Genomic DNA, 64,149 nt, shown 5'->3' with positions numbered 1-64,149 from the left:
TCTTGATTCTCTTATTCCCCAAGTGTCATCGATGCACATTGGCACACATTGACCTGGCTACAGAATTGGCTATTGGGCAAGAAACACCGAGTGGAGATAAGGGCTTCTTTTTCAGGTGGGTGACCTGTAACCAATGGGGTTCTCCAGAGGTCAGTGCTGTTTCTATTAACCACTTGGAGGAAGGAAGGGAATGTACCATCACCAAACTTACAGACAACATAAAAATGGGTGGAAAGGCAGACAGTTTATGGAGGGAACTGAAAGAACTTTGGATGCTGTAAATCATAAACAAAACACCAATTGCTGGTTTCATCCCACCATCAGACTGACCATGGACTACTCCTTAGTAGCTGTCTCATTCTTCGACATATGAATCTCCATCAAGGATGTGGACCTCAGTATCTCACTCTCCCCAAACCCAGAGATAATCTCATCATGCTACAATTCTCCAGCTTCCACCCACAACATATTAAAACAGCCATCCCCAATGGACAAGCCCTACACATTCACAGGATCTGTTCAGATGAGGAGGAACATGATGGACACCTGAAGGTGCTCAAGGATGTTCGTAAAAGAACAGGGTTCGATGATCAACTCATCGACTGCCAGTTCCGATGTGCCACAGCGAGAAACTGTAATGACCTCCTCAGGAGACAGATACCAGCTGCAACCAACAGGGTACCCTTCGTTGTTCAGTACTTCCTGGGAGCTGAAAAATGACACCGTGTTCTTCACAGCTTGCAACATGTTATCGATGAGGATGAGCATCTCGCCAAGACCTTCCCTATGCCTCCAGTTCTCACCTTTAAACAACCACCAAACCTTAAACAGACTGCCCAGCCTTCAGGACAACATCGACCACAACACTGTACATCCCTATCATGGGAACCCTGCAGGACATGTCAGAGTGTGGACACGGATACCACCATTACACGTGGGGACACCACCCACCGTGTACGCAGCAGGTCTGGCTGTATCCCAATCTTTGTCTCGGCCAGCGTTGTCTACCTCATACGCTGCAGGCAAGGATGCCCCGAGGCATGGTACATTGGTGAGACCAAGCAGACGCTACAACAACAGATGACACCGTACAGCAATCACCAGGCAGGGGTGTTCCCTCCCAGTTGGGGAACACGTCAGCAGTCAGGGAAATTTGGCCTCAGACCATCGGGTGACCATCCTCCAGTGCGGACTTTGGGATATACAACAACTCAGAGTGGCCGAGCAGAGGCTGATAACCAAGTTCGGTACCCATGGGGATGGCCTCAACTGGGACCTTGGGTTCATGTCACACTACAGGTGACCCCACTACACTACACACTCTCCCTCACACACAAGCACACATACACACACACTCTTACATACTCACACAGTCACTCAGACCCTCTCATACACACTCTCTCTCTCATACACACAAACATACACCTCCCACACTCACACACACTTTCACCAAACTTTCACACATGCCAACACTCACCCACTCACATGCACATACCAACTCTCTCTCTCATACACACACACACACATATTAGTCTACGGGGTGAAGTTATATTGGTAGAATTATATTTGCAGACACATTCTATTTTGCTCAAAAAATGCACAATCTGCACGCAGTCAATACATGTATGTTTTGTAAATTCCATGTTGGAAATAGAATCAAAGCCCTTCTTCAGGAAAGTTTGGGATACAGACAGACTCTAACCTCACACCTTTAATGCATTGTCTGAGCTGAGTTATCACCATTTGTTATGAAACCTTAAGTTATCTTGAAAAGGTGACTTGAAAGAAGTTCTGCGATTTACATATTAATGAATTGAAATATTCTAATGATGAAAGACTTAACAACAATCCAGGTTTGTTCAATATATCATTTTAGTTGCATGACACTGTAAACCTTTGCTATAAATTCTGGGTCTTATGGTCCTATTCTCCACAGCACTCTGAAAGCACCGTGTGCTGAACATGAGCATCATAACCTAATAAGGCAGCCTGGTGCAATCCTGTCCAGCAACACAGATTAAAGCTCAAACTTTGAGTTTCCCATATATGGGGGCGATTGTTGCCGGATTGACAAACCGTCCAATCACAACGCGCAATATCCATCATCTATGGATGACCTTCATTCTTTCCCTCTTTAGGCTCTCAATCTCTACCTTGCTCCTTTGACCCTGTCTTATCTTCCATCTTACTTCCTTTTTCTTTTGAAAGGTTAGCCCAGAAAGTGCCCTTCCTGAAGAAGGGCTTATGCCTGAATTGTCGATTCTCCTGCTCCTTGGATGCTGCCTGACCTGCTGCGCTTTTCCAGCAACACATTTTTTTAAGCCCAGAAAGTAACCGGTTTCGAGTCGGGAGACTCCAACTGAACGACACTTTCACCCTTCTCCAGTCTTTTCTGTTTCAGGTTTCCAACAGCTGCGGTTCTTCATTCCAGCAGGACATGTTGGAGTTCGGCCAGGGGCCTAATTTTTTCCACAGGTCTGGCTACTCGTGGTTGGTGGGGACAGAGTCGGGAAAAGCAATTTTATTTGTTCAGAGTCACCACAACTTCAATTTGAGATTTAGGGGTGCTTTCTTTTACTCTTTCTGTGTAAAGTGAGCCTGCACATTACTTAACCTGGTGGTGTCCCTTTCCCAGGAGTGTCTGACGGAGGCGGTGATGGGTAAGGTTGACTTTCCTGTTTTGACTGAGTTAGTTCCACGTGCAGTGCGTCCGTGATAATGCTGTCCAGATGCAAGTTGAAACCTAATCTCTTTGTTTCCTTTCCCCACAGGTCACAGGAGGCGGCAGATTTGTTTCCTTTGCTGACCCCTGCCTGGTAGCTGGCTCTGGATATGAACGACTCAACTCCGCGGCCAGCAACTGATCCTCATCCACGGTCAGCGACTGATTCTCATCCGCGACCAACGTTCAGTGATTTGGAGACGCCAATGTTTTTGCTACAAATTCTGTGTCTTGCGATCTTATTCTCCACAACCACCCAATGAAGGAACAGCACTCCAAAAGCTTGTCCTTCCAAATAAACCTGTTGGACTATAACCTGGTGTTGTGTGGTTTTTAACTTAGTACTAAGTATTAAGTTTATTTATGTCTAGGTATCTTTGTACCTAAGATGACCCCCTGCGTGGTGACATTATACACTCTTCACTGTACTCTTGTACATGTGACACAATAAAATCTAAATTTATGTGTGGGGCTGGAGAAAATGGGTGAGGTCCTTAATACACTGCATCAGTATTCACAACGCAGAAGGGTGTGGTGAATGGTGGGTTTTGGGAGAGGTATGTAGGTATTCTGGGCATTTCAACATTAAAAGAAAAGGTGGTGCTGGGTGCCTTTTAAAAATGCATTAAGGTGGACAAGTCCCCAGAACCTGATGGGATCTATCCCAGAAGCCTGAAGAAGTTTCTGGAACCTTGTACAAAATCTTTGAAATAAGATAAGAGCTGTTTTGGGACACTGAAAGCAACATTGTGAAACTGAAGGGCATGCTGGCTCTGTTTGTGTGCTGTGTGACTGTCTGACATAAAGCTGGGTGAGAGGGGCGTGCTGTGGCAAACAGAGTATAATGTGGATAAATGTGAGGTGTGCCTTCCAACAGTGGCTATTGGCAAGAGTGGGAGAGGTGCTCAAGTTGTATTTAATTCCCCCCACCCCCCCCCCCCCCCCCCCATCGTGGCATTACCGTCACTGAATTCCCCACTTTTCGGTATTCCCATTGACCAGACACTCATCTGGACGAGCAATATAAACTCTGCTGGCGACAAGATCAGGCCAGAGGCTAAGAATATTGCAGTGAGTAGCTCACCTCGTCACAACCTCTGCCCCACCCTCCCCTCCCCACCAACCAAAGTGCAAGTCGAGAGTGCGATGGAATAACCCCCCCCCCCCCCCACATCGACCAATTCAGTGTACCTTACACTGGCTCCTACTCACCCAGGAGTCTGAGTGGTGTGTGTTAGCTACCATTATTGTGTCAGAGGTCATCACAAAGCAACTGGAATTCTCAGATCCATCCTATCCTGCAATGGCCGGAATGGCCTGTGGGGACATGAGATGGATCTGCATTCTCTAGGATAGATTTGGATAGATAAGGGATGATTTATGAAAGTGTGCAAAATGCCTCCAGGGATTGACAGGGTGGCTGCAGGAAGGATGTTCAACCCTTCCCCTTGGGGTGGGGTATGTGGAACCGAGGCACTACCTCAGAATACAGGTCAGGCCATTTAGAACTGAGATAAGGAGGGGTTGTTTCACCCAGAGAGTGATGATGCTTTGCAATCCTCTGCCCCAGAGGAGTGCAGAGCCTCACTCATTGAGTCATAGTCATAGTCATAGAGTCATAAAGCACAGAAACAGACCCTTCAGTCCAACCAGTCCAGGCTGACCCTAATCCCAAACTAAACCAGTCCCACCTCCCTGGAGAAAGTGAGGACTGCAGATGCTGGAGATCAGAGTAAAAGAGTGTGGTGCGCTGAAAAAGCATAGCAGGTCATGCAACATCTGAGGAGCAGGAGAGTCTATGTTTTGAGGAAAATCTCTTCAGCCCGAATGAGCCTCAGTTTTGATTTTATTAAATTATAATAAAAATTATAAGGAGCCTGAATGTTACTAAGCATGAATATTGCAGTGGTCAACTGCATCAAAAAGATTGAACAGTTCATTTACAGAACAAATCTAAATGGCCTTTACCCTGTAAAGTTGTTGTGTACCAGTTTAATTCCAGTTGTGCGATGGACAACCCTGGTAAGCCTTACCCCAATCCAACTGGTTAATCAATATGGCTACATATGCTCTTACTATTTTAGTTGGTCTTATTGTTGGTATTGCTAAGGTACTAGCTTTTATTGACAACATTGATTCCACCCAGAGAATGCTCCTTCTCCACTTAGATTAGGTTGAGGAAACACCATTGCCTTGCCCTGGTCCCTCCCCAGAGGAAGAGGAAACATGGCAGCCTTTGGTTGGCATCGAATTGGAATAATTTGATCCATGCTTTCACATTTATGGTGTGGTCATAGAATGACCAAAGTGGGGAGGGGGGAGGGGAGGGGAGGGGAAATGGGGGGAGAGGGGGGGAGGAGGGGAGTTGAGGATTTATGAAAGTTAATATAAAATGAACATGTGGATCCCAGATGGGACCCCTCTTGGTTAGAGATGGAAATGTGTTGCTGGAGAAGCGCAGCAGGTCAGGCAGCATCTAGGGAACAGGAGAATCGACGTTTCGGGCATTAGCCCTTCTTCAGGGGCTAATGAAGAAATAAAATCTTTGGTACTTGTACAATTTGTCATGTCGTTTATAGATATATACATTGCATGTCTTAAAGAACAGATTGAATTACTCGAATTTACAGTTATCCTATTTACAGTTCCCTTTATTAACCATCCAGTCTCTTATTATTTAGCTGTGGCTTCAGCGGAACCCACCTACTGAGTGGGTGCCCTGTTATACGATAGCAAAGGAAACTTCTTTAACCCCCAGTTTATGGGGTTACCATTGTCCATTTGACTGTCCTGAGATTTACTGCAGCAGAACCCACCTTCGCCTTCTGCAGTAAACTGCTCAATCTTTGAATTTCCTATATATGGGGGCGATTGTTGACGGATTGAAATACCGCCCAATCACAATGCGCAATATCAACCAATCAGTAACATCAGCGATTGACCACTCAGCGGGGGTGATTTCTGCACCAATCAGAAGCGGGTTCTTCTTGACCAATCGTAGATCGCCGGGCGCGAGCCGCCTGCGGCTCCGGACTGTATAAAAGGAGGGGCAAGGGCATGCAACACGCTGTTTCAGTGGGAGGGGTACGATGGCTCGGACGAAGCAGACGGCACGAAAGTCTACTGGGGGCAAAGCTCCGCGCAAGCAGCTGGCTACGAAAGCCGCCCGCAAGAGTGCCCCGGCCACCGGCGGGGTGAAGAAGCCGCACCGCTACCGGCCCGGCACCGTGGCGCTGCGGGAGATCCGCCGCTACCAGAAGTCCACCGAGCTGCTGATCCGCAAGCTGCCCTTCCAGCGCCTAGTCCGGGAGATTGCGCAGGACTTCAAGACCGACTTGCGCTTCCAGAGCTCGGCCGTCATGGCCCTGCAGGAGGCCAGTGAGGCTTACCTGGTGGGGCTCTTCGAGGACACCAACCTGTGCGCCATCCACGCTAAGAGGGTCACCATCATGCCCAAGGACATCCACCTGGCTCGGCGCATCCGCGGGGAGCGGGCCTGAGGTGTTCCCCCCCTCCGCCTCTCGCCATTGACTCAAAACGGCTCTTTTCAGAGCCATCACTGCGGTCAAGCAAAGGCGGTAACCGAAGCGGTCAATATCTGCGTCATATGTGCACCTGTAGATTCAGGGAGGAAGTGAGGTCTGCAGATGGTGGAGATCAGAGCTGAAAATGTGGTGCTGGAAAAACGCAGCAGGTCAGGCAGCATCCAAGGAGCAGGAGAGGATTCCTGAAGAAGGGCTTATGCCCGAAACCTCGATTCTCCTGTTCCCTGGATGCTGCCTGACCTGCTGCGCTTTTCCAGCAACACATTTTCAGCGCCTGTAGATTCAGCTGAGGAGAATTTCGTTTGGGTTTTCCACCGAAATCACTCCTCGGCTAGTCTCGGGTGGCATCCAATATGTGTGTGTAGTCCGACTGCTTTGATTCTTTACCTCTTTGGGTCCGAATATCTACCTAAATACTTAATCAATAAGCCTCTTTTTTACCCTATTTTCTGGCATTATCTTTCGTCTTAATTGACTTTTCATATAATAAAGGTTAGCCCAGAAAGTTACCGGTTTCGAGTCTGGAAGTTCCAGCTGAGCGACACACTCAGTGAGGTGACCAGTTTCTCCTCCCCCTGGTCCGCTTACTCGTGGTTGGCGGGAAACAGCGTCGAGGTGTCATTTCATTTGAGAGTAATACTTGGTAGTGTGGATGAGCAGAGGGATCTTGGTGTCCATGTACACAGATCTCTGAAAGTTGCCACCCAGGTAAATAGTGCGGTGAAGAAGGCATATGGCATACTGGCTTTTATTGGTAGAGGAATTGAGTTCCGGAGTCCTGAGGTCATGATGCAGTTGTATAAGACTCTGGTGCGGCCGCATCTGGAGTATTGTGTGCAGTTTTGGTCGTCATACTATAGGAAGGATGTGGAGGCACTGGAACGGGTGCAGAGGATGTTTACCAGGATGTTGCCTGGTATGGTAGAAAGATCGTATGAGGAAAGGCCGAGGCACTTGGGGCTGTTTTCATTAGAGAAAAGAAGGTTTGAGGTGACTTGATAGAGGTGTACAAGATGATTAGGGGTTTAGATAGGGTCGACAGTGAGAATCTTTTTCCACGTATGGAGTCAGCTATTACAAGGGGGCATAGCTTTAAATTAAGGGGGGGGGTAGGTATAGGACAGATGTTAGGGGTAGGTTCTTTACTCAGCGAGTCGTGAGTTCATGGAATGCCCTGCCAGTAGCAGTGGTGGACTCTCCCTCATTATGGGCATTTAAGAGGGCATTGGATAGGCATATGGAGGATAGTGGGCTAGTGTAGGTTAGGTGGGCTTGGATCGGCGCAACATCGAGGGCCGAAGGGCCTGTACTGCGCTGTATTCTTCTATGTTCTAATTTACTTCAATTCGAGATTTGAGGATCTTTTTAAAACTTTTGTGCAAAAGTGACCCTGCGCTGTCCTTGATGTCCCTTTTCCCAGCGGTGTCTGACGGAGGCTGTGCCGGGGAAGGTAGGTTACACGTGCAGTGCGTCCGTGATCACGCTGTCCAGATGCAAGTTTAAAACCGAAACACACTTTCCTTCCCCCCCCCCCCCCCGCTCCCCCCTCCCACAGCTCACGGGAGGCGCCAGATTGTCTGGCCAGGGGCGGCGGAGTCCGCGCGGCCGATCGCAATGCGCATGCCTAACCCACCGACCAATCGCCCTGCCGCGTGGCCGGCGGCCAATCGGAAGCAAAGGGTACCCACGCCGATCCTTCATTTGCATAACGGCTGTCTATATACAGCGGCGCGGCGGCGGTTCCGGGCACAAGTCGGGTGGGAGCGCCGCCGCGGGGACGAGCGATGCCGGAGAGCGGGGCCAAGGTGATCGCCAAGAAGGGCGCCAAGAAGGCGGCGTCCAAGTCGCACCACAAGGGCGACAAGCGCCGAAAGAAGGCGCGGCGGGAGAGCTACGGTATCTACGTGTACAAGGTGCTGAAGCAGGTGCACCCGGACACGGGCATCTCCTCCAAAGCCATGAGCATCATGAACTCGTTCGTCAACGACGTCTTCGACCGCATCGCCTGCGAGGCGTCCCGCCTGGCGCACTACAGCCGGCGCCACACCATGTCCTCCCGGGAGATCCAGACCGCCGTCCGCCTGCTGGTGCCCGGCGAGCTGGCCAAGCACGCCGTCTCCGAGGGCACCAAGGCGGTCACCAAGTACACCAGCTCCAAGTGAGAGGGAGGGAGGAGGTGCTCCTGTCGTCAACCAAACGGCTCTTTTCAGAGCCAACTGTCAATCACTCTGTTCAGGAGAGCTCTTGGCCAATGCGACTAATGCTCCACCCAATCTCCATTACTTCCCATATGGTGGCTTACATGGGTTCAAGGGGGCAACTTCTGCCTGATACATTTCCCCCGTTTAGCTACTGCCCTGAAGTTTAGAACCACCTGTTAAGATATTGTAGACCTCTCTGCAGGATCAGATGGTGGTCTGTCAGGGGTGTTGTTAGGGCAGATTACCTGCCCCTCTTCCACAGTTATGTCAGAGCTTAGGTGTCCCTGGAGAAGGAGACCCTTAAAATTTTTGTGCAGAGGTGGGCAGTGCAAGGGAGTGTTTTATTTTTCCCTCCAACACTTATTTTGATTTAATCCCTGCTCTCGCCTTCTCCTTTTGATCACGCAACGTTGCCCTGACTGGAGAAGAACACTGCTTGGCACTGGCCACTCGGGTGTTTCCTTTCTTCCTGCTGATGGAACGTAAAATAAAGATTTAAACACTTGTTGTTCTTCACTGTGTCTGACAGCTGCGTCTGCGCTCTCACCCTATTGCTATTAGGTGGTCGGGGAGGGGGGGGAAAGCCCTTGCTAATTTAAACCCAGCACACAGAATCTATGACCTCGCACTGTAATCTGCTGAATAGCATGGGGCAAAGTACTCTTAGATTCCACTTAAAAAAAAATGTTATTTTTAACTTTAAAGTCTAACAGGGCATTAAAACTATTGTTTATAACAGCTGTCGGTGCGACCTCTTTTGCCTCCCACTCTGCAATACTAGTCTGATTAATAAAGCTCAATTTAAGATTTACAAAAAAAAAATCATGTTTCAAAACCAGTCAGCTTTGACAATTTTCCTCTGCAGCTCGTTCCATACATGCACCACCCCCGGTGTGAATTTTTCCCCTCTCTCCCTAAACCGATGCCCTCCGTTTCTGGACTCCCACACCAGGGCAAAGACCTTGTCTATTTATTCTATCCATACATTTCATGATTTAATAAACTATTATAAGGTATCAGCCTCCAACGCTCCAGGGAAAACTGCCCCAGCCTGTTCAGCCTCTCCCTAGAGCTCAAATCCTCCAAACCTGGCAACATCCTTGTCAATCTTTTCTGAACCCATGCAAGTTTCATAACATCCTTCCTATAGGAAGGAGACCAGAATTGCACACAATATTCCAAAAGTGGCCTAACCAATGGCCTGTACAGCTGCAGCATAACCTCCCAGCTACTATACTCAATGCACTGATCGATAAAGGAGAGCATACCAAATGCCACCTTCACTATCCTATCTACCAGTGACTCCACTTTCATGGAACAATGAACCTGCACTCGAAAGTCTCTTTGTTCAGCAACACGCCCCAGGACCTTCCCATTAAGCATATCCATCCTAACCTGATTTGCTTTTCCAAAATGCAGTACCCTGTATTTATCAAAATTAAACTCCATCTGCCACTCCTCAGCCCATCTGATCAAGATCTCATTGTACTCTGAGGTAACCTTCTTTGCTGCCCACTACACCTTCAATTTTGGTGTCATCTGCAAACTTATTAACTATACCTCCTATGTTCACACATGTCAATCATATAAATAATTTATATAAATGACAAGAATCATTGGACCCAGGCACTGATCCTTGTGGAACACCATTGGTCACAGGCCTCCGGTCTGAAAAGCAACCTTCCACACCACCACCCTCTGTCTTCTACCTTCAAGCCAGTTCTGTATCCAAATGGTTAGTTCTCTCTGTATTCCATGAGATTTAACCTGGCTAACCAGACTACCATGAGGAACATTGTCGAACGACTGACTGAAGTCCATATACATCTCCTCCAGCGAAATGCCCTCATCAATCTTTGTTACTTTTTGAAAGTTAGGGGACATGATTTGCCACGTACAAAACCATGTTGAGTACCCCTAATCAGTCATAGAGATTTAAAGCATGGAAACAGACCCTTCAGTCCAACTCACCCATGCCGACCAGATATCCAAAATCAATCTAGACCCACCTGCCAGCACTTGGCCCATATCCCTCCAAACCCTTCCTATCCACATACCCATCCAGATGCCTTTTAAATGTGTGAATTGTACCAGCATCCACCACTTCCTCTGGCAGCTCATTCCATACACGCAATAGGAAGGAGGTCGGAATTACATGCAACATTCCAACAGTGGCCTACAAGATGACCTCCCAACTCTGTACTGAATACTCTGACCAATAAAGGAAAGCATACCAACCACCATCTTCACTATCCTATCTACCTGCGACTCCACTTTCAAGGAGTTATGAACCTGCACTCCAAGGTCTCTTTGTTCAGCAACACTCCTCAGGACCTCACCATTAAGTGTATAAGTCCTGCTAAGATTTCCTTTCCCAAAATGCAGCACCTCGCATTTATCTAAATTAAACTCCATCTGCCAGTTCTTAGCCCATGAGCCCACCTGACCAAGATCTCATTGTAATCTGAGGTATCCCTCTTCTCTGTCCACTGCACCTCCAATTTTGGTGTCATCTGCAAACTTACTAACTGTACCTCTTATGCTCGCATCCAAATCATTTATGTAAATGACAAAAAGTAGTGGACACAGCACCAATCCTTGTGGCCCTCCACTGGTCACAGGCCTCCAGTCTGAAAAACAAACCTCCATCACCACCCTCTGTCTTCTACTTTTGAGCCAGTTTTGTATCCAAATGGCTAGTTCTCCATGTATTCCATGAGATCTAACCTTGCTCACCAGTATCTCATGGGGAACCTTGTTGAACGCCTTATTGAAGTCCATATAGGTCACATCTACCACTCTGTCCTCATCAATCCTCTTTGTTACTTCTTCAAAAAGCTCAATCAAGTTTGTGAGACATGATTTCCCATGCACAAAGCCATGTTGACTATCCCTAAGCCATCCTTGCAACTCTAACAACTTGCCCACCACCGAAGTCAGGTTCACTGGTCTATAGTCCCTGGCTTGTCCTTACCACCCTTCTTAAACAGTGGCACCACATTGTCCAACCTCCAGTCTCCCGGCACCTCCACAGTGACTATCGATGATACAAATATCTCAGTAAGTGGCCAGTAATCACTTCCCTAGCTTCCCACAGAGTTCTACGGTACATCTGATCAGGTTCTGGGGACTAATCCACTCTTATGCATTTCAAGACATCCAGCACTTCCTCCTCTGTAATATGGACATTTTTCAAGATCTCACCATCTATTTCCCTATTTTCTATATCTTCCATATCCTTTTCCACAATAAATACTGATGCAAAATACACGTTTAATATCGTGCCCATCTCCTGTGGCTCCACACAAAGACATCCTTGCTGATCTTTGAGGGGCCCTATTCTCTCCCCAGTTACCCTTTTGTCCTTAACAAATTTGTAAAATCCCCTTAGATTCTCCTTAACTCGATTTGCCAAAGCTATCTCATGTCCCCTTTTTGCCCTCCTGATTGCCCTCTTAAGTATACTCCTACTGCCTTTCTACTCTAAGGAGTCATTCAATCTATCTTGTCTATAACTGACAAATGCTTCCTTCTTTTTCTTAACCAAACCCTCAATTTCTTTAGTCATCCAGCATTCCCTACATGTGCCAGCCTTTCCTTTCACCCTGACAGGAATATACTTTCTCTGGATTCTCGTCATCTCATTTCTGAAGGCTTCCCATTTTCCAGCCATCCCTTTACCTGCGAACATCCGCCCCCAATCAGCTGTTGAAAGTTCTTGCCTAATACTGTCAAAATTGGCCTTTCTACAATGTAGAACTTTAACTTTTAGATCTGGTCTATCCTTTTCCATCACTATTTTAAATCTAATAGAATTATGGTCGCTGGCCCCAACATGCTCCCCCACTGACACCTCAGTCACCTGCCCTGCCTTATTTCCCAAGAGTAGGTCAAGTTTTGCACTTTCCCCAGTAGGTACATCCACATACTGAATCAGAAAATGGTCTTGTATGCACTTAACAAATTCCTCTCCATCTAAACCCTTAACACATGTGTCCCACCCTAAGCTTGGAAAGGTAAAATCCCCTAGCATAATCACCCTATTATTCTTACAGATAACTGAGATCTCCTTACAAATTTGTTTCTCAATTTCCCTCTAACTATTAGGAGTGGGGGGGGGGTGGGGGTCTATAATACAATCCCAGTAAGATGATAATTTTTCATTTCTCAGTTCCACCCAAATATATTCCCTGGATATATTTCTGGGAATATCCTCCCTCAGTGCAGCTGTAATGCTATCCCTCATCAAAAATGCCACTCCCCCTCCTCTCTTGCCTCTCTTTCTGTCCTTCCTGTAGAATTCTGTCCTTCCTGTCAGTCTTATGTCTGTGGTCAGCTAAGTTTTGGAAAGAATTCTGAGGGGTAGGCTTTATGACTATTTGGAAAAGTGTAGTGTGATTAAAGGCAGTCAGCATGGCTTTGTGAGGGGCAGGTCATGCCTCACAAATCTTATTGAGTTCTTTGAGGAGATGTCAAGACAGGTCGACGATGGTCGAGGATGTGGTGTATATGGGCATTGCTATCAGAAACTTCATTTCTGGTGTTTTAAAAAAAAACCAACAAACTGCTGAGGGGTGGTCCGGTGCATTACTGAGGATGGACATAATTTCATGAGATTTCCAGGACAGTAAATACGGATAGTGGCGTTTTGACCAGGAGTGCCAGCCTGTGGGTTCTCATCTCATGAGTCCTCAGAAGAGGAATTTAAAGGGGTTTCTAATTGCTGAACAAGTTGCTTCTTAGAGGACTGGTGCTGTTTGAATTTCTATTGACTAGGAATGTTATACGCAACAGGATCAGTAAACTGGGGCGGAGGGTGGGGGAAACAGGGGTGGCTACGGCAGGAACATACATTTTAGGTCGATCTGCAGCTGCTGAGCTAACAGTAACCTGGGGAATGGGGAGAAGGGGCAACATTTACAAGGTTAGAACTGGGAGGGGAGAACACAGGGCTAGGCTGTAGGGAAAACAATGAGAATTTGAGAATTAGGTAGAACAACAGTTTGATATGCAGGAGGCTAAACAGTCTGTAGGGGAGGGGTTAGGGCGGGGGGCGCTTGGAGCGCTCAACTTGCAGAGCTGACAAACTGGAGTAATCAGGGGTGCGTTAGGATGTACTTGCAAGTTAGGCAGAGTTAGAGGAGGTGGCAGCAGCGGAGGGCGTAGGTAGGGCGATACTTTCTTATTTCAGAGCTATTTCGGTATTAATTTAGATAGCACCAATCTAACCGAATCAGAGTTTCTCAACTGAGAAGATCCTCGACCCTCTTTTTCGGATCTGGTTCTCAACCGTGTCCTCAGATCCCTGATCTGAGGTGGAGCCCTCAACTTTTTCTCTTCTCTTTTCAGTGGAGTCCTCGACTCCGTAGAAGTCCTTCACCTTTTCTCTCACATCTTCCCTTTTCATTTATAAGTCCCCCTGACCCTATCCTTGCCAAGACAGATCCTTTTCAGGCTGGACTAGGACAATAGACAGCAAGGGATCAGGTCAGCCACTACTTGAATGAGAGAAAACCAATCCGATCTGAAATAATCTCGTCTGGCTGGCCAATTCCTCAACCCTCACTAGTGGAGGACTCAAGACTCTTACACCACTGTCCACAATCTGTCCATATCGAATCACGGTACCATATGAAGATCTCAACACCCCCGGGAGGGGGGTCTCAGTTCCGCGATCAGTCAAACAATCAACAGCAATACGGTCTGCTTTAGCAAGATTTCACAGTTCATTATGACGCCAGGCGCAAGTTTGTCCAGCAACACAGAACATAGAACAATACAGCACAGAACAGGCCCTTCGGCCCTCAATGTTGCACTGACCAGGGCCACTAAATTTAGAGTCATACAGCACAGAAGCAGACCCTTCGGTCCAACTCATCCATGTTGACCAGATTTCCCAAATTAAACCAGTCCCACCTGCCTACATTTGCCATATCCCTCTAAACCTTTCCTATTCATGTACCTATCCAAATATCTCTTAAATGTTGCAACTGTACCTGCATTTACTACTTCCTAGTTAACAGCTTCGGTGTTCCATGGAGAAACTGCAATTTCACTTGGAACAGAGACAGATTTTATATGTTTCTTAAGAAATAGTACAGCCTTAATTGCAGAGTGAATCCAGTAAAGTGTAATAAAATGACATCATGGCAGCAGGCTAACCCAATGATATTTCATGGGAGACAAAATTTGTTTCCCCACACATTCTCTTCCCACCTACATTTCAAGGTTAGCTGGGATGGTTAGTAATGTCCTATCCAGCTTAGTTAATTCCATACAGTCAGGGATCCATTGTTCTGCTTCACCTTTGACTGGTTAGCTCAGCAAGGCAGGAATGTAGCCTTTAGCCCGGGTGAGAAGCCATTTTAAACATAGTGTTAATTTGCAGCCTGAAGCCATTCTGTTATGTTACTTTGCATAAGAAGCCATTTTTCGGTAAATAAAAGCACACTTAAAATGGTTGCCCCTGACAACAGCCTAAGGCCAGATTTTCGATTCTCAGGTCGATCCATCTTCTGTCTGCTCCTGCCCGAAACGTCGATTTTCCTGCTCCTTGGATGCTGCCTGACCTGCTGTGCTTTTCCAGGACCGCACTCAACTCATCTCCAGCATCTGCAGTCCTCACTTTTGTTTGGTTGTGAATAGTTGTTTAATCGTCACTTTTAGAGTTAATAAATTGATGTTATTTTCTTTAAATACTGGAATTTGGGAGTTCTGTCACTCACTCATTTTAACAGATTACAAGGTGAGGTGAGCTTTTCTGGGTGTTTGGTTTCATTAACAGAGGAATTCACCTCCATGTTGGAACAAAAAAGTGTGTTAATGACTACTGCCCTGTGGATCTGACCTTCTTTATAAAATTGTTCAAGAGGTTAGTCATGGCTCAAATTGCCTTCATCCTTTGCAATTCACCTACTGACACAAGAGGCCCACAGCAGACATCCATCTCCCTGGACAAATACATCCCTGGAACATCTGGATAACAAGGATCCTACATCATGCTTACTTCGACTATAGCTCAGCCCTAATTCTAAACAAACTCATCTCAAAACTCTAAGGGCTAGGTCTTAGCTCCCCCACCCCCAAAACTAGACCATCAACTTCCTGACCCATAGACTGCAATCAGTAAGAATAGGTGACATCTTCTCCACCATAACCCTCAACACTCATGCCCCCACAAGGCTGCATATCAGCCCCCTACTATATTCCTTGCACATGGTTGTGGCCCAGTTCCTCTCCAACTCCATTTGCAAGTTTGCTGACACCACCACCACTGCAGGTTGGATCCCACATGAGGGGGGAGGACAGGCAAGAGATTGAGTGCTTAGTGGCATGGTGTATAGACAATGATCTCTCCAATGTCAGCAAAACGAAGAAGCCGGTAATCAGCTTCAAGGAGGAGTTGGGGGGACATGCCCCTGTCTGCATCAGTGGTGTTGAGGTGGAAGTGGTCAGGTTTCTGGGAGTGTGATGATCACCAACAATTTGGATTGGGAGGATAAGTCTGCACCACTGTCAAATTTTCACGGAGGTGAACAGAGAAACGAGGGTTTAAATGTGACACCAGGGAGATTCACAGGAAAGTCAATGTGGAGGGAGCCAAGGGGCTGAGAACTGGGAGTACATACAAGAACCACAAGCAAAGTGCACTCGTCCTATCACACTGCTAGGAAGAGGCTGCGACACATTTACACACTGGCCTGGCAAACCGTAGAGTTGGACAAAGAAACAAATCTTCGACATTGCCTCACGACAAGTTTAAAAATGAGCAGAGCAGATCACATTCGAACATCAAGGTCATTTCACTGAAGGGCAAAGCACTATTGGAGGAAAGATCACAGAAGCGCTTCACAGGAGGCTCCCAAGCACTGAGGATGTCACCTAGACAGGGGACGAAACATCTGCACCAGAAATTCCCAGCTCGGCAAACACAACCACAACAATGGAGAAAATACTACTCCATTGAGACTGTGATTCAGGATTAGCATGAACTTTCAAAACAGCTTCACCCAAGAACAAAGTGATTGCATTTGACCACATTGGGAGTTGGGGGTAGACTTTTGGTGTCCCCTTCGGTTCAACTGCCGGAGTTTTAAGTATTTTATGAGGTGAAACCTCATGGGGTGGGTGGGAATCTGAGCTAGATACCGGTGGTGAGAGTTGCTGGAGATGAGGCAATAGCAAGAAGTAGCGCAGCCACTGGGAAGGAATTTCCTGGGAAAGAACCAAGGGATCGGTTAAAGTGTGTTTGCTTTAATGCAAGGAGTATCAGGAATAAAAGTGATGAGCTTAGAGCATGGATCAGTACCTGGTGCTATGATGTTGTGGCCATAACAGAAACATGGGTTTCTCAGGGGCAGGAATGGTTGCTGGATGTTCCAGGGTTTAGAACATTTAAAAAGAATAGGGAGGGGGATTATAAGAGGAGGGGGTGTAACACTACTAATCAGAGAGGGTATCACAGCTGCAGAAGTTACCATTGGCGAGGAGGGTCTGCCTACTGAGTCAGTATGGGTGAAAATTAGGAACAGTAAGGGAGCAGTCACCTCATTAGGGGTTTACTGCAGGCCCCCCCCAATAGCAGCAGGGAGATTGAAGAAAGCATAGGTCGGCAGATTTTGGAAAAGTGTGAATGTAGTAGGGATGTTGTAATGGGTGACTTTAACTTTCCCAATATTGATTGGAACCTCCTTTGAGCAGATGGTTTGGAAGAAGCTGTTTTTGTAAGGTGTGTTCAGGAGGGTTTCCTAACTCAGTACGTTGACAGGCCGACGAGGGGAGAGGCCATTTTGGATTTGGTGCTCGGCAATGAGCCGGGGCAGGTGTCAGATCTTGCGGTGGGAGAGCATTTTGGTGATAGTGACCACAACTGCCTCACATTCTACATAGCTATGGAGAAGGAGAGAAGCCGGCACAATGGGAGGATATTTAATTGGGAAAAGGAAACTATGATGCTATCAGAGGTGAGTTGGGAAGCATGGACTGCGAGCAATTGTTCCATGGAAAGGGCACTATAGACATGTGGAGACTGTTTAAGGAACAGATGTTGCGAGTGATGCATAAATGTGTTCCTCTGAGACAGGCAGGAAGTGGTAAGATAAAGGGACCTTGGATGACGAGAGCGGAGGAGCTTCTCGTCAAAAGAAAGAAGGCAGCTTACGTAAGGTGGAGGAAGCAAGGGTCTTGCTCAGCTCTAGAGGATTACAGGCAGGCGAGGAAGGAGCTCAAAAATGGTCTGAGGAGAGCCAGGAGGGGGCATGAAAAAGGCTTGGCAGGAAGGATTAGGGAGAATCCAAAGGCATTTTACACGTATGTGAGGAATAAGAGAATGATCAAAGAAAGAGTTGGGCTGATCAGGGATAACATAGGGAACTTGTGTATAGAGTCTGAGGAGGTAGGGGAAACCTTAAATGAGGTTTTTGCTTCTGTCTTTACTAAAGAAAAGGACCTTGTAGTGAATAAAACCATTGAGGAGCAGGTAAACATGCTGGAACGGATAGAGACTGAGGAAGCTGATGTGCTGAAACATTTGACAAACATTAAGATTGACAAGTCGCCAGGGCCAGACCAGATTTGTCCTCGGCTGCTTTGGGAAGCGAGAAATGTGATTGCTTCGCTGCTTGCGAAGATCTTTGCATCCTCGCTCTCCACCAGCGTCGTACCTGAGGACTGGAGGGAGGCAAATGTAATTCCACTCTTCAAGAAAAGAAATAGGGAAATCCCCAGCAATTACAGACCAGTCAGTCTCACGTCTGTCATCTGCAAGGTGTTAGAAAGGATTCTGAGGGATAGGATTTATGACCATCTGGAAGAGCCTGGCTTGATTAAATGCAGTCAGCACGGCTTTGTGAGGGGCAGGTCATGCCTCACACATCTTATTGAGTTCTTTGAGGATGTTACAAGACAAGTTAATGAGGGTCGAGCAGTGGATGTGGTGTATTTGGACTTCAGCAAGGCATTTGATAAGGTTCCCCATGGTAGGCTCGTTCAGAAAGTCAGGAGGAATGGGATACAGGGAAACTTAGCTGTCTGGATAGAGATTTGGCTGGTCGACAGAAGACAGCGAGTGGTAGTGGAAGGAAAGTATTCTGCCTTGAAGTCAGTGGTGAGTGGTGCTCCACAGGGCTCTGTTCTTGGGCTTTGTAATTTTTATTAATGACTTGGATGTTGCCTGGTATGGAAGGAAAATCGTATGAGGAAAGACTGAGGCACTTGGGGCTGTTTTCACTAGAGAAAAGAAGGTTTAGGGGTGACTTGATTGAGGTGTATAAGATGATTAGGGGGTTAGATAGGGTAGACAGTATGAACCTTTTCCCGCGTATTGAGTCGGGTATTACAAGGGGGCATAGCTTTAAATTAAGGGGGGGTAGATATAGAACTGATGTTAGGGGTAGGTTCTTCACTCAGCGAGTCGTTAGTTCATGGAATGCCCTGCCAGTAACAGTGGTGGACTCTCCCTCTTTATGGGCATTTAAGAGGGCATTGGATAGGTATATGGAGGATAGTGGGTTAGTGTAGTTTAGGTGGGCTTGGATCGGCGCAACATCGAGGGCCCAAGGGCCTGTACTGCGCTGTATTCTTCTATGTTCTATGTTCTATGTTCTATGGATGAGGGGATTGAAGGATGGGTCAGCAAGTTTGCAGACGACACAAAGGTTGGAGATGCCGTTGACAGGATAGAGGACTGTTGTAGGCTGCAGCGTGACATTGACAGGATGCAGAGATGGGCTGAGAGGTGGCAAATGGAGTTCAACCTGGATAAATGCGAAGTGATGCATTTTGGAAGGTTGAACTTGAAAGTTGAGTACAGGATTAAAGACATGATTCTTGGCAGGGTGGAGGAACAGAGGGATCTTGGTGTGCAGGTACATAGATCCCTTAAAATTGCCACCCAAGTGAACAGGGTTGTTAAGAAAGCAGATGGTGTTTTGGCTTTCATTAACAGGGGGATTGAGTTTAAGAGCCGTGAGATCTTGTTGCAGCTCTATAAATCTTTGGTTAGACCGCACTTGGAATACTGTGTCCACTCCTGGTCGCCCTATTATAGGAAAGATGTGGATGCTTTGGAGAGGGTTCAGAGGAGGTTTACCAGGATGCTGCCTGGAATGGAGGGCTTATCTTACGAAGAGAGGTTGACTGAGCTCGGATTTTTTTCATTGGAAAAAAGGAAGAGAGGGGACCTAATTGAGGTGTACAAGGTAATGAGAGGCATAGATCGAGTTGATAGCCAGAGACTTTTTCCCAGGGCAGAAATTGTTAACATGAGTGGTTTATAAGCTGTTTGGCAGAAAGTATAGAGGGGATGTCAGAGGCGGGTTCTTTATGCAGAGAATTGAGAGAGCATGGAATGCATTGCTAGCAGCAGTTGTGGAAGCGAGGTCATTGGGGATATTTAAGAGACTGCTGGACATGCATGTGATCACAGAACTTTGAGGGTTCGTACATTAGGTTTACCTTACATGAGGATCAATGGTCGGCACAACATCGTGGGCTGAAGGGCCTGTTCTGTGCTGTACTGTTTTACATTCTATGAAAGTAAGAATGAAACAAAACCCCTGAAACACATTTCCACAGGGTTGGTGCCCAGAATGAACACAGGTCAATTTATACAAGATACCAAAATTCCGATTAAGGGCTCAGAAGAAAAACATGGCATCACAAAATAAATATTTGTGAAGAAAACAAAGCACAACTTCAAAACAGCCAGGACAGATATCTCCCAAAATAATCCAACAGCCTGATATACACAACCCCAAAACAAATTGCTCTATCATCAAACAAAACAGCCTCAACTCAAGGGATCAAGAAGTTAGGATGAGTTAAGTCTGAATTAGAGTAGTGCTGGAAAAGCACAGCAGGTCAGGCAGCATCCAAAGAGCAAAAAAAAAACCATTTTGGGCAAAAGCCCTTCATCAGGAATAGAGGCAGGAAGCCTGCTGGGTGGAGAGATAAATCAGAGGGGTGGGGAGAAAGTAGGATACAGTACAATAGGTGAATGGGGGTGGGGATGGAGGGAACAGATCAGAGAGGAGAGTGGAGTGGATAGGTGGGAAGGAAGATAGGCACGTAGGACAGGTCATGGGAACGGTGCTAGCTGGAACTGGGTAGGAAACTGGTGAAGTCCACATTGATGCCCTGGGATTGAAGTGTTCAGAGGTGCAAGATGAAGTTCAGGTTTCCAGTATCCGCAGTCCTCGTTTTCACCTGGGATAAGTTAAGGGCAATGCACATTACAGGTTCAATCTGACCAGAGGTGCAATTCTCCAAATAAGACAATGGTGTGGGGAAGCCAGTATTGGACTGGGACAGACAGTGCTCAGTTTCTCCAACTTTCACAATATCAGGTTAAAGTCCAACTGGTTTAATTTGAAGACTCGTGCTTGTAAATAAGCCTGTCATAAAACATCCTGGTGCTTGTGATTTGTAACTGCGTGCAAATAAGCAAGGCTCTTGTACAACACACCATGGTAATCTGCTTGATGTAAGGGTGGCTGATAAAAGTCTTTCCAGTCGATTCTGAGTGGGGTGGGGGGGATGGGGAGAGGTTAGTGTCAGGGCTGCTCCACACAGATGCGCCAGACCAGGTGGATGTACTTGGGTATCATAGTGAGCCTCTTGGCTTGGACAGCGGACACGTTGGTGTCCTCGAAGAGGTCAACCAGATAAAGCCTCGTTGGTCTCTTGCAGGACAATGAGGGCCGAGCTCTGGAAGGGCACGTGGGTCTAAAAATCCCGGGCAATGTCCTTTAAGCGCCTCACCCGCCGAACCAGCGAGAGCAATGCCCGCGCCCCTCCTTTTATATCGCCCTGAGCCGTCGGCGGCTGGCGCCCGGCATTCCCCTATTGGTCAGGAAGAACAAGCTTCTGATTGGTGCAGAGGTCACCGCGGCCGATTGGTCAATCGCTGATGCCATTGATTGGTTGAGAATCTGAATTGTGATTGGACGGTTTCTCAATCCCGGAACTAACTCTGAAGACCAGACATGATTTGGAGGAGCCGCTGTTCAGCTTCTCGTCCAACAGGTTGAATTGGAAGCACTAGCTTTCGGAGCGCCGCTCCTCCATCAGGACAACCCACAACCACCTGATGTGAAACCAGTGCTTCCAGTTTCACCTGTTGGACTATATCCTGGTCTTGTGGGATTTTTAATTCAATACCAAGGAAATTCAAACTGGGAGCTAATCGCTGCAGATCCTGGAAATCTACTGAAAACAAATAAAAAGATGCTGGAAATCACAAGGGATCAGGCAGCATCCCTGGGGAGAGAGCAAACTAACGTTTCATGTCTAGGTGACAGCTTTTGTTTTTGTTTTCAGCGGGAAATTCAAATGTAATTTCTTGCCCACAGGTTCATCGAGGGAAGGTGTTGCAGGCAGCAGTGAGAGCAGGAGAGGTAGAGCCTGGATATTCTGAACTGAGGGGGACGTTAGTACTGGGTGCATTTTGAAATGTGATGTGCGCTGGAGCCCAAGTTACCACAAATCTCTAATGGAAACAAAAACAAAATGCTAGAAATTAAAGCGGGTCAGGCAGCGTCTTTGGAGAGGCAAAAGTGAGAACTGCAGATGCTGGAGATTAGAGTCAGGATGAGAGTGGTGCTGGAAAAGCACAGCATTAGGGGAGCAGGAAAATCGACGTTTCGGGCAAGAGCCCTTCATCAGGAATGAGGTTGGGAAGCTCTGGGGTGGGGCTGGGGAGAAGGTCGCTGAGAGTGCAATAGGTGGGTGGAGGTGAGGGTGAAGGTGATACTCGGAGAGGAGGGTGGAGTAGATAGGTGGGAAGGAAGATGGAGAGATGGGACTGGTCATGAGGGTGGTGCTGAGCTGGAAGGTTGGGACTGGGGTAAGGTGGGCGGGGGGAGGGGTAATGAGGAAACTGGTGAAGTCTACGTTGATGCCCTGGGGTTGAAGTGTTCCGGGGCGGAAGAAGAGGCGTTCTTCCTCCAGGCATCGTGGTGAGGGAGCGGCGATGGAGGAGGCCCAGGACCTGTATGTCCTTGGCAGAGTGGGAGGGGGGAGTTGAAGTGTTCAGCCACAGGGTGGTGGGGTTGGTTGGTGCGGGTGTCCTGGAGATGTTCCCTAAAACCCTCTGCGAGCAGGAGTCCAGACTCCCCAATGTAGAGGAGAGCAACGGATACAAAAAATGACATTGGTGGATGTGCAGGTGAAACTTTGGATGTGGAAGGCTCCTTTGGGGCCTTGGCCAGAGATGAGGGGGGAGGTGTGGGCGCAGGTTTTGTAATTCCTGCCGTGACAGGGAAAGGTGTCAGGAGGGGAGGGGAGGATGGGTTGTTGTGGGGGGGAGCGTGGACCTGACCAGGTAGTTGCGGAGGGAACGGATGGAAAGTGGAAAGGGAGGAAAATGTACCTCTTGTGGTGGGGTCTGTTTGTCGGTGGTGGAAATGGCGAAGGATGATGTGACGTATTTGGTGGTTGGTGGGATGGAAAGGGAAGACCGGGCGGGGGGAGGGGGGTTCTGTCCATGTGCGGTTGGAGGGGTGGGGTTCGAGGACAGAGGTGCAGGATGTGGATGAGGGGAAATTGCGGTCTTTGAAGAAGGAGGCCATCTGGTGTGTTCTGTGGTGGAACTGGTCTTCCTGTGAGCAGAGGTGGAGGGTTTGGGAATATGGGTCGGCATTTTTACAGGAGGCAAGGTGGGAGGTGGTGTAGTCTAGGTAGCTGTGGGAGTCGGTAGGTTTGTAGAAAATGTCAGTGCTGAGTCAGTCAACATTGATGGAGATGAAGAGGTCCAGGAAGGGGAGGGAAGTGTCAGAGATGGTCCAGGTGAATTTAAGATCAGGGTGGAATGTGTTGGTGAAGTTGATGAACTATTCAACCTCCTCGCGGGAGCACGATGTGGAGCCGATGCAGTCATCAATGTAATGGAGGAAAAGATGGGGAATGGTGCCAGTGTAACTCCAGAAGATGGACTGTTTCACGGGGCCGACAAAGGGACAGGCATAGCTGGGGCCCATGCGGGCGTCCATGGCTGTGCCTTTCATCTGGAGGAAGTGGGAGGATTCAAAGGAGAAATTGTTGAGGTTGAGGGGCCAGTTCAGCCAAACAAATAAGTTTGTCAGTGGAAGGGTATCGGTGGGGAACTGGGAGAGGAAGAAACTAGTATCTTTGGAGAGCAAATTAATATTTTGATTCTAAGTGACAGCATTTTTTGTTTGTTTCCAGACAGGGAATTCCAATTTGATTTCTTCCCAACAGGTTCAGTGAAGGAAGATGTTGCAGGCAGAACAGAGAGCAGTAAAGGTAGGGCCTAGATATTCTGAACTTCGAGGTGCCTCAGTGCTGTGTGTATTTTGAACTGCAAGGTGCCTGATGGCTGAAATTAAATGGAGACCCGTTCAGTCACCTGACCCTCCAGGTACCTCAAATGCATATAAATGTAATCTAGTTCAAGTAAGTCTGATCTTTGGTTCGTTTGGATAGAGTCAATTCCAATGTTTGTTAGTTTCCTTGATATACTACTGTACAGATGTGAGCCGTGTTTGTGACTATGTATATAATTTTTTTTTAAAGAATAACATCTATTTTGAAACAAGAAGTGTGTGTTCTGAACTGTCAGGTGTCTCAGTCCTGTGTATATTCTGTACTGTCAGGTGTCTCAATGCTGTGTGTATTCTGAACTGTCAGGTGTCTCAGTGCTGTGTATATTCTGAACTGTCAGGTGTCTCAGTGCTGTGCGTATTCTGAACTGTCAGGTGTCTCAGTGCTGTGTGTATTCTGAACTGTCAGGTGTCTCAGTGCTGTGTGTATTCTGAACTGTCAGGTGTCTTCGTGCTGTGTGTATTCTGAACTGTCAGGTGTCTTCGTGCTGTGTGTATTCTGAACTGTCAGGTGTCTCAATGCTGTGTGTATTCTGAACTGTCAGGTGTCTCAAAGCTGTGTGTATTCTGAACTGTCAGGTGTCTCAGTCCTGTGTATATTCTGAACTATCAGGTGTCTCAGTGCTGTGTGTATTCTGAACTGTCAGGTGTCTCAGTGCTGTGTGTATTCTGAACTGTCAGGTGTCTCAGTCCTGTGTATATTCTGAACTATCAGGTGTCTCAGTGCTGTGTGTATTCTGAACTGTCAGGTGTCTCAGTGCTGTGTATATTCTGTACTGTCAGGTGTCTCAATGCTGTGTGTATTCTGAACTGTCAGGTGTCTCAGTGCTGTGTGTATTCTGAACTGTCAGGTGTCTCAGTGCTGTGTATATTCTGAACTGTCAGGTGTCTCAGTGCTGTGTGTATTCTGAACTGACAGCAGTCTTAATGTCATACAGTCATAGAGATGTACTGCATAGAAACAGACCCTTCAGTCCAATTCGTTCATGCCGACTAGATATCCCAACCCAATCTAGTCCCGCCTGCCAGCACCCGGCCCATATCCCTCCAAACCCTTCCTATTCATATACCCATCCAAATGCCTTTTCAATGTTGCAATTGTACCAGCCTCCTCCACTTCCTCTGGCAGCTCATTCATTACACTCATCGCCCCCTGCATGAAAAAGTTACCCCTTAGGTCTCTTCTTTATCATTCCCCTCTTACCCAAAACCTATACCCTCTCGTTCTGCAGTCCCCCAGCCCAGGGAAAAGACTTTGTCTATTTATCCTATCTATGCCCCTCATGATTTTATAAATCTATATAAGGCCACCCCTCGGCCTCTGACACTCCAGGGAAAACAGCCCCGGCCTGTTCAGCCTCTACCCATAGCTCAAATTTTCCAACCTTGGCAACGTGCTCGTAAATCTTGTCTGAACCCTTCAAATTATTGCAACATCATTCCGAAAGGAAGGAGACCAGAATTGCACGCAATATTCCAACAATGGCCGAACCAATGTCCTGTACAGCTGCAACATGACCTCCCAACTCCTGTATTCAATACTCTGACCAATAAAGGGAAGCATACCAAACACCTTCTTCACGATCCTATCTACCTGCAACTCCACTTTCAAGGAGCTGTGAGCCTGCACTCCAAGGTCTCTTTGTTCAGCAACACTCCATTAAGTGTATAAGTCCTGCAAAGGTTTGCTTTCCCAAAATGCAGCAACTCACATTTATCTAAATTAAATTCCATCTGCCACTTCTCAGCCTGTTGGCCCATCTGATCAAGGTCCCGTTGTAATCTGCCCACTGCACATCTAATTTTGGTGTCATCTGCAAACTTATTAACAATACCTCTTATGCTCACATCCAAATCATTTTTATAAATGACTAAAAATAGAGGGCCCAGCACCGATCCTTGTGGCACTCCAATGGTCACAGGCCTCCGGTCTGAAAAACAACCCCCACCGCCATCCTCTGTCTTCTAACTTTCAGCCAGTTCTGTATCCAAATGGCTAGTTCTCCCTGTATTCCATGAGATCTAACCTTGTTAATCAGTCTCCCATGGGGAACCTTGTCGAATGCCTTACATATAGATCATGTCTACTGCTCTGCGCTCATCATTCCTCTTTGTTACTTCTTCAAAACTCTCAGTCAAGATTGTGAGACATGATTTCCCATGCACAAAGCCATGTTGACTATCCCTAATCAGTCCTTGTCTTTCCAAATATAGAGCAACAGTGACATAGATGGGTTAACTCCAGGAAAGGTAAGAGAGGTAGGCAGGTAGTGCAGGAGTCTTCTATGGCTATCCCCATTTCATACAAGTATGCTGTTTTGGAAAATGTAGAGGGTGATGGATTCTCAAGGGAATGTAGCATGAACAGCCAAGTTTCTGGTATTGAGACTTGGCTCTAAAGCAATGTGGGGTACGTCGGGTTCCAAGAGATCAATTGTGTTAGGGGACTCTCTAGTCTATGGCACAGACTGACGTTTCTGTTGCCAGCAGCTAAAACTCCAAATGCTGTGTTTCCTCCCTGATGCCAGGATCAAGGATATCTCAGAGAGGGTGCAGAATGTTCTCAAGGGGGAGAGGGGTCAGCAGGAGGTCATTGTATACATTGGAACCTATGACATAGGAAGGGAAAAGGTTTAGATTCTGAAGATAGAATATAGAGATTTAGACAGGAAATTAAAAACGAGATCCATGAGGGTAGTAATATCTAGAATACTCCCATTGCAGTGAGCTAGTGAGGGTGGGAATATAAGGATTGAGCAGATGAATGTATGGCTGAGGAGCCAGTGTATGATTAGATTACTTACAGTGTGGAAACAGGCCGTTTGACCCAACAAGTCCACACCGACCCTTGAAAGAGCAACCCATACAGACCCATTCCCCTACATTTACCCCTTCACCTAACACTACGGGCAATTTAGCATGGCCAATTCACCTGACCTACACATCTTTGGACTGTGGGAGGAAACCGGAGCACCCGGAGGAAACCCACGCAGACCCAGGGAGAACGTGCAAACTCAACACAGACAGTTGCCCGAGGCAGGAATTGAACCCAGGTCTCTGGCGATGTGAGGCAGCAGTGCTATGGGAGAAGGATTCACATTTTTGGATCATTACAATCAAGATACCTAACAGGGAAGGCAGATGAACTCAGGAAATGGTTAGGAAAATGGGGTGGGATATCACAGCAATTACAGAAACATGTCTCAGGGATGGACCGGACTGAGAACTTAATGTTCCAAGATACAAATGCTACAGGAAGGAGAGAAAGGGAGGCAGGAGAGGAGAGGGAGTGGCATTTTTGATAAGGGCTAGTATCACAGCTGTGCTGAGGGAGGTTATTCCCAGAAATACATCCAGGGAAGTTATTTGGGTTGAACTGAGAAATAAAAAAGGGATGATCACCTTATTGCGATTGTTTTATAGATCCCCTCTTGGTCAGAGGGAAATTGAGAAACAGATTTGTGAGGACATCTCAGCTATCTGTAAGGATAATAGGGTGGTTATGGTAGGGGATTTTAGCTTTGCAAACATAGACTGGGACTGCCATAGTGTTAAGTGTTTAGATAGAGAGCAATTTGTTTAGTGTGTACAAGAAAATTTTCTGATTTTCAATATGTGGATGTACCTATGAGAGGAGATACGGAACTTGGCCTATTCTTGGGAAATAAAGTAGTGCAGGTGACTGAGGTGTCAGTAGGGGAGCACTTTGGGGCCAGCGACCATAATTCTATTGGTTTTAAAATAGTGATGGAAAAAGATAGATCAGGTCCTGGGGATTTATCCAGATTTATGTGTTTCGAGACATTCAGCTTTTCCTCGTCTCTCACCTTCCTTTCTATCCTACCTGAAGCATTTGTATCCTGGAACATTAAGCTGCCAGTCCTGCTCATCTCTGAGCCATGTTTCAGTAATTGCTATGATATCCCGTCCCATGTTCCTAAACATGCCCTGAGTTCATCTGCCTTTCCCTGTTAGGCCTCAGACATTGAAATAAATACAGTTTAATTTATCAGACGTACCTTGTTCTCTGCTTTGTCCCTGCCTGCCCTGACTGTTAGCCCTCACTTCTGTTCTCAACTGTACCAGTCTCAGACCGATCTCTTTCCTCACTATCTCTCTGGGTCACAACCGCACCCCTCCCCACTGCCAACCTTTCTAGATTAAATCCTCTCGAGCAGCTCTCACAAACCTCTTGTGTGTATTCTGAACTGTCAGGTACATTATTGCTGTGTGTATTCTGAACTGTCAGGTATCTCAGTGCTGTGTATATTCTGAACTGTCTGGTGTCTCAGTGCTGTGTATGTTCTGAACTGTCAGGTGTCTCAGTGCTGTGTGTATTCTGAACTGTCAGGTGTCTCAGTGCTGTGTATATTCTGAACTGTCTGGTGTCTCAGTGCTGTGTATGTTCTGAACTGTCAGGTGTCTCAGTGCTGTGTGTATTCTGAACTGTCAGGTGTCTCAGTGCTGTGTATGTTCTGAACTGTCAGGTGTCTCAGTGCTGTGTATATTCTGAACTGTCTGGTGTCTCAGTGCTGTGTATGTTCTGAACTGTCAGGTGTCTCAGTGCTGTGTATATTCTGAACTGTCAGGTGTCTCAGTGCTGTGTATATTCTGAACTGTCAGGTGTCTCAGTGCTGTGTATATTCTGAACTGTCAGGTGTCTCAGTGCTGTGTGTATTCTGAACTGTCAGGTGTCTCAGTGCTGTGTGTATTCTGAACTGTCAGGTGTCTCAGTGCTGTGTATATTCTGAACTGTCTGGTGTCTCAGTGCTGTGTATATTCTGAACTGTCAGGTGTCTCAGTGCTGTGTGTATTCTGAACTGTCAGGTGTCTCAGTGCTGTGTGTATTCTGAACTGTCAGGTGTCTCAGTGCTGTGTATATTCTGAACTGTCAGGTGTCTCAGTGCTGTGTGTATTCTGAACTGTCAGGTGTCTCAGTGCTGTGTGTATTCTGAACTGTCAGGTGTCTCAGTGCTGTGTATATTCTGAAATGTCTGGTGTCTCAGTGCTGTGTATATTCTGAACTGTCAGGTGTCTCAGTGCTGTGTGTATTCTGAACTGTCAGGTGTCTCAGTGCTGTGTGTATTCTGAACTGTCAGGTGTCTCAGTGCTGTGTATATTCTGAACTGTCAGGTGTCTCAGTGCTGTGTGTATTCTGAACTGTCAGGTGTCTCAGTGCTGTGTGTATTCTGAACTGTCAGGTGTCTCATTGCTGTGTGTATTCTGAACTGTCAGGTGTCTCAGTGCTGTGTATATTCTGAACTGTCAGGTGTCTCAGTGCTGTGTATATTCTGAACTGTTTGGTGTCTCAGTGCTGTGTGTATTCTGAACTGTCAGGTGTCTCAGTGCTGTATATATTCTGAACTGTCAGGTGTCTCAGTGCTGTGTATATTCTGAACTGTTTGGTGTCTCAGTGCTGTGTATATTCTGAACTGTCAGGTGTCTCAGTGCTGTGTATGTTCTGAACTGTCAGGTGTCTCAGTGCTGTGTATATTCTGAACTGTCTGGTGTCTCAGTGCTGTGTATGTTCTGAACTGTCAGGTGTCTCAGTGCTGTGTATATTCTGAACTGTCAGGTGTCTCAGTGCTGTGTATATTCTGAACTGTCAGGTGTCTCAGTGCTGTGTATATTCTGAACTGTCAGGTGTCTCAGTGCTGTGTGTATTCTGAACTGTCAGGTGTCTCAGTGCTGTGTGTATTCTGAACTGTCAGGTGTCTCAGTGCTGTGTATATTCTGAACTGTCTGGTGTCTCAGTGCTGTGTATATTCTGAACTGTCAGGTGTCTCAGTGCTGTGTGTATTCTGAACTGTCAGGTGTCTCAGTGCTGTGTGTATTCTGAACTGTCAGGTGTCTCAGTGCTGTGTATATTCTGAACTGTCAGGTGTCTCAGTGCTGTGTGTATTCTGAACTGTCAGGTGTCTCAGTGCTGTGTGTATTCTGAACTGTCAGGTGTCTCAGTGCTGTGTATATTCTGAACTGTCTGGTGTTTCAGTGCTGTGTATATTCTGAACTGTCAGGTGTCTCAGTGCTGTGTGTATTCTGAACTGTCAGGTGTCTCAGTGCTGTGTGTATTCTGAACTGTCAGGTGTCTCAGTGCTGTGTATATTCTGAACTGTCAGGTGTCTCAGTGCTGTGTGTATTCTGAACTGTCAGGTGTCTCAGTGCTGTGTGTATTCTGAACTGTCACGTGTCTCATTGCTGTGTGTATTCTGAACTGTCAGGTGTCTCAGTGCTGTGTATATTCTGAACTGTCAGGTGTCTCAGTGCTGTGTATATTCTGAACTGTTTGGTGTCTCAGTGCTGTGTGTATTCTGAACTGTCAGGTGTCTCAGTGCTGTGTATATTCTGAACTGTCAGGTGTCTCAGTGCTGTGTGTATTCTGAACTGTCATGTGTCTCAGTGCTGTGTATATTCTGAACTGTCAGGTGTCTCAGTGCTGTGTGTATTCTGAACTGTCAGGTGTCTCGGTGCTGTGTGTAATCTGATCTGTCAGGTGTCTCAGTGCTGTGTATATTCTGAACTCTCAGGTGTATCAGTGCTGTGTATATTCTGAACTGTCAGGTGTCTCGGTGCTGTGTATATTCTGAACTGTCAGGTGTCTCAGTGCTGTGTATATTCTGAACTGTCAGGTGTCTCAGTGCTGTGTGTATTCTGAACTGTCTGGTGTCTCAGTGCTGTGTGTATTCTGAACTGTCTGGTGTCTCAGTCCTGTGTGTATTCTGAACTGCCAGGTGTCTCAGTGCTGTGTATATTCTGAACTGTCAGGTGTCTCAGTGCTGTGTATATTCTGAACTGTCAGGTGTCTCAGTGCTGTGTATATTCTGAACTGTCAGGTGTCTCAGTGCTGTGTGTATTCTGAACTGTCTGGTGTCTCAGTGCTGTGTGTATTCTGAACTGTCAGGTGTCTCAGTGCTGTGTGTATTCTGAACTGTCTGGTGTCTCAGTGCTGTGTATATTCTGAACTGTCAGGTGTCTCAGTGCTGTGTGTATTCTGAACTGTCAGGTGTCTCAGTGCTGTGTATGTTTTGAACTGTCAGGTGTCTCAGTGCTGTGTCTATTCTGAACTGTCAGGTGTCTCAGTGCTGTGTATATTCTGAACTGTCAGGTGTCTCAGTGCTGTGTATATTCTGAACTGTCAGGTGTCTCAGTGCTGTGTGCACGGTATTCTGAACCGTTCTCCCTCAGTGATCTGGCGGGTTGCTCTGTTAGTGCATTGTCAGTGGGTTGGCTCTGGTCTCAGTGAGTGGATCAAATTACCCTCGCAGGCTGGCTGCGGGTTCAAACACACCTCTTCCGTCCCTTCCCACCCAGGAACCGTGCCTGCACTGCTCTCTGTAAGAACACGAGGAAGTGAATCTCAGAGCAGGACACCGCCAAACGCTGGGAGTTGCCGGCGGGATGGATTCCGGGCAGCGGGCTGGGAGCTGGAGAGAGGAGTTGGTTTGTGCGGTGTGCCTCGGGCTGTTTGTGGATCCAGTGACCCTGGACTGTGGTCACAGTTACTGCCGCTCCTGTATCACAGGCTGCTGGCAAGCCCAGGAGACCAACTTCTGCCCCGAGTGTCTGCAGGTGTTCCCGGGGCTAACCCTCAGGTCGAACCGGGCTCTCACCAACCTGGCCGGGAGGGCGAGGCAGCTGAGCAGGACCCGGAGGATGGCGAGCCAGCAGCTCCACTGTGAGCTGCACCAGGAAGGAGTGAAGCTGCTGTGTGAAACCGACCAGGAGCTCCTCTGCAGCATCTGCCGGGACAGCCGGGAGCACAGATATCACACCTTCATCCCCCTCAATGAGGCTGTGGGCCTTTACAAGGTGAACAAGGCCAACCGGAGGGAGCAGACCACGCGTTCAACCGGTGCAGGACTCTGTCCCTCAATTCTGGGAAGCTCCAGTTTTAGGGACATTCGCTGAGACCCTGAGGGTAGAGGATCGGAACCAGGTCAGCCACAGAGTCTGAGCTCCCCCGGGTGGGGGCTGACACCAGGAGGTGACCCTCAGGGATACCCCATGAGGAGGTGATGGACTGAGTGGTGTTGTGTTAACCCAGAGTTGGACAAGCAGGAGGCTGGGAGAGCACAGCAAGCCAGGCAGCATCAGGAGGTGGAGAGGTCAATGTTTCAGGTGTAACCCTTCTTCAGGACTTGGGCTGGGGGTGTAAGGGGAGCACCCAGGTAATGTTCTGGGGACCCGGGTTCAAATCCCGCCTCTGCACAGATGGTGGACATTAAACTCAATCTAAAATAAAATCTAGATTTAAAGATCTAACGCTGACCAGGAATCCATTGGTGATTATTGTTACTGCCATCCTTACCTGGTCTGGCCTACGTGTCACTCCAGACCCACAGCAAAGGGGTTTGACACTTAACTGCCCTCTGGGCAATTAGGGATGGGTAATAAATGCTGGCCTGGCCAGCGATGCCCACATCCCGTGAATGAATATTTAAAAATTATTGACACTCTGGTACCTGAATCTGAACAAGGCAGTACTGCAGTCAAGAACTGTTCATGTGGAAACAAAGTGGGAGTTGGTGACCATTTTCCAGCCTCTGTAGAGATATGAGACGAACAGGGAGGAGCTGAAGTAGGAGAAAGTGAGGACTGCAGATGCTGGAGAATCAGAGTTGAACTGGGTGGTGTTGGAAAAGCACAGCAGGTCAGGCAGCATCTGAGGAGCAGGAGAGTCAACATTTTGGGCAAAAGCCCTGATGGAGGGTGAGGATCAGAAATAGGCCATTCAGCCCATCGAGTCAGCTCCTCTCATCAATGTGATCCTGGCTGATCTGATAATCCCTGACTCCAGTTTCCGATCTTTTCCCCATAACCTTTGATTCCCTCACTCATTAAAAACCTGTCTGGTCCGCCTTGGATGTCTTTAACAGCACAACCTCTACAGCTCTCAGTGGTAGAGAATTGCACAGATTCACTCCCCTCTAAAAGAGATGAAATTCCTCCTCATCTCTGTCTTAAATAGACACCCCCTTATTCTTGGATGATGCCCTTTGGTCCCAGACTCTCCCACAAGTGGAAACAACATTTCCACAGCTACCCTGTCAAATCTCCAAAGGATCATGTACATTTTCATAAAGTCACCTCCGAATCTTCAAACCTCTTAATGAACCTCAAAACAAAATCCTTCCAGATCCAGGACCATCCAAACAAACCTTTTCTGGGCTGCCTCCACTGGCGTCTTCACAGTATTCCAGCTTTGGTCTAACTGGTGTCCTCTGTACCTTCAGGAGAAACATCCCACAGCAGTCTCATCCTACACCTTTCCCCGTAAGCTCGTACGTGTGTATGAATTAGAGAGAGAGAGAGAACTCTCAGTGTAGATTGATGAGGACTGACCTCGGGCTGAGGAGCTTCAGTCACATAGACTGGTGACAGTCTTTTCTGGGAGAAGAGAAAGCCAAGGTTAGATTTGATAAGAGTCACACAGCAAGAAAACAGGCCCTTCGGCCCAACCCGTCCATGCCGACGCAGTATCTTAAACTGAACTCGTCCCACTTGCCTGCATTTGGCCCATATCTCTCTCAAACCCTTCCTATCCATGTATCTGTCTGAAAGTCTTAAATGTTCCACTACTTCCTCTGGCAGCTCGTTCCGTGTACGCACCACCCTCCGTGTGAAAGACTTGTCCCTCAGATCTCTTTCAAGTCTCTCCCCTCTCACCTTAAACCTATGTCCACTAGTTTTGGACTACCCTTCCCAGGGGAAAAGACTTTGGCTATTCACTGTATCTTAGCCTGTCATAATTTTCCAAACCTCTCTAATGTCACCCCTCAGCCTCCTCGGCTCCAGAGAAACAGGAGAAAGTGAGGGCTGCAGATGCTGGAGATCAGAGCTGAAAATGTGTTGCTGGAAAAGCGCAGCAGGTCAGGCAGCATCCAAGGAACAGGAGAATCGATGTTTCTGGCATAAGCCCTGAAGAAGGGCTTATGCCTGAAACGTCGATTCTCCTGTTCCTTGGATGCTGCCTGACCTGCTGCACTTTTCCAGCAACACATTTTCAGTCCAGAGAAACAGTCTCGCCTCTCCTCATGACTCGAACTCTCCAATCTTTGTAGCCTTGGTGAATTACTGCTGGGGAAGTGTTGAAAATCACGATGGGTCTGGGCAGAGTGGAGAGGGAGAAATATGTTCTGGTTGGTTTGGGGATTGAGAACCAGGGCGTGTACAGATATGAGGGACAGTACTGGTCGGAGAAGCCGAGGAGATAGGAAGGGAAAGGCTTTCTCCGTCCTGTGGGATTTTGGGGTTTGGGATGCTCTGTCTGGGTGCATGACAGAGGCAGGTCCAAAAGGGTGGGAGTGGGGGTGGGGGTGTGGTGTGCACCCAAGAGGGAATTGAATCCAGGAAGATGGCAGCAGACATACAATGGGGCTGAATGGGACCACGTCTGTCCCGTTGTGCAGAGAGATTGGGGGGGGTGGCTTCCACACCACTTCATCCTGCCCAATCCACTTTTCTGGGAATGTCTGAAGGCCCCCGTTCAGGAATTTATGCTCTCGTTTACAGGATCAGCTGAAATCGTCCTTGGATTTGGCCGCCAAAAGGAAGGCCCAGCTGCTCAAGGCTAAATTCAACCAGGAGCAGAAGATCTCCCAAGTCAAGGTGAGATGCCCGTTTGGTCACTTCTCCAAACCCCAGTTTCTTTCCCTCTCCCCTCCCCCCCCACCCCACACCCCCCAACTCCCCGGTTTGAAACATTTTGATCGTGTGCCTGTGTTCCAATGGGTTCAGGAGCAGTCACGCAATCTGCAAGTCCACATCAAGTATGAATTCGCCAAGATGCACCGGACTCTGAGTGAGATGGAGCGGCGCCTGGACGGAGATCTCCGTGCACGGGGGGGGATGATCCTGGAGGCTATGCGAGGGAACCTGCGGGAGATTCAGGGTGCCCTGGACTCCGCCGAGCGGGTTCTGACCGAGTTTCAGTCGCGGCTCGATCGGCCGGACGTATTGACCATCCTCAAGGTAAGGAGAGAAACGTAGCAGTCTTCGGTAATCGGCATCTTGGTATTGCCAAGAATCACCTGGAGTGGGGAGTAAACGCTGCCCCCTACGTACCCACTGGGGAGGGGGGGTTCAGTGTTCTGTATCCCGATCATTGGAAGTGAAGGGGTGACTGGGAATGAGGACCAGGCGGGGGCCATTCAGCCCAGCAAACATGCTTTAAAACAGTGCAACCAGATCATGGCCCATCTTTTATCCCAAGACCATTTTCCTGCAATATCTCTGTATCCCCTGATATCTGGAAATCTCCAGGGATTTACCAGGATGTTTCTGGGAATGGAAGGTCTGTGTTGTCCTGAAAGGCTGGATAGGGTGGGACCCTCCTCACTGGATCGTGACCTTAGAGAGGTTTATAAAATCGTGACGGGTTAAGGTCGGATACTGGAAATCTCAAGGGATTTCCCAGGATGTTCCTGGGTATGGAGGGTTTGAGTTATAAGGAGAGGCTGGGGCCTTCCTCATTGGAGCGGAGGCCGTTGAGGGGTGACCTTATAGAGGTTCATAAAATCATGAGGGCCATAGATCAGGTGAATGGCACCTGGGATGAGGGATTTCAAGACGAGGGGGTATAAGGTTAAAGTGAGAGGAGAGAGATTTTAAAGGACACAGGGCAAATGCTTTCCCCAGAAGGTGGTTTGTGTGTGAAGTGAACTTCCTGAGGAAGTGGTGGATGTGGGCACAATTACAATGTTTCAAAGACATTTGGATAAGTACGTGAATAGGACAGGTTTGGAGGGATTTGGGGATGAGCAGGTAGGTTGGACGAGTGTCGAAGAGTGTGGTGCTGGAAAAGCACAGCCCGGTCAGGCAGCATCCGAGGAGCAGGAGAGTCAACGTTTCGAATAAAAGCTCTTCATCTGGAATGCTGCCTGACTGGCTGTGCTTTTCCAGCACCGCACTCTTCGACTTTGATCTCCAGCATCTGCAGTCCTCACTTTCTCCAGGGAGGTGGGACTGGTTTAGTTTGGGATTAGGGTCAGCCGGGACTGGTTGGACTGAAGGGTCTGTTTCTGTGCTTTATGACTCTGCGACTATGACTCAATGAGTGAGACTCTGCACTCCTCTGGGGCAGAGAATTGACCAGGATCACCACTCTCCGGTTCAAAGAAATCCCTCCTTATCTCAGTCCGAAATGGCCTGACCCGTGTTCCGAGGGAGCGTGTTCAATCCATTCACACGTGTTGTATGACCCTTTGATCTTTTCCCTATAAATTCTGCGTCTACGGTCTCCCTCTCTCACTCGCACCTGATGCAGGAGCAGCGCTCCTAAAGCTGGTGTTTTCAAATAAACTTGTCCAACTATAACCTGGTGTCATGTGACTTTTGACCTTGTCCCGTGTCATCGTATTCAGGTCTTGATCTGTCTGTCAAAAGTTGACTTGTGTTTCTGTTTTGTTTCAGGAGAAAGATTCCTGGAATGCCAAGTATGACTTTCCTTTATTTACAAACACAAATTGTTAACAAACACAGCTTAATCTTTTAATGCAAAAAGAAAGGAAATATATTTTTCAATCTTTGAACATTGAACTTGCAGGATTAGTCACAATGCGATGGAACTGGTGGACATGGATCTTCCTCTGGGGATATTCAGAGGTCCCTTGCAGTATATTGCCTGGAGAGAAATGCTGGACACTATCAGCCCAGGTAAAGAGATGTCTGTGTTCTCAGTCCCAGTTAGTAGAGCAGTGATTTCAAAGTACGTGGCGGAGGAAAATGGAAAAGAAAATATGAGGCGGTGTTGGGGGAGGGAATTAAACACAACTTGAGCACCTCTCCCACTCTTGCCAATAGCCACCTGGTGGAAGGTTCACCTCCCATTGATCCACATTATACTCCATCTGCCAAATATTTTCCCACTCGCTCAACTGGTGTTGGTTCCTGGTTAGAACAAAGAACATGCCCTTCGGCCCTCCAAGCCTGAGCCGATCCAAATCTACTGTCTAAACCTGTCGCCCAGTTCCTAAGCATCTGGATCCCTCTGCTCCCCACCTACTCATACATCTGTCCAGACGCATCTTAAATGAATCCACTGTGCCTGCCTCTGCCACCTCTGCTGGCAACGCGTTCCAGATACCCACCACCCACATGCGGTAAAGTACTTGCCGCATGTATCCCCCTTAAACGTTTCACCTCTCACCTTGAAAGCGTGACCTCTCGTTATTGAATCCTTCACCCTGGGAAAAAGCTTATCTCTATCCACCCTGTCTATCCCTTTCATGATTTTGTAAAACTCAATCAGGTGCCCCCTCAATCTCCATTTCTCTAATGAAAGGAAACCTAACCTACTCAATCTCTCTTCATAGCTAGCACCTTCCATCCCAGGCAACATCCTCGTAAACCTTCTCTGCACCCTCTCCAAAGCATCCACATCCTTTTGGTAATGTGGTGACCAGAACTGTACACAGTTCCCGAAGTCACTGCCGCATATCCGAGTTGGAAGCCCGCGCAGTCAGAAAATTACAGGGGACGCTGGACAGGGGCTGCCATTGAGAAAGTGACCTGTTTATCCTGACCCAACCCTGGGAATTATAGAGCAGTGGGCCTTACTTCGGTTGAGGGTAAAGTGTTGGACTCGGTTATAAGAGACAGGATTTATAATAAGATTTATAATAAAGAAATAAATTGATTAAGGATATTCAACAAGGTTTTGTGAAGGGTAGGTCGTGTCTCACAAACCTTATTGAGTTCTTTGATAAGGTGACCAAACAGGTGGATGAGGGTAAAGCCCTCGATGTGGTGTATAGGGGTTTCAGTAAGGTGTTTGATAAGGTTCCCCAAGGTAGGCTATTGCACAAAATACGGAGGCATGGGATTGAGGGTGGTTTAGCGGTTTGGATTAGAAATTAGCTAGCGGAAAGAAGACAGAGGATGGTGGTTGATGGGAAATGTTCATCCCAGAGTTTTGTTACTTGTGGTATACCACAGGGCTCTGTTTTGGGTCCACTGCTGTTTGTCATTTTTATAAATGACCTGGATGAGGGCGTAGATGGATGGGTTAGTAAATTTGCGGATGACACTAAGGTCGGTAGAGTTATGGATAGCGCCAAAGGAGTTTGCAGGTTATAGATAAGCTGCAGAGCTGGGCAGAGAGGTGGCAAATGGAGTTTAATACAGAAAAATGTGAGGTGATTCACTTTGGAAAGAGTAACAGGAATGCAGAGTACTGGGTTAACGGTAAGATTCTTGGTCGTGTAGATGAGCAGAGAGATCTCGGTGTCCATATGCTTAGATCCCTGAAAGTTGCCACCCAGATTGATAGGGTTGTTAAGAAGGCATATGGTGTGTTAGGTTTTATTGGTGGAGGGATTGAGGTCAGGCTGCAGCTGTACAAAATTCTGATGCGGCCTCACTTGGTGTATTGCATACAGTTCTGGTCACCACATTATCGGAAGGATGTGGAAACATTGGAAAGGGTTCAGAGGAGATTTACTAAGATGTTGCCTGGTATGGAGGGAAGGTCTGATGAGGAAAGGCTGAGGGACTTGAAGCTGTTTTTGTAAGAGAGAAGCAGGTTGAGAGGTGACTTAATTGAGACATATAAGATAATCAGGGGGTTAGATAGGGTGGAGAGTGAGAGCCTTTTTCCTCGGATGGTGATAGCTAGTACGAGGGAACATAGAGTTACATTGAGGGGTGATAGTTATAGGGCAGATATCTGATGTAGTTTCTTTACTCAGAGTAGTACAGGTGTGGAATGTACTGCCTGCAACAGTCATAGACGCACCAACTTTAAGGGCATTTAAATGGTCATTGGATAAACATATGGACAAAAATGTAATAGTGTAGGTTCGATGGGCTTCAGATTGGTGCAGGTCAGTGCAACATCGAGGGCCGAAGGGCCTGTACTGCGCTGTAATGTTCCATATTATTCTATTCATTGTTTTCTGCCTGTCAGCCACCTCAGTCCATGTCAATACCCCGTACCACCCTGCCCTCGCAATTCCATGCACTTTCAGTTTACACGTTGATCTCTTACCCGGGACCTCAGTAAAGGCCTCCTGAAAGTCCAAGTAAACCACATCCAGCGGCTCCCCCGAGCAACTTCACGAGTTACATCCAATCACTTTGACGAGCACGATTTCCCTTTCGGAAATCCATGCTGACTCTGCCCAATGTTATCACTGTTTTCTGAGTACTCTCCCATTATACCTTTTCCCGTGGACCCGAGCACGTTCCCTGATGATAACAGGCTAATGGGGGTGGCACGGTGTCTCAGTGGTTAGTGTTGCTGCCTCACAGCGCCAGGGACCCGGGTTCGATTTAACTCATTCACCCTCTGCCTTTTCTTTCTGTGTTGTTTTTCTTCCCCCGCTCAGTGCCGGCCGCTCTGACCCTGAATCCGAAAACCGCCAACCCCTGGCTGGTCCTGAGTGAGGACCAGTCGGCCGTGAGGATGGGAGACCGAAGGCAGGAGCTCCCAGACCTGCCCCAGAGGTTCGACCGGTGCGCTTGTGTGCTGGGGTCGGAGGGATTCACATCGGGGAGGCACTACTGGGAGGTTGAGGTGGGGGACAAGACCGAGTGGGACCTGGGAGTGGCGAAGAGGTCCTGCAAGAGGAAGGGGAGAATCAGACGGACCCCCGAGGACGGCTACTGGAGACTGAGCCTCCGAGGTGGGAGCGAGTACACAGCCTTCACCTCGCCCCCGACCAGCCTGAGCGTCGTTCCGAGGCCGAGGAAGGTCGGGGTGTACCTGGACTACGAGGGGGGGCAAGTGTCGTTTTACAACGCAGACAGTATGTCCCACCTCCACACTTTCACTGACGCCTTCACAGAGAAACTCTACCCGTACCTCTGCCCCTGTTTGAACGACGGTGGGAAAAATTTGGTGTTTATGAAAATCTGCGGGGTGAAGGCCCACTCTCTGACGTCACGCGGCCGGAGTCTAACTCCCAGCGCAGTGGGCCCGTGAGGAAAGGGCGATGATCTCCCCCTGCTGTGTTATCGGCTTTTCAGGATTTCATTGCCTGTCGTAACAACTAAAGCAAGGTCTTTACTCCTGCGTTCCTGGATGGGCCCAGCATTTATTGTCTTTCCCTAATTGCCCCTAATTTAGGAGGCGGGGGATGAGCTGCCCTCTTGACCCGGTGCGGTCCCTGAGCTGTACGGTTTGGGAAAGGAATTCCCGGATTTCGACCCAGAGACAGTGATGTAGTTCCAATCAGGACAGCACAGAACATCACCTTTTACTTCTCTCAGCCTGGTCCCTCAGCCCAGTGTGGCAGCGTCTCGGCCTGGTCCCTCAGCCCAGTGTGGCAGTGTCTCGGCCTGCTCCCTCAGCCCAGTGTGGCAGTGTCTCGGCCTGATCCCTCAGCCCAGTGTGGCAGTGTCTCTGCCTGGTCCCTCAGCCCAGTGTGGCAGTGTCTCGGCCTGCTCCCTCAGCCCAGTGTGGCAGTGTCTCGGCCTGATCCCTCAGCCCAGTGTGGCAGTGCCTCAGCCTGCTCCCTCAGCCCAGTGTGGCAGTGTCTCGGCCTGGTCCCTCAGCCCAGTGTGGCAGTGTCTCGGCCTGGTCCCTCAGCCCAGTGTGGCAGTGTCTCGGCCTGCTCCCTCAGCCCAGTGTGGCAGTGTCTCGGCCTGATCCCTCAGCCCAGTGTGGCAGTGTCTCTGCCTGGTCCCTCAGCCCAGTGTGGCAGTGTCTCGGCCTGCTCCCTCAGCCCAGTGTGGCAGTGTCTCGGCCTGATCCCTCAGCCCAGTGTGGCAGTGTCTCGGCCTGGTCCCTCAGCCCAGTGTGGCAGTGCCTCGGCCTGGTCCCTCAGCCCAGTGTGGCAGTGTCTCGGCCTGGTCCCTCAGCCCAGTGTGGCAGTGTCTCGGCCTGGTCCCTCAGCCCAGTGTGGCAGTGTCCCGGCCTGGTTACTCAGCCCAGTGTGGCAGTATCTCGGCCTGGTCCCTCAGCCCAGTGTGGCAGTGTCGTGGCCTGGTTACTCAGCCCAGTGTGGCAGTATCTCGGCCTGCTCCCTCAGCCCAGTGTGGCAGCATCTCGGCCTGGTCCCTCAGCCCAGTGTGGCAGTGTCTCAGCCTGGTACCTCAGCCCAGTGTGGCAGTGTCTCGGCCTGCTCCCCCGGCCCAGTGTGGCAGTGTCTCGGCCTGCTCCCCCGGCCCAGTGTGGCAGTGTCTCGGCCTGCTCCCCCGGCCCAGTGTGGCAGTGTCTCGGCCTGGTCCCTCAGCCCAGTGTGGCAGTATCTCGGCCTGGTCCCTCAGCCCAGTGTGGCAGTATCTCGGCCTGCTCCCTCAGCCCAGTGTGACAGTGTCTCGGCCTGGTCCCTCAGCCCAGTGTGGCAGTGTCTCGGCCTGCTCCCTCAGCCCAGTGTGACAGTGTCTCGGCCTGGTCCCTCAGCCCAGTGTGGCAGTGTCTCGGCCTGCTCCCTCAGCCCAGTGTGGCAGTGTCTCGGCCTGCTCTCTCAGCCCAGTGTGGCAGTGCCTCGGCCTGCTCTCTCAGCCCAGTGTGGCAGTGTCTCGGCCTGCTCCCTCAGCCCAGTGTGGCAGTGTCTCGGCCTGCTCCCTCAGCCCAGTGTGGCAGTGTCTCGGCCTGCTCCCTCATCCCAGTGTGGTAGTGCCTCGGCCTGCTCTCTCAGCCCAGTTTGGAAGTGCCTCGGGCTGCTCCCTCAGCCCAGTGTGTCAGTGTCTCGGCCTGCTCCCTCATCCCAGTGTGGTAGTGCCTCGGCCTGCTCTCTCAGCCCAGTTTGGCAGTGCCTCGGCCTGCTCCCTCAGCCCAGTGTGGCAGTGTCTCGGCCTGGTCCCTCAGCCCAGTGTGGCAGTGTCTCGGCCTGGTCCCTCAGCCCAGTGTGGCAGTGTCTCGGCCTGGTCCCTCAGCCCAGTGTGGCAGTGTCTCGGCCTGGTCCCTCAGCCCAGTGTGGCAGTGTCTCGGTCTGTGAGTGGGTCCTGCTGGGCCATGTCCCAGAGGGACCAGAAGGAGATCACAGAGGTGGCAGCTTCAGCATTACCAATAACGATGGTGAGCGAGCGATGAGGGAGATCCCCGGTAACTGCAGCAGTGGGATCGAAAACAGGCAGCTGAGGTCTCGCACAGAGCGAGGTAAGCGGGGGTCTCATCAAAGACTGCTGAACCTTTAACTGAATGCCTTTGTTTTCCGAAGGGCTTTAATTTTAATCATTACCTCATTTCTTTATTTTTCAAAATTAAAAAAAATCCCACAACACCAGGTTATAGTCCAACAGGTTTATTTGGGAGTGCCAGCTTTCGGCCACTGCCCCTTCATCTGGTACCTGTGGAGCAGGATCATGTGACACAGAATTTATCGCAAAAAATCATAGTGTCAAACAACTGAAACGATGTATTGAACAAGTCTAGATTGCTGTTAAGTCATTCATCTTTTAGAATGGGTTGCAGGTTCCGATTCACTGATATATAAATCCCAGAACTTCTTTCAAGTCACATTCTTGTGATAACTTCAGGTTTTATAAAAAACGGTGACAGCTCAGACAATGCATTAAAGATGTGGGGTTAGAAACTGTATCTATTCCCATCTTGAGTCAGACTTGTTCTATTTTCAAAGTAGGAATTTATAAAATGTCTCCTGGATTAACTGCCTGCTGATTGTGTTCTTTTTGAATAAAATAGAATGAACCTGCAAATATAATTCTGCAAATGCAATTTCACCTCAGAGAGACTTATATATGTGAGTGTGTGCGTGTGAGTGTGTGTGTGTGTGTGTGTGTGTGTATGAGTGTGAGAGTGTGTGCGTGAGAGTGTGTGCGTGAGTGTGTGCGTGTGAGTGTGTGCGTGTGAGTGTGTGCGTGTGAGTGTGTGAGTGTGTGTGTGTGAGTGTGTGAGAGATGGAGTATCTGCTTGTGAGCCTTTATTTTTCAACTTATTCTGTGAAAGTAATGTTTAACTTTTTAAAGTCCTTAAAGAATACAGAGGAACTTCGATTATCCAGATATCAATTATCCGAAGTTTGAATTATCCAAAGAAGATCTCAAGGTCCTGCAGAAACGTTATATCCAAGAGGTGAGTGAATTCGGATTACCTGTACTGAAGGACGTGTGAAAATGCTGGCAAGACCAGAGAAGCATAAGCAGCTCCAGCATCAGTGACTGGATAGATTTTACGTCAGGGTTAGTTACACAGCCCTTTGCAAATGCAAGTGCTTTATTCCTATCACTTTATCGGGCCGTTCATGAACAAAATGGCAGGGAAAATAAACGCATGCCCGAGGCGAGGCAACTGTCTCTCTCTCTCGTGTTCTTGGAAACCGACAAATGCTCTCGTGATTGTAGATGCTGTTCGAGGCTCTGTTTGATGCTGGGATTTCATATACAGTACAGAGGGGCAGGCACTATTTCGTTCAGATAATTGATTATTCGGTTAATTGATTCAATGCCTTTCCTCTGGGACTCAGAGTTTTCTGTTAAGTCCGCTCCCCGTTCAGGAGACTAGGCAGCAGCAAACCGCTCCCTCTGGCAGCTCCTTCCCTCCACGTACCACCCTCTGTGTGAAAATGTTGCCCCTTAGGTCCCTTTTAAATCTTTCCCCTCTCATCTTCGCTGTTTACTCCAATTTTGATGTTATCTACAAACTTACTAACAATACCTCCTATGCTCACATCCAAATCATTTATATAAATGACTAAAAACAGTGGACCCAGCACCGATCCTTGTGGCACTCCACTGGTCACAGGCCTCCAGTCTGAAAAGCAACCCTGCACCACCACCTTCTATCTCCTACCTTCGAGCCAGCTCTGTATCCAAATGGCTAGTTCTCCCTGTATTGCATGAGATCTAACCTTGCTAGCAGGTCTACCATGAGGAACACTGTCGAACGCCTTACTGAAGTCCACATAGATCACGTCCACCGCTCTGCCCTCATCAATCCCTCATCAATGTTACTTCTTCAAAAAACTCAATCAAGTCACGAGACATGATTTCCCACGCACAAAGCCACGCTGACTGTCCTTAATCAGTCCTTGCCTTTCCAAATTCAGGTACAGCCTGTCCCTCAGGACTCCCTCCAACAACTTGCCCACCACCAACATCAGGCTCACTGGTCTGTAGTCCCCTGGCTTCTCCTTACCACCATTCTTCAACAGTAGCACCACGGTAGCCAACCTCCAGTCTTCCAGCACCTCACCTGTGGCTATCGATGATACAGATATCTCAGGAAAAGGCCCAGCAATCACTTGCTTAGCTTGCCACAACGTTCTAGGGTACACCTGATAAGGTCCTGGGGATTTATCCACTTTTATGTGTTTCGAGACATCCAACACCTCTTCCTCTGTAATGTGGACATTTTTTAAAATGTCACCATCTATTTCCTTACTTTCTGTGTCTTCCATGTCCTCCTTCATGATAAACATCATGCAAACTACTTGTTCAGTATCTCCCCAGTCTCCTGCGGCTCCATACATAGACCGTCTTGCTGATCTTTGAGGGGCCCTATTCTCTCCCTAGTTACCCCTTTGTTATTAATGTATTTATAAACTCCCTTTGGATTCTTCTTAACCTTACTTGCTAACACTATCTCATGTCCCCTTTTTGCCCTCCTGATTTCTCTCTCAAGTATACTCCTACTGCCTTTATACTTTTCCAAGGATTCACTCGATCTCTGCTGTCTATACCTGGCATATGCTTCCTTTTTTTTCCCTTTACTAAAACCTCAATTTCTCTCATCATCCAGCATTCCCTACAGCTATCAGCCTTCCCTTTCATCTGAACAGGAATGCAGTATACTTTCTCTGGACTTTCATTTCCTCATTTTTGAAGGCTTCCCATTTTCCAGCTGTCCCTTTTACTTGCGAACATCTATTCCCAATCAACGTTTGAAAGTTTTTGCCGAATTCCATCAAAATTGGCCTTCCTCCAATTTAGAAATTCAACTTTTAGATGTGGTCTATCCTTTTCCATCACTATTTTAAAAATTCCTCTCCATCTAAACCCTTAACACTATGGCAGTCCCAGTCTATGTTTGGAAATTTAAAATCTCCTACGATAACCACCCTATTATTTTTATAGATAACTGAGAACTCCTTACAAATTTGTTTCGCAATTTCCCTCTGACTATTGGGGGGTCTAGAATGCAATCCCAATAAGGTGACCATCCCTTTCTTATTCCTCCGTTCCACCCAAATAACCTCCTTTGATATATTCCCAGGAATATCCTCCCTTAGTCCAGTAGTTATGGGATCCCTTATTAAAAACACCACTCTCCCTCCTCTTTTCCCTCCCTTTCTGTCCTTCCTGTAGCATTTGTATCCGAGAACATTAAGCTGCCAGTCCCATCCCTGAGCCATGTTTCTGTAATTGCTATGATATCCCAGTCCCATGTTCCTAACCATACCCTGAGTTCATCTGCCTTCCCTGTTAGGCCCCTTGCACTGAAATGAATGCAGTTTAGTTTATCAGTCCTACCTTGTTCTCGACTTTATCCCTGCCTGCCCTTACTGTTTGACTTGCTTCTTCTCTCAACTGTACCAGTCTCAGATTGATCTCTTTCCTCACTATCTCCCTGGGTTCCATTCACCACCCCCCCTCCCCCACCTTACTAGTTTAAATCCCCCCGAGCAGCTCTCGCAAATCTCCCTGTCAGTATATTAGTCCCCTTCCAATTTAGGTGCAATCCGTCCTTCTTGTCCAGCTCACGTCAACCCAGAAGAGATTGCAACGATCCAAAAATGTGAACTCTTCACCCCTGCACCAGCTCCTCAGCCCATCATTCATCTGCTCTATCCTCCTAATCCTACCCTCACTAGCTCATAGCACCGGGAGTAAACCAGATATTACTATCCTCAAGGACATACTTTTTCAATTCCTGCTGAACCGTCTGTATTCTCCCTTCAGAATCATATCCTTTTCCCTTCCTGTGTTGTTAGTTTGAGATTAGATGAGATTCCCTACAGTGTGGAAACAGGCCCTTCAGCCCAACCAGTCCACACTGACCCTCCGAAGAGCAACCCACCCAAACCCATTTCCCTCTGACTAATGCACCTCACACTACGGCCAATTCACTGACCTGCACATCTTTGGACTGTGGGAGGAAACCGGAGCACCCGGAGGAAACCCACGCAGACACGGGGAGAATGTGCAAGTTTCACACAGACAGTCGCCCGAGGCTGGAATCGAACCTGGGACCCTGGTGCTTTGCGGGAGCAGTGCTAACCAGTTCCAATATGTGCAATGATCCCCTGCTGGTCCCTCTCTCCTTTCAGATCATTCTGCATCCTCTCTGAGACATCCTTGATCCTGGCACCGGGGAGGCAAGATACCCTTCTGGTTTTCACTGCTGGCAGCAGAAACATCTGTCTGTGTTTCTAGCGAGAGAGTCCCCTACCACAATCGATCACTTGGAACCTGACATACCCCACATTATATTCGAGCTGTTCTCAGTACCAGAAACTTGGCTGTTCGTGCTACATTCCCTTGAGAGTCCATCACCCCCTACATTTTCCAAAACACCATACTTGTTTGAGATGGGGATAATCACAGGAGAGTCCTGAACTACTTGCCTATCCCTCCTACCTTTCCTGGTTTTAACCCATCTATATGTAGGGGGTGGTGTAATTTTTAAATCATTAACTGTTGTAGTAAGCACAAAGTAAGTACAAAGCCACCATTTTAGTCTTCTCTACCTTGTAGTAAGCACGAGCAGACACTCCCCCAGATTTTCATGAATGGAACAATGGAAACAGCTTTCCTCGTGGCTGAGGGACTGCCCACAACCACGGCTGTACGTCATCATCCATATAAGGGAGAAGCGGGGAACTCGAACACTGATTGGCTGGGTGAATAACCAAATAATCTCATCCATCAGGAGGACAGTGGGGAACTTTAACACTGATTGGCTGAGACAGTAGAAGGCCCCGCCCACTCCTACATGTATATAACGTGCGGGGATTACAATCTGTGTGTGTGCCTCGTGGGAAGCCATTGAGGTAACACCCGGTTCTGCAGAATTGAATAAATAGTTTTGGACGAACTCCTCTGTGTCTTTGTTCTTGGGAAGGGAAGCAGAGTGCCTGATGGGGGGTCGCAGAGTCCCCTATCTTGCACAATTGGGGGCTCTTCCGGGATGCAATAATTATTGCCGGGGCTCTCTTCGGCTCGTGGATCAAGTCTGATACAAAAAGATGCGTCTGGTATATATTTGTACTGCTCACTGGATCGGCTTGGTCCGTCAGCCGTCGGCCAAGAGAGTGACCCGGCTCATTAAAATAATTTTGGATCCCGAGAAAAGGAACACACGGACGAGTGCTGGGACGACCGGTTAGTGACTATACACGGGGGTACACACATTTAAAAAGGCCAGACAACTCCGTGCACGGATCAAGGTAAGAGAGTTTCTTTTTGTTCTTCCTTGTTGGCCGCGTGGTTTTGACGGTCATCTGTGAGAACGCTTTAAGCGTTTAAGACCAGGACCGAAGATAGACCATGGGAAATTGTGGTTTTGACGGTTATCTGTGAAAATGCTTTAGGCGTTTAAGACCAGGACCGAAGATAGACCATGGGAAATTGTGGTTTTGACGGTTATCTGTGAAAATGCTTTAGGCGTTTAAGACCAGGACCGAAGATAGACCATGGGAAATCAGACTTTTAGGTCCACTAAGGACAAGTCAGGGAGGACTGTAAATGGAAAAGAAATACCCCCCGATAGTCCACTGGGTCGGAAATTGAGTTTATGGACGGAAAGCAGTAGGACAAAGGACTTAAAGAAAGAGACTATGATAAAATATTGTTGTTTTATATGGACCAAAGAACCTATCCGCGCCCCCTCGGTAGTTTGGCCCGAGTATGGGTCTGATGAAGACTGGGTGTGTCAACTCCTAAATATTTATGTTAACAGAAAACAACCGTTTGACCCAGAAGAGAGCAAATACGCCGCCGCCTGGTTGGCGAGTGACTGCGGGGACCCCACAAGTCTCTACCTCTGATTCCCCAAACAGACCCGAGAAAGCCCCAGAAGTCTTGGGACGTCCTCACCGACGGTTTGCCCCCTTCTGCCCCGCCCCCGTATGTACAACCCGCGCACGGCCAGGCGTCCAGCGCGGACCTCCCTCCTGCGTCGGATAATCCCGGTTCCCGGCAGGTCATGCTCAGTGAGGGAGAGCCTGCTGGGGGGGACACAGGAAGGGAAGAAGAGCCCACCCCAGGCATTAGGAGATCAGCCCGAATTGAGATGCGGAGAGATCAAGAAGAGAGATTGGGTGCTGAGAGGGTTAACAATGTTGAACAGATGAACCCTTTACGAGAGGTGCCGTTTGGGAACGAACGGACCGGATTCGTTGTACAACCTTTAAATTCTGGGGATATCCGACAACTCCGTAATGAACTACCCCGTCTACTGGACGACCCTGTCAGTGTGGGAACACAATTAGATCAATTTCTGGGGCCCAGTATATACACATGGGCCGAATTGCAGGCCATGATGAGAATACTATTTAATTATGATGAAATTGTCATGATCCGGAATAGTGCAATGGCCATTTGGGATAGGGAGCATCAGGACGGCCCTCAGCGTGGAGAGCAGAAGTACCCCTTAGAGGACCCCCGGTGGGATCATAATGACGAGGGGGGACGGGCTAATATGACAGACCTCAGAAACCTTATAATCAGGGGAATCAAAACCTGCGTACCTAAACAGCGGAATTTAGCGAAAGCATTCGAAGTTGGACAGAAAAAGGATGAATCCCCGAGTGAGTTTTTAGACCGTTTGCGGGAGTCCATGCGAAAGTATTCAGGTTTAGACCCCAATGGGGAAATAGGCAAGGGCATGCTTAAGGTGCACTTTGTGACTAAGTCATGGCCTGACATTCAGAAGAAATTACAGAAAGTGGAGGATTGGGCTGAAAAAGATGTTGCAGAATTATTACGGGAAGCACAGAAGGTGTACGTTCAGAGGGATGTAATAAGGGAGAAACAGAAGACAAAAATGATGGTGGCAGCCGTACGGGAAGCTTGTAAATCCACCGGAATGGGGGAAGGAGGTTATGGGATGGAAAGAGGAAGGTCGAGGGAAAGTTGGAGAGGGAGAGGAGCGAGACGGGGCAGAAGTGGGAGAGGAGGATCTTATGGAATCGAACGGCCTCAGGCGGCCGGATGTTACCATTGCGGGAAACTGGGACACTTCAAGAGGGATTGTCCCGATTTTAAAAGGGAGCGAGAAGGGATGTATGAAATGGAGCGCGAACAAATGGATTAGGGAAGTCAGGGGAGGATCGGAACACGGGCCTACCAAGAACCCCTGGTAAATTTACGGGTGGGCCCATTTAGACAAGATGTTACTTTCTTAGTTGACACAGGCGCCGGCAGGTCCTCAATCCCCCTCCATCCTAGGGGGGTTGGCTTCCAGGCTAAAACATTAAACATTTCAGGAGTAAAGGGTGGGGTTTTCAGTGCAAGAATATTTGAACCACAACCCTTGCGGCTGGAGGAGGAGGAGCTCCAAGTGGAACTCCTTCACCTCCCGCACCTTCCCTATGGGTTGTTGGGACGGGATTTAATAGTCCGTTTCGGACTACGAATAGAAGTGGGAGAAGAGGAAGAATTAGCCATTACCATGTCATACCTTAGTGAGTCCCGATTGACAGAGATAGACCCTAGGGTTTGGGTCGCCAAAGGGAACCGGGGGGGGGGGCTCGCAATTCGACCTGTGGAGGTAAAATTAAAGCCCCAGAGCCCCGACGTCAGAGTGCACCAATACCCCATCTCTTGGGAAGGGAGGCAGGGCCTGAAGACAGTTACCAAATGCCTACCCCTCGCCCTGTTGCAAATTCGCACCCAGCCAAGACGGGGTTTGGGCGTCTCCCCTTACGAAATGCTGTTTGGCCTCCCGTTCCATGGGCCGAAGGGAGAACCTCCCTTATTCGAGTCTCGGGACATGTTTGTGCAAAAATATGTGGTGGCTCTGGGGTCTGCTCTAGCTCGTTTACGCCAACAGGGACTTTTGGCACAGACGCCGCCCCTCGAGTTTGCGGTGCACACCGTCAAGCCGGGTCAGTGGGTCCTGATTAAAAGCTGGAAGCAACGCACCCTCGAACCAACTTGGGACGGTCCCTTCCTAGTACTTTTGACTACCGAAACGGCTGTCCGCACGGCCGAAAAGGGCTGGACACATTATACTCGGATCAAGGGACCGGTGCCACAACCGACGGAGGACAAACAAACCTCTCTGACAGAGGCATCTAAGGAACAGAGACCCTGAGAACAGACTAATTGGACTTTGGCGAGTTTAAAGGACTGTGTCCTCCGGCCGGACACGAGTGTTGCAACAAAATGCAGTCAATCGTATTGTTAACTTGCTTTGCCATTATCCTTCGGCTGGGTCATAGTGTGCGTGTTACCCAATTCGGCCTCTGGGAAAAAAACAGGCAGAGGACCGTCGGTGGCTCTCCATCTCCGTTCCCGCCAACAAGCCAACACAGACACTTAGTTTAGACCTATGTGGGTTGGTGCCCTGTGCGACTAAAAGTGAACTGAATCAGACTAAGCGTAACCTAGAGAGAGAAAGGGGATTCCAGGGTCAGACGTTAGTATTACAGTTGCATGGCAAAGAAGGCATCAATAGGCCTCTGGCCCCCGGGGTCCAGGCTATGGAGTCAATTGTCCGTGATCCCATCACCCCTGGGCGGAATTGTGAGCAGAATCAGTGCAATCCACTCTATCTGACCATAAAGACCTTGAGGAACAACGGGACGAGCCTAAATGGAACGATCCTGGGTATTAGGGTTGGGGGCCAGGCAGGACAGAAGGGGTTGCAGCTGTGCTGCACAACCATCACGGTCATTGAAGCTGGGTCTGGGGCCTCATCCACCCCCGATGAGCAGGAAAAGGTTAGGATAATTGAGGTGATGGACTTGGAAAGGACCTTTGAAATAGAAACGGGATACGAGGAGGCGAATGCCTGGATGGAATGGGTCAAATATACGGTAAGGAGCATGAAAAAGAGTGATTGCTACGCGTGCACGGGTGCCCGTCCTAACCCTCAGGTGGTCCCATTCCCGCTGGGATGGGAGAAACATCCACAAGCCTTGGACTGCATGGTAAGGCTGTACCAGGACCGAGAGGCCTGGAACGACCCCACTTGTCGACCCTTAAGTTTGAAGTTTCCTCCCGTCAGGTCTAAAGGGGCGCCCCGCCCTCCGTCATTCATAGGGGTAACGGGTACGCACCAAGCCTGCGTCTCTCGGACGGGACCGCAATGGGACAATGATGTGGGGACATTTGACAAGTGCAGCGGATCAATTCGGCGGGTCAACGAAACTACCGGGGGCAGGAATTACTCCCACATTCATGTGCCTAGGGCAGACCTCTGGTGGTACTGTGGTGGGAGGATTCTGCGACCGACCCTGCCCCAAAAATGGGCGGGCACTTGTGCAATCGTTCAATTGGCCATCCCATTCACCGTGGCATTCGAAAAACAAGAGCAACCCCGTTCCAGTAGAAGAACTAAGGGCTTTGGAGACCTCTTTTGATGATAACATATATTTAGATGCCATAGGGGTCCCCAGGGGTGTTCCTGATGAATACAAGGCTAGGAACCAGATAGCGGTAGGTTTTGAGTCGTCACTGTTCTGGTGGGTGACCATCAATAAGAACGTAGATTGGATTAATTATATTTACTACAATCAGCAGAGGTTCATTAATTATACTCGGGATGCAGTGAAGGGAATAACAGAACAACTAGACGCCACTAGCAGAATGGCGTGGGAAAATAGGTTGGCCCTGGACATGGTGTTAGCAGAGAAGGGGGGTGTTTGTGTCATGATAGGCACTCAGTGCTGCACTTTCATCCCCAACAACACAGCCCCTGATGGGTCCATCACCCGCGCCCTGGATGGGCTCACCACATTGGTGGATGAACTCGCCGAAAACTCGGGCATTGATTCTGGCCTCACGGGTTGGTTGGAAGCTTGGTTCGGTAACTGGAAGGGGGTGATCGTTTCCTTTCTCGTCTCATGTATAGTGGTGGCAGGGGTACTAACTGCCCTCGGGTGTTGTATCATTCCCTGCGCCAGGGGGTTAACTCAGCGACTGATCGAAACCGCCCTTACTAAGAGGGATGTTCCTTATGGGCAGGTCGAAAGGATGAACCTCGAGATAGAACAGTCTGAATCCCTCTTGGGCGGGGGTAGCATTAGAGACGGGCAGCTTGATAAACAAGCTCGGGAGCTATTGGACGCCCTGGAGAAGAAACTCCCAGTTTAAAAATTACAAACTGTAAGAAAAGACACGGGGGATTTGTAGGGGGTGGTGTAATTTTTAAATCATTAACTGTTGTAGTAAGCACAAAGTAAGTACAAAGCCACCATTTTAGTCTTCTCTACCTTGTAGTAAGCACGAGCAGACACTCCCCCAGATTTTCATGAATGGAACAATGGAAACAGCTTTCCTCGTGGCTGAGGGACCGCCCACAACCACGGCTGTACGTCATCATCCATATAAGGGAGAAGCGGGGAACTCGAACACTGATTGGCTGGGTGAATAACCAAATAATCTCATCCATCAGGAGGACAGTGGGGAACTTTAACACTCATTGGCTGAGACAGTAGAAGGCCCAGCCCACTCCTACATGTATATAACGTGCGGGGATTACAATCTGTGTGTGTGCCTCGTGGGAAGCCATCGAGGTAACACCCGGTTCTGCAGAATTGAATAAATAGTTTTGGACGAACCCCTCCGTGTCTTTGTTCTTGGGAAGGGAAGCAGAGTGCCTGATGGGGGGTCGCAGAGTCCCCTATCTTGCACATATATAACTACATCTGCAGCTTTCCTCCCTTCCTATAACTGCCATCCATCACACCCTCTTGGTCTTGTAAATTCCTCATTGCCTCCCACTAAACTCTAACTGATCCATGCAATCTGATAGGATTCGCAACTAAAGACACTTCCTGCAGACATAATCATCAGTAACATGGAAACTCCCCCGAAACTCCCACATCCAACAGGAAGAGCACGTCACTCTACTTTTGTCCATCTTTGCTCCTTCAGAATCCACAGACACCGAAAGTAACACCGTCTTATTGCTCTTAAAAATACACCTCCAGGCTAATTTTTTACTTATGGTTGATATTTTTAAAATGTAATTAAGAGACAGAACTCAATAAAACATAGAATCAAGAAATAACCCACTCTGGTCATTACTCTAGATCTACAGCAAGGTTACATGTAAAAACCACACACTTATCTGTTCCTGTGCTGTGACCTCTCCAACACCGGTTCCTCCAAGATCAACTGTGAATCTCACTGTACGTTAATTATTCCTAGATGCACTCTGATGTCCAGAGATACATGAATTCAGCCAGCAAAGACAGTAACTGTGCAGATTCACTGCTGGGTCAGGCAGCAGTGTAGGTTTCTTTCTCTCTCTCCCTCACTGAACACATGGTCACTGCCTTTGTCTGTCTTCCTCCTTTTAAAAGTGCCGTTGTTTTGATCTTTTCTCCCCAAAGTTCCAAAACAATGTAACAGTTTATAAAACAGTTATTGCTGCTCATGGAATTCGAGGAAATCACCTCCAACACCTAAAATGCCTCAGAAAAAGGAGTAGGTCTTACAGCCACAAATTTTTCCCGTCCTCCATCTTGGATTACCCAGGATCCTTTTGTGCGGTTAGGGCGGGGCATGGTGACACTTGATGGACAGCGGTATTTTTCCAAGTCGGGATGGTTGAGTGGCTTGGAAGGGAACTTGAAGGTGGTGGTGTTCCCAGGTATCTGCTGCTCTTGTCCTTCGAGATGGCAGAGGGTATGGGTTTGGAAGCTGCTGTCCACGTGAATCCGTTTGAGGATGTGCTGCTATGGCTGTCACACATCTCCCTCTGGAGTGTGCCTTTGTAAAGGGAGTCTGGAGGGAGATGCAGTGGTTTATGTCGAGGTTTGTCCCGAGCAGCTCCATGCTCTCCGGGCTGTTCCCCGGGACACACACCGAGACAAACGTCGCCTGTGCCTGGAGGACCATCACCTCGGTGAAAGACGCTCTTTGTTCTGCCCGAAACTTGTCGGTCTTCCAGGGCAAGGAGTTGACCCTGACCGAGTGTTGCAGACTGGCACATCCCAAGGTCCAGGCCTACGTGCTGAGGGACACACTGAAGCTTGGGGCAGCTGCGGTGGGGAAAGACCACCGTCTGGGGTCTTCCTACTGAAGTACAAATGGGATCTGTTCACTTTTGCGGCAAATGTGTGTAAATAGTCTCCTGCGTAGGTAAGAAATACCTTCGGCCTTACAACAGCAGGGAATGTCAGATTGAAGATTTGATATGCAAAGCCTGTACAGAACTGCTTTAGTACCTGTTTATGTAGATTCGGGTAATTTTTGTGAATAAAGTATATTTTTTACAATTTAAAAAACAGTGGTTCTCCCAGGATGAGGCTATCCCATTGCACCTCAGGTGTACGGATTCCTACTCAGATGTCTCAGAATGTGAGATACTTGCCTGTGAAATTTGTGATAATGGGGGACTGCGTTCGCGCTCTCCCCTGGTTTACAAACTAATAACAGATTGTATTTGCACATATCCAGCAGGTGGTGCCTGTTATCACAACGTGCATATGACTGCATTTCATGACCAGCAGCTGCTCTCTGTGCGTCGCTTAAATTCTACCCCCCACTCCATGGAAGCTTAGTCCCCCTTTTATTTTGTTCCACCCTGCAATAAATACTATGCTCAACAAAGAACAGTACAGGAACAGACCCTCAGCCCCACCAAGTTCAGGCGACACAGGACACATTTCTAAACGAACCATCTTTGCCTCAAGGTGGTCCATAACCCTGTATTCCCTGCCTGATTGTATATCCATCAAGATGCCTCTTAAATATTGCAACAGTGTCAGCCTCTTCCATTTCCTTTAGCAGCACATTCCAGGCACTTAACACCGTTGTCTCTCACACCCCCTTTTACTTTCAACCTACTTCATAGAGTCAGATAGAAACAGACCCTTCGGCCCAACTCGTCCATGCTGACCAAGTTTCTCCAAGCCAATTTGGCATCCAATTGATAAGCTCTCCCTGAATCCCATGTGATCGAACTTTACTAATTAGTCCACCATACGGTACCCTTGTCAGAGGCCTTGCTAATGTCGACGTAGACTCGACTGCTCTGCCCTCATCTGTATTCTTGATCACATTCTCAAAAATCTCAATCAAGTTTATGAGTCACAGTTTCTGATGTGCAAAGCCATGCTGACTACCCCGAATCAGTCCTTGCCTTTCCAAATGCACATAAATCCTATCCCTCAGGATTCCCTCCAACAAGTGGGCGGCACGGTGGCACAGTGGTTAGCACTGCTGCCTCACAGCGCCAGAGACCCGGGTTCAATTCCCGACTCAGGCGACTGACTGTGTGGAGTTTGCACATTCTCCCCGTGTCTGCGTGGGTTTCCTCCGGATGCTCCGGTTTCCTCCCACAGTCCAAAGATGTGCAGGTTAGGTGAATTGGCCATGCTAAATTGCCAGTAGTGTTAGGTTAAAGGGGTAAATGTAGGGGTATGGGTGGGTTGCGCTTCGGCGGGTCGGTGTGGACTTGTTGGGCCGAAGGGCCTGTTTCCACACTGTAAGTAATCTAATCTAATCTAATCTAAAACTTCCCCTCCACTGATGGCAAACTCACGGATCTATAGTTCCCAGGATTCTCCTTGCAGCATTTCTTAAATAAAGGCACAACATTAGCCACCCTCCAGTACCTCACCCGTGGCTGTAGACGATACAAATATCCCAGCTAATGGCCCCACAATTTCTTCCCGAGCTTCCCATCCACATTGAAGAATCATCGAAGCTCTGCAGTGTGGAAGCAGACCATTTGGCCCAACAAGTCCACATCGACCCGCTGAAGAGTATCCCACTCAAATCCATTTCCCCATTGCTCTACATTTACCCCTGACTAATGCACCTAAGCTACACATCCCTGAACACTATGAGCAATTTAGCATGGCCACGCCACCAAACCTGCACATATTTGGACTGGGGGCGGAAACTGGAGCACCCAGAGGAAACCCACACAGACACATGGAGAACATGCAAACTCCGCACAGACGGTTGCCCAAGGCTGGAATCGAACCTGGGTCCCAGGCACTGTGAGGCAGTAGTGCTAACCACTGAGCCACCGTACCACCACCCCTATGATTTTGAAGAGCTACTTTCTGGTGTTGTTACCACAGAGGAAGTATCAGCGTTCGATGTCATTACTTTTGTGAAGCCAATGGTGATCTGTGGCCACTACACATGTGCAACAGAACACAGAAATCCACAAGTTGCTCAGTGAATCTCTGCCTCCATGAGGTCGACTGTACCTTAAATTCTTTTCTGGAAAAGTGTTGTGTTAACTGAAATAGCCAATGCCAAGTGCTCAACCTTTAGGAATTATGACGTCTTTTGAGGTAGCATGCTGGAAATTAGGGCGGTTATTCCCCGGCTCGTCATAGATTTTATAAAAGCAGGTAAAATTCCCCAAATTATCTGTGTTTTTTAGAACCAGATCGATAGGAAACATGACCTAGTGTCTGTGCTTAACAAGAGTTACTATCTAATTAAAATAACTAAATTCTAACTATAGACATACAATTATGCCCCACCAATGTATAACTGAACGAGATAAAACCCCTATCCCTGTAACCCTGCATGTCCCATGGCTGACCCACCCAGCCTGCACATCCCTGGACACTATGGAGCAATTTAGCATGGAGAAAGTGAGGACTGCAGATGCTGGTGATCAGAGTCGAGAGCGTGGTGCTGGAAAGTGCACAGCAGGTCAGGCAAGCATCTGAGGAAGCTGCCTGATCTGCTGTGCTTTTCCAGCAATTTAGCACGGCCAATTCACCCTAACCTGCACATCTTTGGGCTGAGAGAGGAAACCGGAGCACCCGGGAGAAACCCACACAGACACGGGGAGAATGTGGCAACTCTACACAGGCAGTCGCCCGAGGCTGGAATGAAACCCGTGTCCCTGGTGCTGTGAAACAGTAGCGCTAACCATCAAGCCACCCTACGACTTAAAGTCTCTGCCTTATTGTTTAAGTGCACAGTTTCCAGCAACTGATGAGGATTAGTAAACTGGTTTTCCTCAGGCTGGTGGTTTTATTATACTGCTCTTTCCTTACCCAAGGTCTGGTAACTTCTGCCCAATCATTCCCACCCATCAGCCATTCAGCTGTCTGAGAGCCAATCAGATAGTTGTTGGCAGACAGAAAGTCTCTGTCATCGACAATAAGTCACCATTGTCCAGGAGGGGGCACTGCAGACTGATAGTTACGCCAAATTGCAAATTCTAACCGAGAAACAAAGCTTTTATATCCCAATGAAGTACCACTTCTCAGTTAGCCAATCTTTGGAAGCTGTGCAATTGAGGGAAAATGTGAATAACTATCATCACATTTGTCATTCAGACTCTTAAACCCAGACTGTACCCTTTACTCAGCACCGCCCTCTTGAACTGTCCGACCTGTCCATCTTCCTTCCCATCTATCCGCTGCACTCTCCCGTCTGACTTATCACCATCTCCCCCAACCTGCATCCACCTATTGCCTTCCCAGCTACCTCCCCCCCGGCCTAACCCGCCATCCTCCGATATATCTCGGCGTAGCCGATTTGATGCTACGCACATTGATGCTGGCAATTTTGATAATCTCTCCGATAAATTGTTTGGGCCGAACAGCCTGCCTCAATTACTGTAAACTTGTATGATTAGAAGAATAAGTGGACAGAGCTGAACATAAGAGAGGATGGTGTAAGATGTGCAGCATTATCTGTGGACTGAGGTGAAACTGAATTGAAGGTAGATGCTCGGTATATAGGAAGCTGTATGAAGCAGAGAGTGAGCGCCCTCTGTTGAATGATCTGCTTTTAGTTTGTAAACCAGGGGAGAGCGCGAACGCAGTCCCCCACTACCACAAATTTTGCAGTCGAGTATCCCGCATTTGGGGACATCGCAGGCATCAGCACACCCGAAGTGCAATGGGATAGCCTCGTCCTGGGAGAACCACCTTAGTGATCATGGTATCTCTCCTGCCAGGTAAGTATGGTTAATACTATCACACGCTCAAACCCAACAACAGCCCACAGCCCTTACACTCACACTGACTGCATTTTCCAAAGCCGAAAATTCACCTGCCTGAGGTTCCCTGTCGGCACAACAGCGCAATTTCTCACCTGGATCAAAGAACACCCGGAAAGGCTCATGTTTCACTGAATACTGCACTCACTGAGCGCCCTGAGAAGCTGCACTAATTTGCATTTCTTCCTCAAACGGAAATTTGTTTTTATTTCAAAAATATACTTTATTCATAAAATAATTTGATGGTCTGTACAGTTGGTCATGCCATACATATGTAAACATGTGCATACAGAGATCAGAATTTATCATTTTTATACAGGTCTGGACATTTTTCGATCATATGCCCATATAATTAGCTGAGGCGTCAGCAGAGCCCAAATGACTGCATGGGCCCCCTGTTCTTCGTTAGGCAGGCAGATGTTACACAGTGGTCTTTCCCCACCGCGCCTTGGCGGCAGCTGCCCCAAGTTTCAGCGCGTCCCTCAACACGTAGTAACTCCTTCAGCTGGAAGATCAGCAGGTTTCGGACCACCCAGAGAGCGTCCTTCACCGAGTTGATGATCCTCCAGGCACAGTTGATGTTCGTCTCGGTGTGCGTCCCGGGGAACAGACCGTAGAGCACGGAGTCCCGCGTCACGGCGCTGCTCGGGACGAACCTCGACAAACACCACTGCATTCCTCAGAGGGATTGTCTTTTCCTGCTTGGGCGGTGCTGCCCTCCTTTTTCCCCACGGCGCTCTGTCTCTTCCTCTGGTGACGACCCTCCTTGCGCCCATCCTCACCGTCGGAAGAGCTGCCTGTATCCTCGTCGTGTAGGTGTCGCTTCCCCCCTCGCTGGGTGGCTTTGGGAGGTTTCCTCTTCCTGCTTTTCACGGTAATCCAATCCTCTGCTTCCTTTGATCCCTCCTCTTCCATTTCCTCCGTCTGTCCTGAAGGAGCTTGGATTGGCTGCTGCATCTCCCCGCTGTCTGCCATCTGCTCCGCTACAGCCCGCCCTTCCTTCTGGGTGCCTCCAGACACCGTTCCCGTGCTGTTTTGTGATACCTTGCTGGTCTTGGGCAGTCCACGGCTCGCGTTGCCACCTCCGGCCATCTGTGCGTAGGTGGCAGCCCCTCGTCTTGGGCAGGCCTTGTACATGTGGCCCGCCTCTCCGCACAGATTACAGTTCTTGGCCTCCTTACATTCTTTGGTCGGGTGTCCTTCCTGCTTGCAGTTTCGGCAGACGGTCACCTTGCAATCTGCCGCCATGTGGCCTGACCCCCCCCAGGTTCGGCACACTTTTGGCTGCCCTGCGTACGTCAGATAACCTCTGCTTCCTCCGATGGCAAAGCTGGAGGGTGGGTGGAGGATGTTCCCACTGGCATCGACCCTCAGGGTTACCCTGACCTGTCGTTTCCAGATCCCGAAAGGATCGACCAGATCGGTACTCTCTCCCTCGACCTGGACGTATCTTCTCAAGAAGATCAGGACATCTGCTGCTGGGACGTGAGGGTTGTACATCTGGATTGTTACAACCCGACTCCTCTGCGCAGGAAGCAACGGGACCGCCGACAAGATGGAGAACAGAGGTTCCCCTTCCTTCTCCTTGAAGACCTTCAGGAGCTGCTCGCAATTCTTCACGCTCCTGAAGGTCACATCGAAATAGGGAAATCCTGCAGGCAGTACACGTCCGCTGCTTCGAACCCACAGCACTCCAGCAAAATCTTCTTCACAAACACCGTCCGATCGACCGGTGTGCGCTCCTCCACCTTCTTCACAGTCGCCCTGACTGTGTTGCGAATGCCCTGGCCAGGCCTGCGAGCGGCTGCTGAGGCCATAGCTCTGAGGTTGGCTGGTACCTGAATTGGCATTAGGCCGAAGCTGCCCTGTTGATCTTCCAGCTGAGGGAGTTGACCCCGACTGAGTGTTGCAGACTGGCACATTCCAAGGTCCAGGACTACGTGTTGAGGGACGCGCTGAAGCTTGGGGCAGCTGCCGCCAAGACGCGGTGGGGAAAGACCACTGTGTAAAGTCTGCCTGCCTAACAAAGAACAGGGGGCCCATGCAGTCATTTGGCCCCGGCTGACGCCTCAGCTAAAAATGTAACCGTACCGACCTATAAATAGGAATCATTACTCTGTTTTCGGTATGCAAACAAATGGAATGTTGACACATGTATGGCATGTCCAGTTGTACAGATCATCAAAGTATTTTATGAATAAAGTATATTTTTGAAATTTAAAAAAAAGCCTTATTTGTGTGCTGCATAGAGCCATTTGCCGAGTCCATCAGGAAGGATGCGAGCCTGAGAGGGGTGACTATTCCTGGCTGCGGGGGCCTGCAGGTTAAGGCCTCCCTGTACATGGATGACGTCGCCGTTTTCTGCTCGGATCCGCTGTCCGTGCGCAGACTCATGTGCATTTGTGACCAGTTCGAACGGGCCTCGGGGGCCAAGAGCGAGGCAAGAGCGAGGCCATGCTCTTCGGGAACTGGGCCGACCAATCCTCGATCCCCTTCACCGTCAGGACCGACCACCTGAAGGTGCTGGGTATTTGGTTCGGGGGAGCTGGGGCGTGCGCCAAGTCTTGGGTGGAGTGTATCAGCAAAGTGAGGCAGAAACTGGGCAGATGGAAGATACGGTCGCTCTCCATCGCGGGAAAAAACCTGGTCATCAGGTGTGAGGCACTGTCATTGCTGTTATACGTGGCACAGGTCTGGCTTATTCCCAGAACCTGTGCCGCTGCAGTCACCCAGGCCATCTTCCAGTTCATATGGAGGTCAAAGATGGACCGGGTCCGAAGGGACTCACTGTACAAAGATCTGGGCAACGGGGGAAAAAATACACCCAGTGCCACCCTCACCCTGATGGCCACCTTTGTGTGTGGCTGCATCAAGCTGTGCGTGGATCCCCGGTACGCAAACACCAAGTGTCACTACGTACTGAGGTTCTACCTGTCCCCGGTGTTGCGAAGGATGGGCCTGGCCTCGCTGCCACGAAACGCTCCGAGTAGTTGGACCGTTCCGTATCACCTGTCCTTCATGGAGAAGTTTATGAAGAAAAACACCTTTGACCACAAGTCCATCAGGAAGTGGTCAACACGTAGTGTCCTTGAGACCCTTCGGGAAAAGGAGAGGGTGGATCCTATCGAGCGGTTCTCTGAGCAGACTGTCAAAGCCATTTGGCAGAATGCCTCATCGCCAGAACTTTCCAACAAGCACCAAGACATGGCTTGGCTGGTGGTGAGAAGGGCTCTGCCTGTGAGATCCTTTATGCACGCCCGGACACTCAGCCGCACCGCACGCTGCCCTCGAAGCGGCTGCGGGGGGGACGAGACTGTCACACACCTCCTTCTGGAATGTGCCTACGCAGAGGAAGTCTGGAGAGGAATGCAGTGGTGTTTGTCGAGGTTCGTCCCGAGCAGCTCCGTGACGTGGGACTCCGTGCTCTACAGTCTGTTCCCTGGGGCGCACACCGAGACGAACATCAACTGTGCCTGGAGGATCATCAACTCGGTGAAGGACGCTCTCTGGGCGGTCCGAAACCTGCTGATCTTCCAGCTGAAGGAGTTGACCCCGACTGAGTGTTGCAGACTGGCACATTCCAAGGTCCAGGAATACGTGTTGAGGGATGCGCTGAAGCTTGGGGCAGCTGCCGCCAAGGCGCGGTGGGGAAAGACCACTGTGTAAAGTCTGCCTGCCTAACGAAGAACAGGGGACCCATGCAGTCATTTGGGCTCTGCTGATGCCTCAGCTAAAAATGTAACCGTACAGACCTGTAAATAGGAATGATTACTCTGTTTCAGTATGCAAACAAATGGAATGTCTACATATGTATGGCATGTCCAACTGTACAGACCATTAAAGTATTTTATGAATAAAGTATATTTTTGAAATAAAAAAAAATTAGGTTCTGATGCTCATGTTCAGCACACGGTGCTTTCAGAGTGCTGTGGAGAATAGGACCATAAGACCCAGAATTTATAGCAAAGGTTTACAGTGTCATGCAACTGTAATGATATATTGAACAAACCTGGATTGTTGTTAAGTCTTTCATCATTAGAATATTTCAATTCATTAATATGTAAATCACAGAACTTCTTTCAAGTCACCTTTTCAAGATAACTTAAGGTTTCATAACAAATGGTGATAACTCAGCTCAGACAATGCATTAAAGGTGTGAGGTTAGAGTCTGTCTGTATCCCAAACTTTCCTGAAGAAGGGCTTTGATTCTATTTCCAACATGGAATTTACAAAACATACATGTATTGACTGCCTGCAGCTTGTGCATTTTTTGAGCAAAATAGAATGTATCTGCAAATATAATTCTACCAATATAACTTCACCCCATAGACTAATATGTGTGTGTGTGTGTGTGTGTGTGTGTATGAGAGAGAGAGGGAGGGAGGGAGTTGGTATGTGCATGTGAGTGGGTGAGTGTTGGCATGTGTGAAAGCTTGGTGAAAGTGTGTGTGAGTGTGGGAGGTGTATGTTTGTGTGTATGAGAGAGAGAGTGTGTATGAGAGAGGGTCTGAGTGACTGTGTGAGTATGTAAGAGTGTGTGTGTATGTGTGCTTGTGTGTGAGGGAGAGTGTATAGTGTAGTGGGGTCACCTATAGTGTGACATGAACCCAATGTCCCAGTTGAGGCCATCCCCATGGGTACCGAACTTGGTTATCAGCCTCTGCTCGGCCACTCTGAGTTGTTGTATATCCCAAAGTCCGCACTGGAGGATGGTCACCCGATGGTCTGAGGCCAAATTTCCCTGACTGCTGAAGTGTTCCCCAACTGGGAGGGAACACCCCTGCCTGGTGATTGCTGTACGGTGTCATCTGTTGTTGTAGCGTCTGCTTGGTCTCACCAATGTACCATGCCTCGGGGCATCCTTGCCTGCAGCGTATGAGGTAGACAACGCTGGCCGAGACAAAGATTGGGATACAGCCAGACCTGCTGCGTACACGGTGGGTGGTGTCCCCACGTGTAATGGTGGTATCCGTGTCCACACTCTGACATGTCCTGCAGGGTTCCCATGATAGGGATGTACAGTGTTGTGGTCGATGTTGTCCTGAAGGCTGGGCAGTCTGTTTAAGGTTTGGTTGTGGTTTAAAGGTGAGAACTGGACGCATAGGGAAGGTCTTGGCGAGATGCTCATCCTCATCGATAACATGTTGCAAGCTGTGAAGAACACGGTGTCATTTTTCAGCTCCCAGGAAGTACTGAACAACGAAGGGTACCCTGTTGGTTGCAGCTCGTATCTGTCTCCTGAGGAGGTCATTACAGTTTCTCGCTGTGGCACATCGGAACTGGCAGTCGATGAGTTGATCATCGAACCCTGTTCTTTTACGAACATCCTTGAGCACCTTCAGGTGTCCGTCATGTTCCTCCTCATCTGAACAGATCCTGTGAATGTGTAGGGCTTGTCCATAGGGGATGGCTGTTTTAATATGTTGTGGGTGGAAGCTGGAGAATTGTCGCATTACGAGATTATCTCTGGGTTTGGGGAGAGTGGGATACTGAGGTCCACATCCTTGATGGAGAGGCATGTGTCGAAGAATGAGACAGCTACTAAGGAGTAGTCCATGGTCAGTCTGATGGTGGGATGAAACCAGCAATTGGTGTTTTGTTTATGATTTACAGCATCCAAAGTTCTTTCAGTTCCCTCCATAAACTGTCTGCCTTTCCACCCATTTTTATGTTGTCTGTAAGTTTGGTGATGGTACATTCCCTTCCTTCCTCCAAGTGGTTAATAGAAACACTTGTGGTCCCAGCACTGACCTCTGGAGAACCCCATTGGTTACAGGTCACCCACCTGAAAAAGAAGCCCTTATCTCCACTCGGTGTTTCTTGCCCAATAGCCAATTCTGTAGCCAGGTCAAAATGTGCCAATGTGCATCGATGACACTTGAGGAATAAGAGAATCAAGAGAGTGCTTACGTCCCAGGAAGAGCTTTCTGTAAGACAGGATTGCCCTATTTCTACATGAGATAATTAACCAATTCTCCTCAGAAAGCCACAACTGATCGAGCCTCCTGTGTGCTCTGTGGCAATGTATTCCAGATCCAAACCACTTGTGCTGTTTCTCGTGTCAGCATTGCTTGTTTTGCCACTGGGGATCCCCAGTCTTCATATTAAATAGACATCATTGGAGAAAATGTGGGAAATATTGCACAGAAACCATAGGGTCCCTACAGTGTGGAAGCAGGTCATTAGGCCCATCGAGTCCATACTGACCCTCCAGGGAGCATCCCAACCAGACCCACCCCCTACCCTATAACCCTGCATTTCCCATGGCCAATCCACCCTAACCTGCACACCATTGGACAGGGGGAGAATGTGCAAGTTCCACACAGACAGGTGCCCGAGG

The 64,149-nt window shown here is 48.6% G+C and overlaps 3 protein-coding genes and 1 non-coding gene across 4 annotated transcripts; 3 read left to right on the top strand and 1 right to left on the bottom strand.

Moving 5' to 3' along the window:
* The first annotated feature begins 5,811 nt into the window (after nucleotides 1–5,811).
* Nucleotides 5,812–6,379, top strand: LOC122546603 (histone H3-like). The gene has a single exon (XM_043685282.2). It carries the CDS (start codon nucleotides 5,812–5,814, stop codon nucleotides 6,220–6,222), a length of 411 nt encoding a protein of 136 aa, XP_043541217.1. The 3' UTR covers nucleotides 6,223–6,379.
* Nucleotides 6,380–7,852: 1,473 nt separating this feature from the next.
* LOC122546602 (histone H2B 7-like) lies at nucleotides 7,853–9,125 on the top strand. The gene has a single exon (XM_043685281.2). It carries the CDS (start codon nucleotides 8,052–8,054, stop codon nucleotides 8,427–8,429), a length of 378 nt encoding a protein of 125 aa, XP_043541216.1. The 5' UTR covers nucleotides 7,853–8,051; the 3' UTR covers nucleotides 8,430–9,125.
* A 22,053-nt stretch (nucleotides 9,126–31,178) lies between these two features.
* LOC148140599 (zinc-binding protein A33-like) lies at nucleotides 31,179–40,032 on the top strand. The gene is made up of 6 exons (XM_087978891.1): nucleotides 31,179–31,615; nucleotides 34,319–34,414; nucleotides 34,544–34,777; nucleotides 36,218–36,240; nucleotides 36,351–36,460; nucleotides 39,133–40,032. Exons 1-6 carry the CDS (start codon nucleotides 31,205–31,207, stop codon nucleotides 39,726–39,728), a joined length of 1,470 nt encoding a protein of 489 aa, XP_087835017.1. The 5' UTR covers nucleotides 31,179–31,204; the 3' UTR covers nucleotides 39,729–40,032.
* Nucleotides 40,033–57,611: 17,579 nt separating this feature from the next.
* LOC148140598 (U1 spliceosomal RNA) lies at nucleotides 57,612–57,775 on the bottom strand. Its single transcript, XR_015753182.1, has one exon. It is a non-coding gene; the product is annotated as a U1 spliceosomal RNA (small nuclear RNA).
* Between the last annotated feature and the right edge of the window lie 6,374 nt (nucleotides 57,776–64,149).

The sequence above is a fragment of the Chiloscyllium plagiosum genome, unplaced genomic scaffold, assembly GCF_037043375.1.
Source record: "Chiloscyllium plagiosum isolate Xiang-an unplaced genomic scaffold, Cpla_swu_hap1 HiC_scaffold_35, whole genome shotgun sequence".
Classification (NCBI taxonomy): domain Eukaryota; kingdom Metazoa; phylum Chordata; class Chondrichthyes; order Orectolobiformes; family Hemiscylliidae; genus Chiloscyllium; species Chiloscyllium plagiosum.
The sequence above is the reverse complement of the archived record's forward strand: the minus strand, read 5'-3'. Positions and strand labels throughout refer to the sequence as shown.

Excerpts from the sequence above, each read along its gene's own strand:
- LOC122546603 (XM_043685282.2), top strand. The coding sequence starts at position 5,812 with ATGGCTCGGACGAAGCAGACGGCACGAAAGTCTACTGGGGGCAAAGCT.
- LOC122546602 (XM_043685281.2), top strand. The coding sequence starts at position 8,052 with ATGCCGGAGAGCGGGGCCAAGGTGATCGCCAAGAAGGGCGCCAAGAAG.
- LOC148140599 (XM_087978891.1), top strand. The coding sequence starts at position 31,205 with ATGGATTCCGGGCAGCGGGCTGGGAGCTGGAGAGAGGAGTTGGTTTGT. Across the intron at positions 34,778-36,217 it reads ACGTATTGACCATCCTCAAG|GAGAAAGATTCCTGGAATGC; the intron begins GTAAGGAGAGAA and ends GTTTTGTTTCAG. Across the intron at positions 36,461-39,132 it reads GCTGGACACTATCAGCCCAG|TGCCGGCCGCTCTGACCCTG; the intron begins GTAAAGAGATGT and ends TCCCCCGCTCAG.